The sequence below is a fragment of the Bubalus kerabau genome, chromosome 9, assembly GCF_029407905.1.
Source record: "Bubalus kerabau isolate K-KA32 ecotype Philippines breed swamp buffalo chromosome 9, PCC_UOA_SB_1v2, whole genome shotgun sequence".
Classification (NCBI taxonomy): domain Eukaryota; kingdom Metazoa; phylum Chordata; class Mammalia; order Artiodactyla; family Bovidae; genus Bubalus; species Bubalus kerabau.
Genome location: NC_073632.1, coordinates 63497497 through 63569585, shown reverse-complemented (window position 1 = coordinate 63569585; position 72089 = coordinate 63497497).

Genomic DNA, 72089 nt, shown 5'->3' with positions numbered 1-72089 from the left:
GCATCAGAGTCTTTTCCAATGAGTCAACTCTTCACATGAGGTGGCCAAAGTACTGGAGTTTCAGCTTTAGCATCATTCCTTCCAAAGAAATCCCAGGGCTGATCTCCTTCAGAATGGACTGGTTGGATCTCCTTGCAGTCCAAGCGACTCTCAAGAGTCTTCTCCAACACCACAGTTCAAAAGAAGTGGGCCTTAGGAAGCATCACTATGAGCAAAGCTAGTGGAGATGATGGAATTCCAGTTGAGCAATTTCAAATCCTAAAAGATGATACTGTCAGAGTGCTGCACTCAATATGAGAACAAATTTGGAAAACTCAGCAGTGGCCACAAGACTGGAAAAGGTCAGTTTTCATTCCAAACCCAAAGAAAGGCAATGCCAAAGAATGTTCAAACTACCACACAATTGCTCTCATCTCACACCCTAGTAAAGAAATGCTCAAAATTCTCCAAGACAGGCTTCAGCAATACATGAACTGTGAATTTCCAGATGTTCAAGCTGGTTTTAGAAAAGGCAGAGGAACAAGAGATCAAATTGCCAACATCTGCTGGATCATTGAAAAACCAAGAGAGTTCCAGAAAACATCTACTTCTGCTTTACTGTGTATGCCAATGCCTTTGACTGTGTAGATCACAACAAACTGGAAGAGTTCTTCAAGAGATGGGAATACCAGACCACCTTACCTGCCTCCTGAGAAATCTTTAGTGCAGGTCAAGAAGCAACAGCTATAACAGGACATGGGACAACAGACTGGTTCCAAATCAGGAAAGGAGTACGTCAAGGCTGTATACTGTCACCCTGCTTATTTAACTTATATGCAGAGTACATTATGTGAAATGCTGGGGTGGAGGAAGCAGAAGCTGAAATCAATATTGTCAGAAGAAATATCAATAACCTCAAATATGCAGATGACAACCTTTATTGCAGAAAATGAAGAAGACCTAAAGAGCCTCTTGATGAAAGTGAAAGAGGAGAGTGAAAAAGTTGGCTTAAAACTCGACTTTCAGAAAACTAAGATCATGGCATCTGGTCCCATCACTTCATGGCAAATAGATGGGGAAATGATGGAAATACTGACAGACTTTATTTTTTTTGGGGGGGAGGAGAGGGGGAATGGCTCCAAAATCACTGCAGATGGTTACTCTAGCCATGAAATTAAAAGATGCTTGCTTCTTGTAAGAAAAGTTATGACCAACCTAGACAGCATATTAAAAAGCATAGACATTACTTCACCAACAAAAGTCCATCTAGTCAAAGCTATGGTTTTTCCAGTAGTCATGTATGGATGTGAGAGTTGGACTATAAAGAAAGCAGAGTGCCAAAGAATTGATGCTTTTGAACTGTGGTGTTGGATAAGATTCCTTAGAGTCCCTTGGATTGCCAGGAGATCAAACCAGTCAGTTCTAAATGAAGTCTGTGGTGAATGTTCATTGGAAGGACTGATGCTGAAGCTGAAACTCCCAAACTATGGCCACCTGATGTGAAGACCTGACTCACTGGAAAAGATCTTGATGCTGGGAAAGATTGAAGGCAGGAAGAAAAGTGTTCAGCAGAGGATAAGATGGTTGAATGGCATCACCAAATCAATGGACATGAATTTGTTCAAGCTCCACATGTTGGTGATGGACAGGGAGGCCTGCTGTGCTGCAATCTATGGGGTAGCAAAGAGTCAGACACAACTGAGCGACTGAACTGAATTGATCAGCTTCATGACTGGTTGACAGTTTATAGTGAAGTCCTTACAATTTAGATAATCTGTCCTCTTCTTTCATATAGTTCTGCATTCACTTTCAAATTTATATATACTAAGATATATTATATATACTAAACTGGAATAAAGATTTCCAGGAGAAATATCAATAATCTTAGATATGCAGATGATAGTACCTACTGTATAGCCAGAAAGCAAAGAGGAACTGAAGAACCTTCTGATGAAGGTAATAGAGAGTTAAAAAACTGACTTAGAATGCAACATTCAAAAAACTAAAGTTATGGCATCTGGTCCCATCACTTCATGGCAAATAAATGGGGAAACAAAGGAAACATTGATAAATATTTTTTTCTTGGGCTCCAAAATCACTGTGGACAGTGACTACAGCCATGAAATTAAAAGACATATGCTCCTTGAAAGAAAAGCTATGCAAAACCTAGAACAGCTTATTAAAAAGTAGACACATCACTTTGTCAACAAAGGTCCATACAGTCGAAGGTAAGGTTTTTCCAGTAGTCATGTATGTATGTGAGTGTTGGACTGTAAAGAAGGTTGAGGGCTAATTATGTTGCTGGATTAAACTCTTGAGAGTCCCCCAGACTGCAAGGAGCCTAAACTATTCATCCTAAAGGAAATCCACCCTGAATATTTATTGAAAGGACTGATGCTGAAGCTTCAAAATTTTGGCCACCTGATGCAAAGAGATGACTCATTAGAAAAGACCAAGATGCTGGGAAATATTGAGGACAGGAAGAGAAGGGTGTGAGAATGAGATAGCTGGATGGTATCACCAACTCGATGGACATGTGTCTGAGCAAACTCCATGAGATAGTGAAGGACGGGGAAGCCTCGCATGCTGCAGTCCATGGGAGCACAAAGAGTTGGACATGACTTAGTGACCACACAAGGTTTTAGTGAAACAATGAATATGGTAGCATCTGTTCACACTATCTGATAGGATATTTTTTTCTTTTGCTCCTAAATTAATGTTATCAAATTAAAGATAAAAGATAAAATGAGAAATAGACAAGACTTCATTATTGTCCTCTCAATAGTTAAGAGGACAACCAGAAAGAAAATCAGAAAAAAATATAGAAATCTCAAAGAACACTATCAATCAACTTGTCTTAAGTGAAATTTCAGAATACTTCACACCCAATCATATTATATATATATATATATATATATATATATATATATATTCTTTTAAAAAGATATATTCTTTTAAAAAGCATGTAGATTATTCTCCAGGATGGATCACATACCAAGATACTTTTTTTAAGTCTAAATATATTTTAAGTATTTGAGAAAATCAACAAAAATCAAGAGAATATTTATTCGACCAAAAGCTAGTTCTTTGAATATATGAACAAAATTTATAAACATTTAGCTACATTCTTCAAGAAACAATGTAAAGAAGAAAATTAACACAGAAACTGAAGTGTATAGGACATCATTATAGACACTGCACAAATTAAAAGATTATTAGGGACTAATACAAACAACTGTATGCCAACAAATTAGAAAGTTAAAGACATGGGCAAATGGTTAGAAAAGTCAAAATTACTATAAATGGTACAAGAAAAAATAAAAACATCAATAGACTTACAACAAGTAAAGAAACTGCATTAGTAATTAAAATGTTTCCACAAGTAAAGTTAAGGCCCTGATGTATCACTAGTGATTTTTCTTAAATAGCTAAAGAAGTAACACCAAATCTACATAAACTCTTTTAGCAAAATATAGTAGGAACAAACACTTTCAGATTCATTCTACAAAGTCAGATACTAGAGAATGGTATCCCTAATAAACCTAGACACAGCAATGCTTAATGCAATATTAGCAAACTGAGCCCATAAACATATAAAATCAATTATACAGTATTACTAGTAAATTTATAAAATAGCATGCAATTTGAATAGACTTTTCATAATATAAGATCTTTGGATGGCTTAAAAGAATGTGAAAGAATGTTCAACATCATTAATCATTATGGAAATGTAAATTAAAATTACAATGAAATATCATTTCACACTGTTTAGAATGATTAGATCATATAAACAGTCAAGACCAGGTGTTCTCAATGAGGCAGAGAAATCAGTACACTTACACATTACTGGTGGGAATGTAAAGTGGTGCAGTCATTTTGGAAAATAAGCTTTTTTTTTTTGTAATGATAAACATATATTTAGTATATGAACCAAGAACCTCTCCTATTTATCTAAAAATGTTGGAATTATATAACCACAAAAAGACTTTTCTATTTATCCTCATAGCAACATTATTCAAAATAGCTGAAATTAGAATCTTTCCAAAAGAATAATAACTGCTTAAATGATAAACAGATATGTATATAATGTAATACTTTAAATAAAAAGGAACAATATACCCTACAACATCCATAAACCTCAAAAATACTATGCTAAGAAGCAAGAGGATAAATGTATCTAATTTATGAATCAGTTTACATAAAATTCCTAGACAAAGCAAAACCATTTGGCATTTAGCAGAACTGGGGATGGGAACAGATTCTGGGACTGGAAATGAGAATAGCAATCAGCTGCCACTGGCTACGAAGAAACAGTGGGGAATGATAAAAATGTGCTGGAATTCTGTCTGGATGATCACTGCACTACTCTTTTTCACTAAACAATATAGTTAAAATAGGTGAATTTTATGTTATATTATACTTCAATAATGGAGAGGGAAAGGGAACCTACTCCAGTATTCTTAACTGGAGAATTCCATGAACAGAGGAGCCTGGTAGGCTACAGTCCATGAGGTCACAAAGAATCAGACACGACTGACTATCACTCACTCACTGCTGCTGCTGCTGCTGCTGCTGCTGCTAAGTCACTTCGGTCTTGTCCTACTCTTAGCGACCCCATGGACTGCAGCCTACCAGGCTCCTCTGTCCATGGATTTTCCAGGCAAGAGTACTGGAGTGGGGTGCCATTGCCTTCTCCTCACTCACTCACTAATGCTTCAATAAAGTTGTTTAAAAAGGGCAATGTTTTAAAAAAAACATGAACAAAAAATATACAATGGAAAAACCATAATTAGTATTCAGCATAATTCATCATTTGAGTAAAAGAAATTAAAACCACAATAAGCAGGTTTACTCAGAATTGCCAAAACTTGGAGGCAACCAGATGCTCTTCAATAAATGAGTGAATAAACCGTGGGACATCCAGATAATGGGATATTATTCAGTGTTAGAAAAAAATGAAGTACCAAGACATAAAAAGACATGGAGGAAATGTATATGAATACTACTAAGTAGAATAAGCCAATCTGAAGAGGCTACATTTAGGGGGATTCTAACTATATGATATCCCGGAAAAAGATGTGTGTATATGTCTCTAAAACTACATAAAAAATAAAAACATCAGTGATTTCTAGGGCTTGGAAGTTGGGGAGAGGGATGAATAGGCAGAGTACAGACGAGTTTTAGAACAGTAAAAAATATCTTACATGAAAAGCCATAATGATAATGATAAATGCATATCATTTTACTCATTATATGTTTGTCTAAACTCATAGAATATACAATAGCAAGGGCAGACTGTAACACAAATTATGAACTTTGGGTGATAATGACATGTCAAAAAATTCATTAATTATTATGAATGTACTTTGTTCAGGAACATTCATAACAGGGGAATTTGGAGGGGAGGAGGAGGGAACTGTCTATATTTTCTGGCCAATTTTGCTGTGAATCCAAACTACTCTTAAAAATTGTTATAGCTTAGTCACTTAGTCATAGATAACTCTTTTTACAACCACATGTATTGCAGCCCGCCAGTCTCCTCTGTCCATGGGATTTCCCAGGCAAGAATACTAGAGTGGGTTGCCATTTCCTTCTCCAGAGGATTTCCTGACCCAGGGATCAAACCCATGTCTCCTTCATTCCAAGCAGATTCTTAACTGCTAAGCCACCAAGGAAGCCCACTCTAAAAAATAGTCTGTTAAAAAACACAATGTGATACTATTACACATGTATTAGAGTGTCTACAATTTAAGAGTCTGACCATTTGAAATGTCGGTGCACATATGGAGGAACTGGAATTCTCATATGCTATTGGCAAGAATGTCCAATTGTACAAGTACTTTGAAAGACAGAGAGTTCTTAAAAAGTTCAGCAAAAATCTTGACCCAAATATTCTACCTCTAGAGATATATCTAAAAGAAATGAGAACACATGTCCATACAAAGAGTTGTCCAGAGTGATCAAAGTAGCCTTAATTTTATAGCCAAAAATTTGAGACAATGTAAATGTTAATTATCATCAGATCAACATATAAATAAATTATGTCATACCTAAACAATGGAATATAATATTCAGCAATAAAGAAAAACAAATATTAATTCACATAATAGCATGGATGATAGTGAACAAAGCAAAAATAAATGAAGTGAATACTGTGTGATTCCATTTATATAAAATTCTAGAGAAAGCAAACTATGACAGAAAGTGTTATTTAAAAAAAAATGGCAGAATGGCATTGAAACATGTAAAATATCATGTATGAAACGAGTTGCCAGTCCAGGTTCGATGCACGATACTGGATGCTTGGGGCTGGTGCACTGGGACGACCCAGAGGGATGGAATGGGGAGGAAGGAGGGAGGAGGGTTCAGGATGGGGAACACATGTATACCTGTGGTGGATTCATTTTGATATTTGGCAAAACTAATACAATTATGTAAAGTTTAAAAATAAAATAAAATAAAATAAATAAAAAAAATGGCAAAGTTATAGAAAGTGATCAGTGGTTGCCTGGGATGGGGGAGAGCACAAAAGGATGGAGAGCAATATTATAAAAAGACACTTTTGTGGGTGTTGGAAATATTAATTATGTTACTTGTGATAATGGCATTATGACTTGTACATATATAAAAAGTTATGAAACTGTATACTACAAATAAGTGCAGTCTATTGTGTATCAGATTGATAATATATTTTGCAGTCGAAGATGGAAAAGCTCTACATGGTCAGCAAAAAAAGACCTGGAGCTGACTGTGGCTCAGATCATAAGCACCTTGTTGCAAAATTCAGGCTTCAATTGAAGAAAGTAGGGAAAATCACTAGGTCGTAAAGGCATAGTCTAAATTAAATCACTTATGATTATACAATGGAAGTGACACATAGACTCAAGGGATTACATCTGGTAGACAGAGTGGCTGAAGAACTATAGACAGAGGTTCATAACATTGTGCAGGACGCAGGGATCAAAATCATCCCAAAGAAAAAGAAATGCAAGAAAACAAAGCAGTGGTCTGAAGAGGCTTTACAAATAGGTGAGGAAAGAAGAGAAGTGAAAGGCAAAGGAGAAAGACATACCCAACTGAATGTAGTTTCAGAAACTAGCAAGAAGAGATAAAAAGACCTTCTTTAAGGAACAATGCAAACAAGTTGAGGAAAATAACAGAATGGGAAAGACTAGAAATCACTTGAAGAAAACTGGAGGTAGCAAGGAAATATTTAATGCCAGAACAGGTACAATAAAGGACAGAAATGGTAAGGACCAAAGAGAAGCAGAAGAGATTAAGAGGAGGTGGCAAGCATACACAAAAGAACTATACAAAAAAGGTCTTAATGTCCGACATAAACATGATGGTGTGGTCACTCACCCAGAGCCAGACAACCTGGAGTGTGAAGTCAAGTGGGGCTTAGGAAGCATTACTTATGAACAAAGCTAGTGAAGGTGAAGGAATTCCAGCTGAGCTATTTAAAATCCTAAAACATGATGCTGTGAAAGTACCACACTCAATACGTCAGCAAATTTGGAAAACTCAGCAGTGGCCATAGGACTGGAAAAGGTCCATTTTCATTCCAATCCCAAAGAACTGCAATACCAAAGAATGATCAAACTATGGGACAATTGCATTTATTCTACATGGTAGCTCATTTGATAAAGAATCTGCCTGCAATACAGGAGACCCTGGTTCAATTCCTGGGTTGACAAGATCTGCAGGAGAAGGGATAGGCTACCCACTCCTTGTGGCTCAGCTGGTAAAGAATCCACCTCTTTAGTCCATGGGGTCACAAAGAGTCAGACATGACTCTCATGTTCACTTTTCACTTCAGTAAGGTTATACTCAAAATCCTTCAAGCTGGACTTCAACAGTACATGAACCAAGAACTTCCAGATGTACGAGCTGGGTTTAGAAAAGGCAGAGGAACCAGGGATCAAATTGTCAAGATTTGTTGGATCATAGAGAAAGCAAAGGAATTCCATAAAAACATCTACTTCTCCTCCATTAACTACATGAAAGCCTTTGCCTGTGTGGAACACAGCAAACTGTGGAAAGTTTTCAAAGAAATGGGAATATCAGACAACCTTATGTATCTCCTGAGAAACCTGTATTCTAGTGAAGGAGCAACAGTTAGAACCTTATATGGAACAACTGACTTGTCCAAAATTGGGAAAGGAGTACCAAAAGGCTGTATATTGACACCCTGTTTATTTAACTTCTATGCATAGTACATCATGCAAAATGCCACACTGGATGAATCACAAGCTGGAATCAAAATTGCAGGTAGAAATATCAAGCACCTCAGATATGCAGATGATATCATTCTAATGGCATAAAGTGAAGAAGAACTAAAAAGCCTCCTGATGAGGGTGAAAGACAAGAGCAAAAAAGCTGGCTTAAAACTTAACATTCAAAGAACTAAGATCATGGCATCTGGTGCCAACATTTTATGGCAAATAGAAAGGAAACAAGTAGAAGTAGTGACAGATTTTATTTTCTTGGGCTCCAAAATCACTGCAGACAGTGACTGCAGCCATGAAATTAAAAGATGCATTCTCCTTGGAAGCAAAGCTATGACAAACCTAGACAGCATATTAAAAAGCAAATATATATGTGATATATATGCGATACAGCAAAAGAGACACAGATGTAAAGGACAGTCTTTTGGATTCTGTGGGAGAAGATGAGGGTGGGATGACTTGAGAGAATAGCACTGAGATATGTATATTATCATATGTGAAATAGATCACCAGTCCAGGTTCGATGAATGAGACAGGGTGCTCAGGGCTGATGCACTGGGATGACCCTGAGGAATGGGATGGGGAGGGAGGTGAGAGGGGGGTTCAGGATGGGGAATACATGTACACCCATGGCTGATTCATGTCAATGTATGGCAAAAACCACTACAATATTGTAAAGTAATTAGCCTCCAATTAAAATAAATAAATTAATTAAAAAATAAATAAAAAGCAAATACGTCTGTCAACAAAGGTCCATATAGTGAAAGCTATGGTATTTCCAGGAGTTATGTATGGATATGAGAGGTGGACTATAAAGCACACTGAGTGCTAGAGAATTAATGCTTTTCAATTGTGGTGCTAGAGAAGACTCCTGAGAACCCTTTGGACAGCAAGGAGATTAAATCTATCAATCCTAAAGGAAATAAGTCCTGAATATTCTTTGGAAGGACTGATACTGAAGCTGCAATACTTTGGCCACCTGATGAGAAGATCCAACTCATTGGAAAAGACCCTAATGTTGGAAAAGATTGAAGACAAAAGGAGAAGGGGTGGCAGAGGATGAGATGGTTAGATAGCATCACCAATTCACTATATGTGAATCTGAGGAAACTCCAGGAGATACTGAAGGACAGGGAAATCTGGTGTGCTGCAGTCCACGGGGTTGCAAAGAGTGGGACATGACTTAGCAACTGAACAACAACAACAACAAAAACCCACTGTGTATCAATCATATCCAATAAAGCTGTTAAAAATTATTGAAGTAATTCATTTATATATCATTCACAAATTAATTCTTATTATTTTTATTGTAAATAGCTATGTGATATTGCCCTACTAATGACGTTTAGAAAAATTCTCCAACATCCAGTTCAGCAGGTCAAGTACTTGAGAAGATAACAGTGTAATCTCAGGTAAAGTAATGCAATAAGGAGGGAATGATGGATTTTGCCATTTCTGTCCAAAATATTTTCAGGAATGCCATTAATTTGAAAAGCAGAATTTCTCAATTACAGATCGTTGGTTGCTTCAGGGACCATTACTCTCAACTGTCTGCTGAATTCACTGTTTTATTTCATTTTTCCCCAAATTAGGCCTCAATTAGTAAAATATATATATATACTTTTGTCATTGCTGGTTTCTATTTACAGAGCAGTTGGTTTCTAAGGGACTTATAATATGTAGAGGTCATCACACTCAGACAGAAATGGTATAGTAATGATTCCATTCCAAAGAAATATTCTCATAAAGCACAGCTTAAGCTTTGTAAGCTCTTTTGACCTTTTTAATAATAATAGCTAACATTTACTGAACGCTTAATATGTGAAATATATTATCTTATTAAATCTATCCTCTGACCTCTTGAGATCCGTATTATAAATATCACTTTACAGATGAGGACACAGAAGTTTAAAGAGGTTAAACAGCTTGCTCAAGGGAGTAAGTAAGGAGCAAACTTCCCAACTCAAGTGTATCTAAGTTCAGAAATGAGCTCTATATACTTTTTGTCTCCTTCTTAATCACAGGAAAAGAAACATTGGGCATAGATGTGAAATTTAATAAATTATTATTATTTTATAATTGTAGATGTTAATATGAAGTTCCTTGGTCACTTGACTTACTTAATTCAATCACTATGTGTCTCTGTGTACCTATAAGCAATATATGATTTTGGAGATAATAAAGTGATAGTCAAGGTCACTACAACCTGTAGAATAATTTATCTCTTGGTTCACTGCCTTCTCAGTTCTATGAAAAAGGAATATTTTTATAATTTGAGGATAAAAAATAAATAACTGTGAACAGAATCAGATACTGTTTTGTAAGGCAATGATAAGTAATAACCTTCAAAGATCACCATCTCTAAATGATGAGGGAAGCTTTCTTCATGAGAACTTACTATTCTATCCGTATGCTTTCCTCTAACTGTTCTTCTTTCCTATCCCTTTCTCTGTAATTCTTTTTTCTTCTTTATGTGTCTCTACTCCTATGTCTCTCATCCTTTGGGTAAGAAGTGAGGCACCAATCTTTAAAATAACTTTACTCGAAGCATTTTCTGGCCAGGAAAAATAAATTTACTCTCTTTGACATTTGCTCTCAATTTTCCACACACTACCTAATTTACCAGCCAGTACTAAGTGTGCTCCTGTTTACAGTGCGAGAGACATTTCAAAGGTGTTCTCATGAGGCTATCCATCTCCACTTTGGTCTCACCACTGTAAACTCCATTAGGCTTCACCTTCAATCCCACTTCTATCTCACAGACAGAACTCCTAGCCTATCTCCTATAATTTCATTTTGCACAATACAAAGTTTTATTATTACCCTATACAGCTTCACTGCCTTTCTTTTAATTTTTACTTCCTTTTCTGTTTCTTCACCCTCGACCATACTTTTTTCCATTTCTTTTGATTCTAATATATGATTTAATTTTTAATATGTATTTTTATTCAACATTTTATATGTTCCCTATTCTTTATTTTAAAATTGAATGAATCAAACTTTTGATCACGTCTGACTTATATCTTTATTACTTGTTAAAAATTAGATAATTCTGAAATTTCATGTTGCTTTTCTCTCAAATAAAGAAACCCTTTATTAGTTTATAGGTTTATTTATGCAAATAGAGCATTTCTTTATTTGTTTTGGCCACTGGCCACAAGCATAGAATGCCCTGCTGCTGCTGCTAAGTCACTTCAGTCATGTCCAACTCTGTGCGACCCCATATACGGCAGCCTACCAGGCTCCCCCGTCCCTGGGATTCTCCAGACAAGAACACGGGAGCGTGTTGCCATTTCCTTCTCCAATGCATGAAAGTGAAAAGTGAAAGTGAAGTTGCCCAGTCGTGTCTGACTCCTCGCGACCCCATGGACTGCAGCCTACCAGGCTCCTCCGTCCATGGGATTTTCCAGGCAAGAGCAATAGAGTGGGTTGCCATTGCCTTCTCTTAGAATGCCTTACTTCATACTTCATACTAATTACTAATTATTTATTAGAATGAAAGTTTCTACATTTCATTTGATAGACCTTATAATACTTTCTGCAACAATCTGTGATCATACTCTCTCTAAACATATTGCAGCACTGACTTTCCATAGAGGATCACATTATTATAAGCATATCAAATATGTGAAAATATGTATTTCAAAAGAATTACGCTGGAATAGTAATACTCTCAAGGTGGGTGTGTATGTGCACACATCTGTGTCTGTGTGTGCACTGTATTATTTTTCTGCCACATGCCCACCAACATATATGATAATAGGCATAACATTATCCTAATTATGGATTAGACTATATAGCTAACCTCAAAGGTTATATGATGATATATTTCTAATTCTAATAAAAATGGATGTTTCATGATTAATTATTTCTACTATAACTGTCTTCTTTCTAGCCTCAGTGCCATACAGACCGGCACAAAATCAAAGTTTTCACTCTCTAATAAATTCAGACTTAAATTGAAGAAAGTAGGGAAAACCACTAGACCATTCAGGTATGATCTAAATCAAATCCCTTATGATTATACAGTGGAAGTGAGAAATAGATTTAAGGGCCTAGATCTGATAGAGTGCCTGATGAACTACGGACTGAGGTTCATGACATTGTACAGGAGACAGGAATCAAGAACATCCCCATGGAAAAAGAAATGCAAAAAAGCAAAATGACTGTCTGGCGAGGCCTTACAAATAGCTGTGAAAAGAAGAGAAGCGAAAAGCAAAGGAGAAAAGGAAAGATATATGCATCTGAATGCAGAGTTCTAAAGAATAGCAAGTTGAGATAAGAAAGTCTTCCTCAGCGACCAATGCAAAGAAATAGAGGAAAACAACAGAATGGGAAAGACTAGAGATCTCTTCAAGGAAATTAGAGATACCAAGGGAACATTTCATGAAAAGATGGGCTCAATAAAGGACAGAAATGGTATGGACCTAACAGAAGAAGATACTAAGAAGAGGTGGCAAGAATACATGGAAGAACTGTACAAAAAAGATCTTCACAACCCAGATAATCATGATGGTGTGACCACTCACCTAGAGCCAGACATCCTGGAATGTGAAGTCAAGTGGGCCTTAGAAAGCATCACTACAAACAAAGCTAGTGGAGGTGATGGAATTCTGGTTGAGCTATTTCAAATCCTGGAAGATGATGCTGTGAAAGTGCTGCCCTCAATATGCCAGCAAATTTGGGAGGCTCAGCAGTGGCCACAGGACTGGAAAGGTCAGTTTTCATTCCAATCCCAAAGAAAGGCAATGCCAAAGAATGCTCAAACTAAATCACAAGTGCACTCATCTCACATGCTAGGAAAGTAATGCTCAAAATTCTCCAAGCCAGGCTTCAGCAATACATGAACCGTGCACTTCCTGATGTTCAAGCTGGTTTTAGAAAAGCCAGAGGAACCAGAGATCAAATTGCCAACATCCGCAGGATCATCAAAAAAGCAAGAGAGTTCCAGAAAAACATCTACTTCTGCTTTATTGACTATGCCAAACCCTTTGACTGTGTGGATCACAAGAAACTGTGGAAAATTCTGAAAGAGATGGGAATACCAGACCACCTGACCTGCCTCTTGAGAAACCTATATGAAGGTCAGGAAGCAACAGTTAGAACTGGACATGGAAAAACAGACTGGTTCCAAATAGGAAAAGGAGTACATCGAGGTTGTATATTGTCACCCTGCTCATTTAACTTCTATGCAGAGTACATCATGAGAAACGCTGGGCTGGAAGAAGCACAAGCTGGAGTAAAGATTGCTGGGAGAAATATCAATCACCTCAGATATGCAGATGACACCACCCTTATGGCAAAAAGTGAAGAGGAACTAAAAAGCCTCTTGATGAAGGAGAAAGTGGAGAGTGAAAAAGTTGGCTTAAAGCTCAACATTCAGAAAACGAAGATCATGGCATCTAGTCCCATCACTTCATGCGAAATAGATGGGGAAACAGTGGAAACAGTGTCAGAATTTATTTTTTGGGGCTCCAAAATCACTGCAGATGGTGACTGCAGCCATGAAATTAAAAGACACTCCTTGGAAGAAAAGTTATGACCAACCTATACAGCATATTGAAAAGCAGAGACATTACCACTAATCTAATAAAAATCATTAACCATGGTCTGCCAGGCTATGTAGAAGCATGCACATGTTAAGACTTGTTCAGTTCAGTTCACTTCAGTTGTTCAGTCATACCCAACTCTGCGACCCCATGAATTGCAGCACGCCAGGCATCCCTGTCCATCACCAACTCCCGGAGTTTACTCAAATTCACGTCTATTGAGTCAGTGATGCCATCCAGCCATCTTATCCTCTGTGGTGTCCTTCTCCTCCTGTCCCCAATCCCTCCCAGCATCAGAGTCTTTTCCAATGAGTCAACTCTTCGCATGAGGTGGCCAAAGTACTGGAGTTTCAGCTTTAGCATCATTCCTTCCAAAGAAATCCCAGGGCTGGTCTCCTTCAGAATGGACTGGTTGGATCTCCTTGCAGTTCAAGGGACTCTCAAGAGTCTTCTCCAACACCACAGTTCAAAAGCATCAATTCTTTGGTGCTCAGCTTTCTTCACAGTCCAACTCTCACATCCATACATGACCACTGGAAAAACCATAGCCTTGACTAGATGGACATTTGTGGGCAAAGTAATGTCTCTGCTTTCGAATATGCTATCTAGATTGGTCATAACTTTCCTTCCAAAGAGTAAGAGTCTTTTAATTTCATGGCTGCAGTCACCATCTGCAGTGATTTTGGAGCCCCCCCCCAAAAAAAAGTCTGACACTGTTTCCCCTGTTTCCCCATCTATTTCCCATGAAGTGGTGGGACCAGATGCTATGATCTTTGTTTTCTGAATGTTGAGCTTTAAGCCAACTTTTTCACTCTCCTCTTTCACTTTCATCAAGTGGCTCTTTAGTTCCTCATCACTTTCTGCCATTAGGGTGGTGTCATCTTAATATCTGAGGTTATTGATATTTCTCCTGGCAATCTTGATTCCAGCTTGTGCTTCTTCCAGCCCAGCGTTTCTCATGATGTACTCTGCATAGAAGTTAAATAAGCAGGGTGACAATATACAGCCTTGACATACTCCTTTTCCTATTTGGAACCAGTCTGTTGTTCCATGTCCAGTTCTAACTGTTGCTTCCTGACCTGCATACAGATTTCTCAAGAGGCAGGTCAGGTGGTCTGGTATTCCCATCTCTTTCAGAATTTTCCACAGTTTATTGTGACCACACAGTCAAAGGGTTTGGCATAGTCAATAAAGCAGAAGTAGATGTTTTTCTGGAACTCTCTTCCTTTTTCCATGATCCAGCAGATGTTGGCAATTTGATTTCTGGTTCCTCTGGCTTTTCTAAAACCAGCTTGAACATCTGGAAGTGCACGGTTCATGTATTGCTGAAGCCTGGCTTGGAGAATTTTGAGCATTACTTTCCTAGCATGTGAGATGAGTGCACTTGTGATTTAGTTTGAGCATTCTTTGGCATTGCCTTTCTTTGGGATTAGAATGAAAACTGATCTTTGTTCAGTTATTCTGGAGACCAATCAGAAAAGTATAGCAAATTTTATGAAGTATATATTGAATAAAGGGTGTAGAATACCCATTAAGTTAATATTTTGGAAATATATCCAATGAATCAAACATCCAAAAATATAAATGCTGCTTATGAAAGTGCATAACACTAAAAAAAAAAAAAGGAAGCTAATGGGGTCTACTTAGTATACAATTTGAAAATCACAGAAGGAAAATATTTACTGAAATTAATGGTATTAATGGAATGCAGTGCAGCTATTTTAAAAAGTCAAGTATAAAGAAAGTATAAAAACTGACAAATTTTAGACTACTGGTTACAAAATTTATGTTCTTTACATGTTTAATAATTAAAATATTTGGCCAATACTTTAAATTTTTTTGAAATTATTTCCTTATATTGCTTTTAATAATGCATAAAATATTTCAGAAAAATGAATTCTATTTCTAAAACACTACTTTGGAATTCTCAACCAAAAAATACTAATTAAGACTGAACTGGATGTTTCCTTGTTTAGTCCTTTACCAGGTTTAAAGATAGATTTAAAGCTACAAAACTGATTTCAGTGATTTGTTAACTTCTTGAATCAGCTTGTTGATTGTTTTCATTAAATTAACTTCTGGAAAAACTAGCCAAATTTATTTATTTGCTTGTTGACATAACCTTAATAATATTAACTTTCTTCCTTAGTTTTTTTTTTAAGTGAGAAAATGGATCTCAATCACACAAATCATTTGAGGATATTAAACATGGAAACAGGTACTTTTAGTTCAGCGGGTACTTTTAGTTCAGTTGATATTTTCTGCTAAATGCAGTTAGGTCTTGAGATATAAATGATATAAAATATAATTATAAATACTTATCAATAATTATCACAGTTTTGCCATTAATATGTTGGTGCATAACACTGACTGTAAAAGTAGCATAACTTCAAGAATAGGAGTATCTGAATCTTAGGAACTATCATAATTGCTATGTATCCTGGCACACCAGAGTCTCTAATTTTTTCATTTACAATATTAACATGGTTTTATTCATGATAGCAAATAGCCATTTAGCAAAAAAAAAAAAAAAAAAAGATCCAGTTTGATGTCTGAGCATGAGAAATTGTTCTCTTTTGTTGCCATATATTTTACTTAATAAAAAGGGCTGTGTCAAGTTAAATGAATATTTTTACAAGAAAACCTTCTACAAGTCTATCAATAGATTGAAGTGTTCCCCTGTAACTGTAATATTCTTTTTTGTTTTTACTATTAAAATATATATGATGAAAAGAAACAGAAGTTACCAAAGCAACAAAAAAGACCTATCTCCAGGAATCTCTATTACTCTACATAAATCTTCCCTTTTAAGGATGCTGGGACTTTTCAAATGGACTTGATTTTGTTAACATTGGATAGATGCTAACATAAAAATATGGCAGCCAGAACTACAGTAACAAATTTCTGAATGCAGTTTATGATATGATTCCCATCATATGATCCTTAAATTATCAGTGATATCAAATAAACTCAAGAACATCACTGATGTCAGGGTACAAACTAATCATATTTTCCACTTCAGTTCTCAAATGAGGCTATTTTAAGTTTCACAAAACAGGAGTTAGCAGGCATCAAAACAGGAAGCCCATTTCAAATTAGGTAACATGATTGAATCTTGATACACTACAGGATTTTGGAGGGAAAACCTCATTTAGTAGCATTTGTCTAAACCATTTTCCTTAGGAAGCATTACTACAAACAAAGCTAGTGGAGGTGAGGGAATTCCAGTTGAGCTATATCAAATCCTGAAAGATGATGCTGTGAAAGTATTGCACTCAATATGCCAGCAAATCTTGAAAATTCAGCAGTGGCCACAGGACTGGAAAAGGTCAGTTTTCATTCCAATCCCGAAGGAAAGCAATGCAAAAGAATGCTCAAACTACCACACAGTTGCACTCATCAGCAGCAGCAGGTCGCTAAGAGTCAGATACAACTGAGGGACTTCGCTTTCACTTTTCACTTTCATTCATTTGAGAAGGAAACGGCAACCCACTCCAGTGTTCTTGCCTGGAGAACCCCAGGGACGGGGGAGCCTGGTGGGCTGCCATCTATGGGGTCGCACAGAGTCAGACACGACTGAAGTGACTTAGCAGCAGTAGCAGCAGCACACACTACCAAAGTACAGTTCAAAATTCTCCAAGCCAGGCTTCAAAAGTACATGAACTGTGTACTTCCAGATGTTCAAGCTTGATTTACAAAAGGCAGAGGAACCAGAGATCAAATTGCCAACATCCATTGGATCATTGAAAAAGCAAGAGAGTTCCAGAAAAATATCTATTTCTGCTTTATTGACTATGCCAAAGCCTTTGACTGTGTGGATCATAACAAACTGTGGAAAATGCTTCAAGAGATGGGAATACTAGACCAACTTACCTGATTCCTAAGACATCTGTATGCGGGTCAAGAAGCAACAGTTAGAACTGGACATGGAACAACAGACTGGTTCCAAATCAGGAAAGGAGTATGTCAAGGATGTATATTGTCACCCTGCTTAATTAACTTATATGCAAAGTACATCACGCAAAATGCCGGAATGGATGTAGCACAAGCTGGAATCAAGATTTCAAGGAGAAATACCAATAACCTCAGATATGCAGAGGATACCACCCATATGGCAGAAAGTGAAAAAAGAACTAAAGAGCCACTTGATGAAAATGAAAGAAGAGAGTAAAAAGTTGGCTTAAAACTCAGCATTCAGAAAACTAAGAACATGGCATCTGGTCCCATCACTTCATGGTAAGTATAAGGGGAAACACTGCAAACAGTGACAGACTTTATTTTTGGGGTTGCAAAATCACTGCAAATGGTGACTGCCGCCATGAAATTAAAAGACACTTGCTTTTTGGAAGAAAAGCTATGACCCACCTATAAAGCATATTAAAAAGCAGAGACACTACTTTTCTAACAAAGATCCATCTAGTCAAAGCTATGGCTTTTCCAGGAGTCATGTATGGGTAACTTGGATTACCATTAATGCCATTAACCCCATCATAGAGCTGCCAGAACTTAGACAGGACTGGGGAAACAGTCTCTTGGAGGGCACAAAAAAAACCTTGTGCACACCAGGACCCAGGAGAAAAGAGCAGTGACTCCACAAGAGACTAACCCAGACTTTCCCGTGACTGTCCAGGAATCTCCTGAGGAGGCATGGGTTGGCGGTGGCCTGCTGCAGGGTTGGGGGCACTGAGTATAGAAGTGCCTCCATGAGACCTTTTGAAGGTAGGCAACATTATCTTCATTACCTCCATCACAGTTTGGCCTCAGGTCAAATAACGAGGAGGGAACACAGCCCCAACCATTAACAGAAAATTGAATTAAAGATTTACTGAGCACAGCCCTGCATATCATAACAAGACCCAGTTTCCCTCTCAATCAGTCTCTCCTAACAGGAAGCTTCCATAAGCTTCTTATCCTTCTGCATCAGAGGGCAGACAAACTTAAAACCACAATCACAGAAAACTAACCAGTCTGATCACATGGAAAACAGCCTTGTCTAACTCAATGAAACGATGAGTCATGCTCTGTAGGGCCACCCATGATGGACAGGTCATGGTGGAGAGTTCTGACAAAACGTGGTCCACTGCAGAAGGGAATGGCAAACTACTTCAGTATTCTTGCCTTGAGAATTCCATGAACAGTATGAAAAGGCAAAAAGATAGGACATTGAAAGATGAACTCCCTAGACGGGTGGGTGCCCTATATGCTATTGGAGATCAGTGGAGAAATAACTCCAGAAAGAATGAAGAGATGGAGCCAAAGGAAAAACAATGCCCAGCTCTGAGTGTGACTGGTGATGGAAGTAAAGTCCGAAGCTGTAAAGAGCAATATTGCATAGGAACCTGGAATGTTAGGTCCATGAATCTAGGCAAATTGCAAGTGGTCAAACAGGAGATGAAAGAGTGAACATCAACATTTTCAGAAGTAGGGAAAACGCCTAGGCAATTCAGGTATGACCTAAATCAAGTCACTTACAATTATACAGTGCAAGCGACAAATAAGATTCAAGGAATTATGTCTGATAGACAGAGTGCCTGAAGAATTATGGACAGAAGTTCGTGACATTGTACAGGAGGCAATGATCAAGACCATCCCCAAGGAAAAGAAATGCAAAAAGGCAAATGGTTGTCTGAGGAGGCCTTAAAAATAGATATGAAAAGAAGAGAAGGGAAAGGCAAAGGAGAAAATAAAAGATATACCCATTTGAATGCAGATTTCCAAAGAATAGGAAGTTGAGATAAGAAAGCCCTCCTTAGTGATCAATGCGAAGAAATAGAGGGGAAAAAATAGAATGGGAAAGACTAGAGATCTCTTCAAGAAAATTAGAGATACCAAGGGAACATTTCATGCAAAGATGGGCACAATGAAGGACAGAAATGGTACGGACATAACAGAAGCAGAAGATTAAGAAGCGGTGGCAAGAATACAGAGAAGAACTGTACAAAAAAAACTTTATGACCCAGATAAACACAATGGTGTGATCACTCACCTAGAGCAAGACATTCTGGAATGTGAAGTCAAGTGGGCCTTAGCAAGCATCACTACAAACAAAGCTAGGGGAGGTGATGGAATTTCAGTTGAGGTATTTCAAATCCTAAAAGTTGATAGTGAAAAAGTGCTGCACTCAATATGCCAGCAAATTTGGAAAACTCAGCAGTGGCCATAGGACTGGAAAAGGTCAGTTATCATTCCAATCCCAAAAAAGGCAATGTCAAAAAATGCTCAAACTACCGCACAATTGCACTCATCTCACATGCTAGCAAACTAATGCTCAAAATTCACCAAGCCAGGTTTCAACAGTACCTGAACCATGAACTTCTAGATGTTCAAGCTGGATTTACAAAAGTTAGAGGAATCAGAGATCAAATTGGCAACATTTACTGGATCATCTAAAAAGGAAAATATTCCAGAAAAAACATCTATTTCTGCTGTATTGACTACGCCAAAGCCTTTGACTGTGTGGATCACAACAAATTGTGGAAAATTCTTCAAGAGATGGGAATATTAGAACACCTGACCTGCCCCTTGAGAAATCTGTATGCAGGTCAAGAAGCAACAGTTGTAACTGGACATGCAAGAACAGACTGGTTCCAAATAGGGAAAGGAGTAGGTTGAGGCTGTATATTGTCATCCTGCTTATTTAACTTATGTGCAGAGTACATCATGAGAAACACTGGGCTGGATGAAGCACAAGCTGGAATCAAGATTTCCATGAGAAATATAAATAACTTCAGATATGCAGATGAAACCACCCTAATAGCAGTAAATGATGAAGTTCTAAAAAGCCTCTTGATGAAAGTGAAAAAGGAGAGTAAAAACATTGGCTTAAAGCTCAACATTCAGAAAACTAAGATCATGACATCTAGTCTCATCACTTCACTGTACATAGATGGGGAAACAGTGGAAACAGTGGCAGACTTTATTTTGGGGGGCTCCAAAGTCACTGCAGATGGTGACTGCAGCAATGAAATTAAAAGACGGTTGTTCTTTGGAAGAAAAATTATGACCAACCTAGATAACATGTCAAAAAGCAGAGACATTACTTTGCCAACAAAGATCCATCTAGTCAAAGCTATAGTTTTTCCAGTAGTCATGTATGGACATGAGAGTTGAACTATAAAGAAAGCTGAGTGCCGAAGGATTGATACTTTTGAACTGTGGTGTTGGCGAAGACTCTTGAGAGTCCCTTGGACAGCAAGGTGATCCAACCAGTCCATCCTAAAGGAAATTAATCCTGAATATTCACTGGAAGAAGTGATGCTGAAGCTGAAACTCCAATACTTTGGCCATATGATGCAAAGACAGGACTCATTGGAAAAGACCCTTATGCTGGAAAGATTGAAGGTAGGAGGAGAAGGGGATGACAGAGGATGGGACGGTTCGATGGCATCACCTATTCGATGGACATGAGTTTGAATAAGCTCAGGGTGTTGATGATGGACAGTGAAGCCTGGCGTTGTGCAGTCCATGGGGTCGCAAAGAGTCCAACATGACTGAGCAACTGAACTGAAATGAAACCACTAAACCAGTTCACCTCAGGTCTCAGAGACAATAAAAATGGTTAAAAGCCTAGACAAGTAAAAGTGTATCTGCTCTACTCCCCCTATTATAATTAAGATCTTTTGATGGGCTACATTTTCTGCATCCTCAGGAATTTTATTATTTTGAGTCAGTTCAGTTCAGTCGCGTTCAGTCACTCAGTCGTGTATGACTCTTTGCGACCCCATGGATCGCAGCACGCCAGGCCTCCCTGTCCATCACCAACTCCCGGAGTTCACCCAGACTCATGTCCATTGAGTCGGTGATGCCATAGGAATCAATAATAGATTTGTGTGGTGTAGCTAGAAGAGAAAATGTGAAAATATTGTCTTGATCTATTTGATAATCTGAAAAAAAATACAGAAAAATCACTGAAGTCCTTTTATTATTACTGATCTCTCATACTTTTTGAAGAAGATGTTTAATTTTAGTTTCAACTAAATATGAAACACATAGTACTGGGGGCAAGGGTAGTGGGCAATAGACTTACACTAGCTCCATTTGAGAATGAAGTGACTATCTGGAATTTCCATTGTGTCTTCTTTAGGTATTCTCCCCCAAAACTCTTAGGTGGGATTTTTCATATAACTTTCATGTGATATTTGTATTTTAGTGATTTATATAAAGCTACCCCAATAGCTATTGATAATTATTTTTAACAACATGCATTTCATTAACATACATTTGGAAAATCATTCCACAGTCATGTTACACATATTTTGGTGTGTATATAGATTCTTTATATGGCATCTGTGATGCTATGGACATGAATCTGAGCAAGCTCTCGAAGTTGGTGATGGCCAAGGAAGCCTGGTGTGCTGCAGTCCATTGGGTCGCCAAGAGTTGGACATGACTGAGCAACTGAACTGAACTGATAGATTCTGTTGCACCTTGCTCTGATGCCCACAGGTTGGAAGTTAATGATTCAGATTTTTAGGAAGGAAAATTTTCCAAAATAAAACTAATTTGAAGTGTACGCTCAACACAAACTGCCTTATAAGAGAACATCTTAAAATTTTTGTCTACTAAGCACAAAGAAATAATCAAATTAGAAGATCTTATGAAATATTAGACAAGTGATATTACTCAACTGAGGAGGTAGAAGCTTGAAGAATGGTTTGGTGCTCTACCTCATGAGTGGATGGAAGAGTGAGAGCCTGGGTGACAACTGGAAAGTGGGAGCATCAGTGAAGGTAGGCTAAATATCATGGTGTGCGTACAGCATAGGAAGATCTTACGGATTTGAAGCACAAAAGTAAAATTTTGAAATGAAAGCCTAAAGTAAGATTTTGAACTGAACTACTATAGATACTTTTATAAATTCTATACTATCTTCCCTCTATAATTTTCAGTGTATTGCTTATAGATTCTTGGAGTAGGAGGGGATTTTCTATTAATAATATGAATATTCTGGTTTGTCAAGAACAAAAAGAAGTTTTCTCTGGAAACAGTTTAAGAATGAAGCCAGGTATGACTGAGTGGAGGCTTTTTCATATACTTCTTTTTTACTACTTGGATCTGAGGGTTGAGATAGTAGTTGATATTCATAGGTAGCACTGCAGTCTGTAACTGTTAAGTCTCATGAATCATTTTACTCTTTTAGCAATGGGATGGGTCAAGTGAGTGCAAATCTTTCAAAGCCTCAAAGATTTCAAAGAAAGTAAAGGATTTCCTCTCTTGAAAAGTGTTGTACAGAAATTCATTATTTTATATCAATAAAGATAAATAATAATGCAACATGATCAAGATTTATGAGTTTTAATTTAAGGTAAAAGCCTCTGTTGTAACATATAATAATGTGAGAGAATTATATGTGATTCAAATAAAAATAAACATGTATACCCATAAATCTATTATTATCTAAGTAAGAGCACATCATATTGCATATACCTTTTGTCATGGTTGGACATGAATTTTTTTCTGTTGTAATTTCAAGTTTTTTGGAGACAGATATGTTATCCAACAAGGAGAAAAAATTAGTTTTATAGATGTAGTTCTCTATTAGACTGTGTACAAGTTTTGACATCCATTCAAGGGAAGATTTTGTTTTGATGTGTTGTCATGGGACATTGTTAAGATAAAGAGAAAGGTTTATACTTATCAGGAAAATTTTACTTCACCAGAAATGTGGATGGATTCTAGGGATTAAATAGAAAGAGGATCTTAGACTGAGGACCATTTACCAATACAGTCTGGGGGAAAGGCTGCCACTTGCCCAGTGGTTTTCAAGCAACATTGTGCATCAGGAATACCTGGAAAAACTTCAAATTGTAGTTGCCCACATCTACCACACAGATAATAATTTAAAGATCCCAGAGTAAGCAAGTAGGTGGTGGTCAGAAGCATAAGGATATAGTAATCTAAGTTTCTAAGATGACTATAAACATGCCATTTCTCCTCCAAATTAAAGACCTTGCATTGACCCCTAGGCATCAAGCAGTGGTCCTTGGAAAGAATGATAACCTGACTGATTCATTTTTCTTTTTTAGTGAAAAGATAGAAGCAATTTTATTTTTTGTTTTTCTTTTCTACTGGTGTATGTAGTTGATTAACAATGTGTTAATGTGTTAAGTCTCAGGTGTTCTGTAAAGTGATTCTGTTACACATATACACGTATCTATTCTTTTTCATGGAGAAGGCAGTGGCCACCCACTCCAGTACTCTTGCCTGGAAAATCCCATAGACAGAAGAGCCTGGTAGGCTGCATTCCATGGGGTCACTAGGAGTCGAACACAACTGAGCGACTTCACTTTTACTTTTCCCTTTCATGCATTGGAGAAGGAAATGGCAACCCACTCCAGTATTCTTACCTGGAGAATCCCAGGGATGGGGGAGCCTGGTGGGCTGCCGTCTATGGGGTCTCACAGAGTCGAACACGACTGAAGTGACTTAGCAGCAGCATTCTTTTTCAAATTCTTTTCCAGTTTAGTTTCTTACAGAGTATTGAACAGAGTTGCCTATGCCATACACTAGGTCCTCTTTTTTCTTATTATATACTTTTCACATAGTTAGAATTATATGATTTATAGCCTTTCTTTCCCCTACATTCACTCATCATGAGCATTTCCTGATAGCAAACTGAATTATTAAAATTAGGATTTAGTTGAGAGTAAGAACAGCAACAAAAATTCCATTCCATTAAAAACAAAATGTTTTCCTAACTGGAAGAAGTTAGTCTACAAGTACAAATGGTGCTTCCTTATAAACAGACGAGGCTCCTTCTAGTTTGTTTTTAAAAGGAAGCTTCCAATCCTAGGGTCATTCCATAGTCTGAATGGCTGCTGAACCTCTAACCAGTATATACTTGTTAATATAAGGGTTATCCTCTTAACAACATGTAAAAATTCATTCATCTACCTTAATTTAGAAATGACCACCCACATTCACTTAATCTTGCCTAAATACCAGTCATGAGTCAGTATTTTTTACTTACTTTATGAACAACTATATCTACACAGCATCATATTATCCTATTTTGGATATCAATAATTACAACTGTAGGAGGATTTTTCCATTAGTGGTTTTATGCTAGCAATTGTGAAAAAACACTCAAAAAGTTTTCATATTTAGGATACATACACTTTATGTATCAGAGTTTGTATATCAGACTCTATATCTAGTTAAAATATATTTTTGCTGATCTATGATGGGTCGGAGAAGGCAATGGCACCCCACTCCAGTACTCTTGGCTGGAAAATCCCATGGACAGAGGAGCCTGGTAGGCTGCATTCCATGGTGTCTAAGAGTCGGAAACGACTGAGCAACTTCACTTTCACTATTCACTTTCACGCATTGGAAAAGGAAATGGCAACCCACTCCAGTGTTCTTGCCTGGTGAATCCCAGGGACGGGGAAGCCTGGTGGGCTGCCGTCTATGGGGTCGCACAGAGTCGGACATGGCTGAAGTGACTTAGCAGCAGCTTAGCAGCATGATGGGCAATTTTATGAAGTATAATTTTTGAAGGACAACAGTAGAATAGATTGGAGAAGGCAATGGCACCCCACTCCAGTACTCTTGGCTGGAAAATCCCATGGACGGAGGAGCCTGGGGTCGCTAAGAGTCAGACACAACTGAGCGACTTCACTTTCACTTTTCACTTTCATGCATCGGAGAAGGAAATGGCAACCCACTCCATGTTCTTGCCTGGAGAATCCCAAGGACGGGGTAGCCTGGTGGGCTGCCGTCTATGGGGTCTCACAGAGTCGGACACGACTAAAGTGACTTAGCAGCAGCAGTAGAATAGATTAAAGCAATGGGCCCTTCAATTATTAGTTTGATACAAAAAATTTGTCAAAATTTTACTTTTTCAATGTTGAAGTAAAAATATTACTAAGATAGAAAACAATGGCTGACATGGCTAAAATTTCTACTTACTTTATTTCTCAAGTGAAAAATGGTATCTCAAACTAACTATTTAATTTGCTATAAACAATGTATATCCATGGTCATTCACATAACTAGTACCCATAGAGCAACTTGGACAAAAGTATGATGAATTGACATCCAACAAAATTGCTTTAAAATTGGATATTACACATTTAAATCATTTTTCTTTCATGTGTATTTCTAGCACTAACTTGCGCAAAAAAAAAAAAGGAAAAGAAAAAGAAACACTATAATAGCATATCACTACTATTTTTCTACCTTATTAGACAAGATAAATTGTATAATCTTCTTATACAGCACAAAGTGAGGTATAGAATCATTTAATTGCCTATGAATCAAAGCAATTTAGGAATCTTTCTGATCATTATCACGGAAAGTCAAATAACTAAAATGCTCAATAATCAGTAACAATGTCAACCACAAAACAAAGTTAAGGCACTGTAATTTCCCTGAAATAGTAGGGTTCATACAGTATTTTCACTGCCCTAAAAATATCTGTTTGCTCCACAGATTTCTTTCTCTCCCCAATCCCCAACCTTTGGCAACCACTGATCTTTTTAATATCTCAGTTATACCTTTTTCAGAACATCACATAGTTGAAATCATACAGTATGTAGCCTTTTCATATTGGCTTCTTCCACTAAATAAATATAAACTTAAGTTTCCTCCATGTCTTCATGACATCCACTTACTTTTTTTTGTAAGATTGTTTTCTTGTATTGAGTGTTGAAAGTTCTTTATATATTCTCAACACAAGTCTTTTACCAGATATATGCTTTACAAAAATCCTTGCCAGACCATGCCTGCCTTTTCACTCTCTTAATAATATCTTTAGAACAGCAAAATATTCTAGTTTTGCAAAAGTTCATTATATTATAATTACTGTTTTTCCTTTTATGTCCTAAGAAATCTTTTGTCCCCAAGGTTTTTGTATTTTTTTCATAATTTTTGTTTTTGTATTTAAGTTTATAATTTATTTTGGAGATATATATGTGTATCTGTCTATCTCCTATTAGGTGAGGGTTGATGTTCATCATTAGTCATTAAGGAAGTAACCATAATGAGATATTACTACATACTTAAAAGAATAGATAAAATTAAAAAGACTGGTCATACCAACTGTTGAGGAGTTGGAGGAACTGGAAATTCATACCGTCCTGATGGGAATGTAAAATGATATGACCACTTTAGTAAACAGTTTGATAGTTTATTAAAAAGTAAAACATTCATTCAGTATATGATACAGCTATTCCACTGCTAGGCAAAGAACTAAAGCATATATCCCTGTAAGAACTTGCATGTGAATGTTTATAGCTGCTCTATTTGTATAGTCCCAAACTGGAAACAACTATAGGAGAATGAATATATTGTGAAATAAATGAATAAATATATCCATAAAATAGGATACTAGTAAACAACAATATGGATAAATATGGATACATCTCAAAGTAATTGTGGTGGATGAAAACAGGTAGGCAAATTATATATATAAAATTCTAGAAAATGCATACTAAATAAGAATAATAGAAACTAGATCCATGGCTGCCTGGAGATGGGGATGAGGTCACATGGAGTGATTTTGAAGGGGCCTGAGGAAATTCTGTGGGGGTGAAAAGTATATTCATAGCCTGAATGTGGTGATAGTTTGAGTATACAAATACCAAAATGTACCAAGTCGCACACTTAAACATCTTCAGTTTATTGTATATCAATTATACATCCCTGAAATAATAATTAAGTGGGGGAATGCTGGAATAAGTGTCCACCAATGTGAAAAAAATTGCCCTTGTAGGTCTCCAATGAGGTAATTCCCAGAACACTGGATTGAAATTTGCTCTAGAAATTTAGCTGAAATTTGCTAAATTTGCTGTAGAAATCTAGCTGAAATTTGCTCTAGAAATGTGTGTTGTCATTATTATCTGTATCACATAGACTAGGTATTTTTTTAATCAAAGAATTAAACCAGTTTCTAGTGGGGGCCTCATACTCTAGTTTTTCCCCAACTCTACCCAGTGGAAAATACCACGTGAGATTATAACATAGATTACTGGACAAAGGCCTTACTGCATTTTAAGACATTCAGACCTTCGAAGGATTTCTTTTAGGGCTTGACCATCTCCCAGCCTACTCAGCCCCACCCCTTTCTTCCAATAAACAATAAAACAGGGGCTTCCAGTGCCAAGCTTTCCTTTATGTATAAGAGAAGTTCCCAACCCCACCATACACTGAAATTTACTGAGAAAGCTTGAGGGAAATGCTGATGCTTGGCCCTGTAGCTGGACATTCTGATTCACTTGGTTTATATTTTTAAACTTTCCAGATGATTCTAAAGTACAACTCAGGCTGGGAAGCACTGAGGTAGAGCCTGGACCCTCCATCATTACCTGTCCCATCCTTATGGCCATGGCATCTCCTGGTTTGTTCTGTGCACTTCTAACTTTCTGTTGAAATAGTGGTAGAAAGCAGTCAGGCAGGACCAGTTTTGATCATAATCATAATGGACAGGCAAACAGTGATTAGCTTTTAGTTTCCATAAGCACTTTCTCACTGTGTCTTATAAATAACTTGAGAAATAGGTAGCAAAGAGTGATATTATTTATATTTTTTACTTTCATTTTCCTAAAAAGTATAAGTGCAGCAAATGGTTATTTAAGATTTTTTTTTTTTTGCCAAGTATGTGGGATCTTCCCTGACCAGACATCAAATACATGCCCCCTGAAGTGGACTTAAAGTATCTTAACCACTGGATCACCAGGGAAATCCTAAGAATTTTTTGTTTTAAAAAATTATATATTTTTAATTGGAGGATAATTGCTTTTCAATATTGTGTTGGTCTCTGACATACATTAACATGAATCTGTCATAGCTATACATATGTCCTCTCCCTCTTAAACCTCCCTCCCACGCCCACCGTCCCATCCCTCATGGTTGTCACAGAGCACTTGATTTGAGCTCCCTGTATCATACAGAAAACCTCCATTGGCTATTTAACACAGAGTAATGTATATGTTTCCATGCTAGTCTCTCAATTTGTGCCACACTCTCCTTCCCCTACTGTGTCCACAAGTCTGTTCTCTATGTGTGTGTCTCTATTGCTTCCCTGCATATAGGTTCATCAGTATGATTTGTCTAGATTCATATGTGTGTGTTAAATACAATATTTTTCTCTTTCTGACTTTCTTCACTCTGTGTAACAGGCTCTAGGTCCATTCACCTCATTATGACTGACTCAAATGTGTTCTTTTCCATGGCTGAGTAAAATTCCATTGTATATATGTACTATAACTTCTTTTTCCATTCATCTATTGACGAACATTTAGGTTACTGCCATGTCCTAGCTGGGTTTCCCTGGTAGCTCAGCTGGTAAAGAATCTACTTGCAATGCAGTAGGTCCTGGTTCAATTCCTGGGTCAAGAAGATCTCCTGGAGAAGGGGTATCCTACCTACTCCAGCATTGTTGACCTTCCCTGGCAGCTCAGATGATAAAGAACCTGTGTGAAATATGGGAGACCTGGCTTCAATACCTGGGCTAGGAAGATCCCCTGGAGGAAGGGAAGTAGTAGTAGTCTCCAGTAGTCTTGCCTGGAGAATCCCCATGGACAGAGGAGCCTGGTGGGCTACAGTCCATGGGGTGGCAAAGAGTTGGACACAACTGAGTGACTAAGCACAGCACAGCACATGTCTTAGCTATTGTAAATAGTGCTGCAACACAGTCCTCAGGACAGCATGGTGCTGACAAAAAAAAAAAAAAAAAAAAAAAGAAAAGAAAACAGAAATATAGATGAATGGAAAAAGATAGAAAGCCCAGAGATAAACCCATACTCCTATGGGCACCTTATCTTTGACAAAGAAGGCAAGAATATACAATGGAGAAAAGACAGCCTCTTCAATAAGTGGTGCTGGGAAAACTGGATAGCTACATATAAAAGAATGAAACTAGAACACTTCCTAACACCATATACAAAAATAAACTCAAAATGGATGAAAAACTTAAATGTAAGGCCAGAAACTATAAATTTCTTAGAGGAAAATATAGGCTGTTCTTTTTGACAAATACCACAGGAAGATCCTCCTTGACCTATCTTCTAGAGTAACAGAAATAAAAATAAACAAATGGGACTTAATTAAACTTAAAAACTTTTGCACAGTAAAAGAAACAATAAATAAGAGACAACCCTTAAAATGGGAGAAAATAATCACAAATGAAACAACTGACAAAGGATTAATCTCAGTATATAAGCAGTTCATACAGCTCAACAACAAGAAAACAAACAGCCCAATTAGAAAATGAGCAGACGGCCTAAACAGACATTTCTCCAAAGACATACAAATGGTTAATAAACACATGAAAAAATGATCAACATAGCTCATTATTAGAGAAATGCAAATCAAAACTACAATGAGGTATCACCTCACACTGGTCAGAATGGCCATAATCAAAAAAAACCTACAAACATAAATGCTGGAGAGGATGTGGAGGAAAGGGAATCCTCTTGTACTGCTGGTGGGAATGTGGATTGATACAGCCACTATGGAGAACAGTACAGATATTGCATTAAAAACTAGGACTAGAACCCAACAATCCCACCACTGGGTATATACCCAGAGACGCATGTACCCCATTTACTTTTAATCTAGCTGTCTTTGTATTTAAATTTTGTTTCTTATAGATTACATACAATTTCGGACCCACTCTGACAATCTCTGTCTTTTAACTGGTGCACTTGAACAACTAACATTCACAGCAGTTATTGAGATAGTTGTATTAATATCTATTATATTTGTTACTGATTTCTCTTTGCTATCCTTATTATTTTTCCTACTTTTTCTGCCTTTTGTGGTTTAATTGAGCATTATCTATGATTCAGTTTCTCTTCTTTCTTAGCATGTTAGTTTACTTCATTTTTTATTTTTTTTATTGTGAGCTCTAGTTTACAATATACATTTAGACCTAATTTAAGACCATTTTCAATACCACTTCATGGGTATTGTATTTTTCATAATAGCAAAATAATCCTGATTCCTCTCTCCCTTCCCTTGTATCACCACTGACTTCACATCACTTATATATACATATTTAAGCACAGACAAGTATGTATACAATAAGATATATATATATATTCACAATAAAACATACTGTTTGTATCATTATTTTGAGCAGTTATCTTTTGGATCAATTAAGATTAAAAATAATCATTTTTACTTTTATCTTCATTTATTCCTTTTCAAATGCTTTTCTTACTGTATAAAGACCTGAGTTTCTGATCTATATTCTATTCCTTCTAAGGAATTTATGACTTTTTTAATGTGGGTTCACTAGCAATAAATTCCCTCAATGTTTATTGATCTGAAAGTCTTTAATTCTTCTTCACTTTTAAAGGATAATTTCACAGGGTACAGAATTTCAGGTTGTTTTTGTTGGTGTTGCTGTTCCCCTTCTCAACACTTTAAATATTTCACTCTAATCTCTTCTTGCTTACATGGCTTCTGAGAAATCAAATACAATTTTTATCTTTGTTCCTCCTTAGGTAAGGTATTTTCTCCTTTTGGCTTATTTTAGGAATTTATCTTTGAATTTCCATATTTTGAAAATGATATGCCTAGATGTAACATGTGGGAGGTTTTCTGTTTGCTTGTTTGTTTTGCTTTCTGAATGTGTGGCTTGATGTTTGAAATAGATTTGGGAAATTCTCATCATTATTGCCTCAAATATGTCTTACATTACTTTTTATCTTTCTACTTTTTATTTTCCAGTTACACATACATTATACCTTTTGTATTTTCTCTCACAGTTCAGGGATGTTCTGTTCTGTTTTTCCAGTCTGTTCTATTTGCCTTTCAGCTTTTGAGGATTCTATTGCTATATCCTCTAGCTTAGAGATTTTTGCCTCAGCCATGTACAGTCTACTGATAATAAGCCCAATTATTTCTATAAGTATTTTTGACCTCTAGGATTTTTTTAACTCCTTCTTAGGATTTCCATCTCTCTGCTTCCATTGTCCACCCGTTTTTTCATATTGTCTATATTATCCAGTAGAGCCCCTAAAATATTAGTCACAGTTGTTTAAGTAAAACTCCTCGTCTGAGAATTCTGACATCTCTAAGATGTCTGATTCTAATGCTTGCTCTGTCTCTTCAAATTCTGTTATTTTGCCTCTCGGTATGCCTTGTAATTTATTCTAGATGGGAACTGATATAAATAGACTTTTAGTAATGTGGCAGTGAGATGTAGGCAGAGGGGACATTTTCTATAGTTATATGATTAGGTCTCAGTCTTTTAGTGACTCTGGATCATGACTTCATGTCTTTCCTCACCTTATTGCTTTTGGTTTTGTTCTATCTGTCTTATGTTGGACAGGATGGCTAGTTTTGGCAGGAGTTGGTATTTCCCTTCTTCCTATCAGTTAGACTCTCATAATACACCAGCAGGCTGGGTTCTGATTGACTAGCTTTCCTAGAAGGCAAGCCTTATTAAGAAAAAAATAAAGAAAAAAGGTTCCCTTTCACCTCCCCCGCCAGAAGCCAAAAGACGTCTTTCCCCTCCATAATCCCCCAACTCCAATCTCTGAGAAATTGGTTGAGCTCCATAAGTAAATCTCACAAATTGCGGGCAGAGAAAAGAGAATTCTATGGCTGGAGTTTTTAACCTTCAGAGTTGTCACATTGAGCCTCCCACAATTTATCAATTAAATTCAGGTTTTCCTACCTGGTACTAGTTATCTAGTTATAGGGTGTTTCTACTCCTGAGTCTCTGCTCTAATAAACACAACTCCCTGCATTTACTTATCTGACTCTCCTGTCTTGGGTACCTTGGTTTTCCCTGTGTCCTTCAGGTCGGGAAGATCCCCTGGGGTAGGGCATGGAAACCCACTCCAGTATTCTTGCCTGGAGAACCCCTTAGACAGAGGAGCCTGGCAGGTTACAGTCCATAAGGTAGCAAGAGTCAAACATGACTGAAGAAACTTAGCATGCAGCACACAGCAGTTACTTCTCTTATGTTTCAAAGATTTGTTGACTAATAAGCTTATTCTTTTTTTTTTTTTGCATTTCTTTTCCATGGGGATGATCTTGATCCCTGTCTCCTGTACAATGTCATGAACCTCAGTCCATAGTTCATCAGGCACTCTATTTATCAGATCTAGGCCCTTAAATCTATTTCTCACTTCCACTGTGTAAACATAAGGGATTGAATTTAGGTCATACCTGAATGGTCTAGTAGTTTTCCCTACTTTCTTCAATATCAGTCTGAATGTGGCAATAAGGAGTTCATGATCTGAGCCACAGTCAGATCCTGGTCTTGTTTTTGTTGACTATATAGAGCTTCTCCATCTTTTGGCTGCAAAGAATATAATCAATCTGATTTCGGTGTTGACCATCTGGTGATGTCCATGTGTAGAGTCTTCTCTTGTGTTGTTGGAAGAGGGTGTTTGCTATGACCAGTGCATTTTCTTGGCAAAACTCTATTAGTCTTTGCCCTGTTTCATTCCATTTTCCAAGGCCAAATTTGCCTGTTACTGCAGGTGTTTCTTGACTTCCTACTTTTGCAGTCCAGTCAGTCCCCTATAATGAAAAGGACATTTTTTTGGGTGTTAGTTCTAAAAGGTCTTGTAGGTCTTCATAGAACCGTTCAACTTCAGCTTCTTCAGCATTATTGGTTGGGGCATAGACTTGGATTACTGGGATATTGAATGGTTTGCCTTGGAAACAAACAGAGATCATTCTGTCGTTTTTGAGATTGCATCCAAGTACTGCATTTTGGACTCTTTTGTTGACCATGATGGCTACTCCATTTCTTCTGAGGGATTCCTGCCTGCAGTAGTAGATATAATGGCCATCTGAGTTAAATTCACCCATTCTAGTCCATTTTAGTTCACTGATTCCTAGAATGTCAACATTCACTCTTGCCATCTCTTGTTTGACCACTTCCAATGTGCCTTGATTCATGGACCTGATATTCCAGGTTCCTATGCAATATTGCTCTTGACAGCATCAGACCTGGCTTCTATCACCAGTCACATCCACAGCTGGGTATTGTTTTTGCTTTGGCTCCATCCCTTCATTCTTTGTGGAGTTATTTCTCCACTGATCTCCAGTAGCATAAATTGGGCCCCTACTGACCTGGGGAGTTCCTCTTTCAGTATCCTATCATTTTGCCTTTTCATACTGTTCATGGGGTTCTCAAGGCAAGAATACTGAAGTGGTTTGCCATTCCCTTCTCCAGTGGACCACATTCTGTCAGATCTCTCCACCATGACCTGCCCTTCTTGGGTTGCCCCAAGGGCATGGCTTAGTTTCATTGAGTTAGACAAGGCTGTGGTCCTAGTGTGATTAGATTGACTAATTTTCTGTGAGTATGGTTTCAGTGTGTCTGCCCTCTGATGCCCTCTTGCAACACCTACCATCTTACTTGGGTTTCTCTTACCTTGAGCGTGGGTTATCTCTTCACAGCCGCTCCAGCAAAGCGCAGCCACTGCTCCTTACCTTGGACGAGGGGTATCTCCTCACCGCCGCCTTTCCTGACCTTCAACGTGGGATAGCTCCTCTAGGCCCTCCTGTGCCCATGCAGCCACTGCTCCTTGGATGTGGGGTTGGTCCTCCCGGCCACCGGCCCTGGCCTCGGGCGTGGGGTAGCTCCTTCTGGCCGTCACCGCTGACCTCGTTCACGGGATATCTCCTCTCAGCTGCCGCCCCTGACCTCGGACTTGGGTAGCTCTTCTCAGCTGTTCCTGTGCCATCGCAGCCTGGCACTCTAGAAAGGAAATGCAAAAAAGCAAAATGGCTGTCTGGGGAGGCCTTACAAATAGCTGTGAAAAGAAGAGAAGTGAAAAGCAAAGGAGAAAAGGAAAGATATAAGCATGTGAATGCAGAGTTTCAAAGAATAGCAAGAAGAGATAAGAAAGCCTTCCTCAGCGATCTATGCAAAGAAATAGAGGAAAACAACAGAATGGGAAAGACTAGAGATCTCTTCAAGAAAATTAGATACCAAGGGAATATTTCATGTAAAGATGGGCTCGATAAAGGACAAATATGGTATGGATCTAACAGAAGCAGAGGATATTAAGAAGAGATGGCAAGATACACAGAAGAACTGCACAAAAAAGATCGTCATCACCAAGATAATCACAACGGTGTGATCACTGACCTAGAGCCAGACATCCTGGAATGTGAAGTCAAGTGGGCCTTAGAAAGCATCACTAAGAACAAAGCTAGTGGAGGTGATGGCATTCCAGTTGAGCTCTTTCAAATTCTGAAAGATGATGCTGTGAAAGTGCTGCACTCCATATGCCAGCACATTTGGAAAACTCAGCAGTGGCCACAGGACTGGAAAAGGTCAGTTTTCATCCCAATCCCAAAGAAAGGCAATGCCAAAGAATGCTCAAACTACTGCACAATAGCACTCATCTCACACGTGTAATGCTCAAAATTCTCCAAGCCAGGCTTCAGCAATACGTGAACCATGAACTTCCAGAAGTTCAAGCTGGTTTTAGAAAAGGCAGAGGAACAAGAGATCAAATTGCCAACATCTGCTGGATCATGGAAAAAGCAAGAGAGTTCCAGAAAAACATCTATTTCTGCTTTATTGACTATGCCAAAGACTTTGACTGTGTGGATCACAATAAACTGTGGAAAATTCTGAAAGAGATGGGAATACCAGACCACCTGACCTGCCTCTTGAGAAATCTGTATGCAGGTCAGGAAGCAACAGTTAGAACTGGACATGGAACAACAGACTGGTTCCAAATAGGAAAAGGAGTATGTCAAGGCTGTATATTGTCACCCTGCTTATTTAACTTCTATGCAGAGTACATCATGAGAAACGCTGGGCTGGAAGAAGCACAAGCTGGAATCAAGATTGCTGGGAGAAATATCAATAACCTCAGATATGCAGATGACACCACCCTAATGGCAGAAAGTGATGAGGAACTAAAGAGCCACTTGATGAAAGTGAAAGAGGAGAGTGAAAAAGTTGGCTTAAAGCTCAACATTCAGAAAACAAAGATCATAGCATCTGGTCCCACCACTTCATGGGAAATAGATGGGGAAACAGTGGAAACAGTGTCAGACTTTATTTTGGGGGGCTCCAAAATCACTGAAGATGGTGACTGCAGCCATGAAATTAAAAGACTCTTACTCCTTGGAAGGAAAGTTATGACCAACCTAGATAGCACATTCAAAAGCAGAGACATTACTTTGCCAACAAAGGTCCATCTAGTCAAGGCTATGGTTTTTCCAGTGGTCATGTATGGATGTGAGAGTTGGACTGTGAAGAAGGCTGAGCGCCACAGAATTGATGCTTTTGAACTGTGGTGTTTAAGAAGACTCTTGAGAGTCCCTTGGACTACAAGGAGATCCAACCGGTCCATTCTGAAGGAGATCAGCCCTGGGATTTCTTTGGAGGGAATGATGCTGAAGCTGAAACTCCAGTACTTTGGCCACCTCAAGCAAAAAGTTGACTCACTGAAAAAGACTCTGATGCTGGGAGGAATTCGGGGCAGGAGGAGAAGGGGACGACAGAGGATGAGATGGATGGATGGCATCACGGACTCGACGGATGTGAGTCTGAGTGAACTCCGGGAGTTGGTGATGGACAGCCCTGGCATGCTGCAATTCATGGGGTCGCAAAGAGTGGGACAAGACTGAGCAATTGAACTGAACTGAACTGAACTGAAGTCTATTCTTCTTTTTACTTGGGGTGAGTCTTTTACGATGGGGTAATGATGAACTATGGACAGAGGTTCGTGATATTGTGCAGGAGACAGGGGTCAAGACCATACACATGGAAAAGAGGGCAAAAAAAGCAAAATGGCTGTCTGGGGAGGCCTACAAATAGCTGTGAAAAGAAGAGAAGTGAAAAGCAAAGGAGAAATGGAAAGATATAAGTATCTGAATGCAGAGTTCCAAAGAATAGCAAGGAGAAATAAAAAAGCCTTCTTCAGCGATCTATGCAAAGAAATAGAGGAAAACAACAGAATGGGAAAGACTTGAGATCTCTTCAAGAAAATTAGATACCAATGGAACATTTAATGCAAAGATGGACTCGATAAAGGACAGAAATGGTATACACCTAACAGAAGTAGAAGATATTAAAAAGAGGTGGCAAGATACACAGAAGAACTGTACAAAAAAGATCTTTTCATCACCAAGATAATCACTATGGTGTGATCACTCACCTAGAGCCAGGCATCCTGGAATGTGAAGTCAAGTGGGCCTTAGGAAGCATCACTACAAATAAAGCTAGTGGAGGTTTTGGAATTGCAGTTGAGCTCTTTCAAATCCTGAAAGATGATGCTGTAAAAGTGCTGCACTCCATATGCCAGCACATTTGGAAAACTCAGCAGTGGCGAAAGGACTGAAAAATGTCAATTTTCATCCCAATCCCAAAAAAAGGCAATGTCAAAGAATGCTAAAAATACCGCACAATTGCACCTATCTCACACGCTAGTAAAGTAATGCTCAAAATTCTCCAAGCCAGGCTTCAGCAAGATGTGAACCGTGAACTTCCATATGTTCAAGCTGGTTTTAGAAAAGGCAGAGGAACAAGAGATCAAATTTCCATCTGCTTGATGATCGAAAAAGCAAGAGAGTTCCAGAAAAACATCTATTTCTGCTTTATTGACTATGCCAAAGACTTTGACTGTGTGGATCACAATAAACTGTGGAAAATTCTTCAAGAGATGGGAATACCAGACCACCTGACCTGCCTCTTGAGAAATCTGTATGCAGGTCAGGAAGCAACAGTTAGAACTGGACATGGAACAACAGACTGGTTCCAAATAGGAAAAGGAGTATGTCAAGGCTGTATATTGTCACCCTGCTTATTTAACTTACATGCAGAATACATCATGAAAAACACTGGGCTGGAAGAAGCACAAGCTGGAATCAAGATTGCTGGGAGAAATATCAATAACTTCAGATATGCAGATGACACCACCCTAATGGCAAAAAGTGAATAGGAGCTAAAAAGCCTCTTGATGAAGGTGAAAGAGTAGAGTGAAAATGTTGGCTTAAAACCCAACATTCAGAAAACAAAGATCATGGCATCTGGTCCCATCACTTCACAGGAAATAAATGGGGAAACAGTGGAAACAGTGTCAGACTGTATTTTTTGGGGCTCCAAAATCATTGAAGATGATGATTGCAGCCATGAAATTAAAAGACACTTACTCCTTAGAAGGAAAGTTATGACCAACCTAGATAGTATATTCAAAAGCAGAGACATTACTTTGCCCACAAAGGTCCATCTAGTCAAGGCTATAGTTTTCCAGTGGTCATGTATGGATGTGAAATTTGGACTGTGAAGAAAGCTGAGGGCCAAAGAATTGATGCTTTTCAACTGTGGTGTTGGAGAAGACTCTTGAGAGTCCCTTGGACTGCAAGGAGATCCAACCAGTCCATTCTAAAGGAGATCAGTCCTGGGTGTCCTTTGGAAGGAATGATGCTAAAGCTGAAACTCCAATACTTTGGCCACCTCATGCGAAGACTTGACTCATTGGAAAAGACTGTGCTGCTGAGAAGGATTGGGGCAGGAGGAGAAGCTGTCGACAGAGGATGAGATGGCTGGATGGCATCACTGACTCGACGGACATGAGTTTGGGTGAACTCCGTGAGCTGGTGATGGACAGGGAGGCCTGGCGTGCTGCAGTTCATGGGTCGCAAAGAGTCGGACATGACTGTGTGACTGAACTGAACTGAGCTGAATGAGTTCCACGTGCACAACTGGAGATCAGAAGTCCTTTAAAAAGCCTTTTATTCTTGGAATATGAAAGTATTTATAAACATCCATTTCTGGAAATCTATCATAAAACCTTGATATAAAATGTAGAATAAAAACCATACAATATCTATTAATTTACTAAGCCATTTTTTATTTTATTTTTTTTTAATTTTATTTTATTTTTAAACTTTACATAACTGTATTAGTTTTGCCAAATATCAAAATGAATCCGCCGCAGGTATACATGTGTTCCCCATCCTGAACCCTCTTCCCTCCTCCCTCCCCATTCCATCCCTCTGGGTCGTCCCAGTGCACCAGCCCCAAACATCCAGTATCGTGCATCGAACCTGGACTGGCAACTCATTTCATACATGATATTTTAGATGTTTCAATGCCATTCTCCCAAATCTTCCCACCCTCTCCCTCTCCCACAGAGTCCATAAGACTGTTCTATACATCAGTGTCTCTTTTGCTGTCTCATACACAGGGTTATTGTTACCATCTTTCTAAATTCCATATATATGCGTTAGTATACTATATTGGTGTTTTTCTTTCTGGCTTACTTCACTCTGTATAATAGGCTCCAGTTTCATCTACCTCATTAGAACTGATTCAAATGTATTCTTTTTAATGGCTGAATAATACTCCATTGTGTATATGTACCACTGCTTTCTTATCCATTCATCTGCTGATGGACATCTAGGTTGCTTCCATGTCCTGGCTATTATAAACAGTGCTGCGATGAACATTGGGGTACTCGTGTCTCTTTCCCTTCTAGTTTCCTCAGTGTGTATGCCCAGCAGTGGGATTGCTGGATCATAAGGCAGGTCTATTTCCAGTTTTTTAAGGAATCTCCACACTGTTCTCAATAGTGGCTGTACTAGTTTGCATTCCCACCAACAGTGTAAGAGGGTTCCCTTTTCTCCACACCCTCTCCAGCATTTATTACTTGTAGACTTTTGGATTGCAGCCGTTCTGACTGGTGTGAAATGGTACCTCATAGTGGTTTTGATTTGCATTTCTCTGATAATGAGTGATGTTGAGCATCTTTTCATGTGTTTGTTAGCCATCTGTATATCTTCTTTGGAGAAATGTCTATTTAGTTCTTTGGCCCATTTTTTGATTGGGTCATTTATTTTTCTGCAGTTGAGCTGTAGGAGTTGCTTGTATATTCTCGAGATTAGTTGTTTGTCAGTTGCTTCATTTGCTATTATCTTCTCCCATTCTGAAGGCTGTCTTTTCACCTTGCTAATAGTTTCCTTTGATGTGCAGAAGCTTTTAAGGTTAATTAGGTCCCATTTGTTTATTTTTGCTTTTATTTCCAATATTCTGGGAGGTGGGTCATAGAGGATCCTGCTGTGATGTATGTCAGAGAGTGTTTTGCCTATGTTCTCCTCTAGGAGTTTTATAGTTTCTGGTCTTACGTTTAGATCTTTAATCCATTTTGAGTTTATTTTTGTGTATGGTGTTAGAAAGTGTTCTAGTTTCATTCTTTTACAAGTGGTTGACCAGAGTTCCCAGCACCACTTGTTAAAGAGATTGTCTTTAATCCATTGTATATTCTTGATATAAAATCTAGAATAAAAACCATACAATATCTATTAATTTACTAAGCCATTTTTTCACCCAAGTTTTAAGTTCTGGTTACAATTCAAACAAGCAGGTATACGTTCTCAGAAGCAAAGATAATTGAAGTGAAACCATTATACATCAGGAGCTTTTCGATAAAGAACACAGGAATGCTGTCCACTCTGATATTTTTTCTTTAAGGAAAAACAATTATCATTCACAAAATCAAGCTGCTTTCAGTGGCTTACTTCTGCCAAAAGAAACTCTCCATCACAATTTCTAGACCTTCTTTCATTCTGTCTCACTACTCACCTGGTTCTAAATTCTTGATTCTGTGTCAAACAGCAGTCTGCAACTGACAAAGGATTTATTTACAAAATATACAAGCAGCTCATACAACTCAATACCAGAAAAACAAACAACCCAATCAAAAAGTGGGGAAAAGACCTAAACAGACATTTCTCCAAAGAAGACATACAGATGGCTAACAGACAAAAGAAAAGATGCTCAACATCACTCATTATTAGAGAAATGCAAATCAAAACTACAATGCCATATATCACCTCACACTGGTTAGAATGGCCATCATCAAAAATTCTACAAGCAATAAATGATAGAGAGGGTGTGGAGAAAATGGAATGCTTTTGCATTGTTGGGAATGTAAATTGACACAGCCACTATGGAAGACAGTATGGAGATTCCTTAAAAAGCTAGGAATAAAACCACCATATGATCCATCAGTCCCACTCTTAGGCATATACCCTGAGGAAACCAAAATTGAAAAACACACATGCCTCCCATTGTTCCCTGCAGCATTATATACAATAGCTAGAACATGGAAGCAACCTAGATGTCCTTTGACAGATGAATGGATAAAGAAGTTGTGGTACATATACACAATGGAAAATTACTCAATCATAAAAAAGAATTCCTTTGAGTCAGTTCTAATGAGGTGCGTGAACCTAGAACCTATTATACAGAGTGAAGTAAGTGAGAAAGAGAAAGATAAATATTGTATTCTAATGCTTATATATGGAATCTAGAAAAATGGTACTGAAGAATTTATTCACAGGGCAGCAATGGAGAAATAGACATAAAGAATAGACTTATGGAAATGGGGAGAGGGGAGGAGAGGGTGAGATGTATGGAAAGAGTAACATGGAAACTTACATTACCATGTGTAAAATAGATGGCCAATGGGAATTTGATGTATGGCTCAGGAAATTCAAACAGGGCCTCTGTGTCAATATGGAGGGGTAGGATGGGGAGGGAAATGGGAGGAGGGTTCATAGGAGGCAGGGGATATATGTACACCTATGGCTGATTCATGTTGAGGTTTGACAGAAAACAACAAAATTCTGTAAAGCAATTATCCTTCAATAAAAATATAATTTTTTTTTTAAGTCTAGCATTCATAGGAGGAATAATCATAGGGGTAAGTTGTTATACTGGTATACTGAAAGTCTCTCAATTTTTTAATAAAAGGAGTTTATTAATTTTAATTAAAAAAGAGCAATCTGTAGGAGCCACCTGACATTTATTTTGTTTTCTTTTGACAACAAAGCCTTATTTCCTTTTGCAAACTACCAGACATTCTTTGACCACAAATAGGTTGGAATGTTAATCTAAGTTCAATCCTTGAGCATAATGTTGGAAATGACCCAGTCTACACAGACTGATTATTCCTTCTCCTTGGAATTTAAATCAGCAATTGTACTGGAATGAAATGAAAATTTGTTGTTACTATGATTTTTAACCTAGGCCTTGGGTGATCACTGATCTTTACACAGATGGGTTTTCTAGATTTTGTGTTAATTTCTGTGAGTCCTACTAAAATTTTCCACTGATTCCCTTCTGGTTTGAGTTGCTCAGAATGGATTTCTACTGCTTGAAAAGGAATAGTTTTAATCAATATCTCCATATTTGGTATCTACACTGCCCTTTTATTCATTCTTGAGAGTTTTATTTTTATTTTATTATCAGTGTCTTCTAAGTAAACCATCACTGCTAATCCAAAGAGTTTTGACTTTTAAGTCTCCTTCTGACTCTGCCCCAGAGCTCCTTCCTGGTCACTTCCATAACTCCTAACACAAAATACATAGCCTGTACTCTAATCAGGGAACTGGCATCTTGTTTGAGATTTTGGTATTAAATGTATTGCAGCCATGAAATTAAAAGACGTGTATTACTTGGAAAGAAAGTTATGACCAACCTAAATAGCATATTCAAAAGCAGAGACATTACTTTGCCAACAAAGGCCCGTCTAGTCAAGGCTATGGTTTTTCCAGTGGTCATGTATGGATGTGAGAGTTGGACTGTGAAGAAGGCTGAGCACTGAAGAATTGACGCTTTTGAACTGTGGTGTTGGAGAAGACTGTTGAGAGTCCTTGGACTGCAAGGAGATCCAACCAGTCCATTCGAAAGGAGATCAGTCCTGGGTGTTCTTTGGAAGGAATGATGCTAAAGCTGAAACTCCAATACTTTGGTCACCTCATTCAAAGAGTTGACTCATTGGAAAAGACTCTGATTCTGGGAGGGATTGGGGGCAGGAGGAGAAGGGGACGACAGAGGATGAAATGGCTGGATGGCATCACTGACTCGATGGATGTGAGTTTGGGTGAACTCTGTGAGTTGGTGATGGACAGGGAGATCTGGCGTGCTGTGATTCATGGGGTCGTAAAGAGTCAGACACGACTGAGCGACTGAAATGAACTGAAAACTTTATAAGACTAATAATATAATAAAGCTATTCACAAAATAAAGACATGCATTCTCAAAAAGAAATAAATTTCAGTACCTCTTCTGCCCCTTCCTATAACCTTGAATTTAGCTTCCTGGCCATACTATTATCTCTCAGCAAACTGTTTCATTCATGACTTCATATACATGAAACACCATTTACTGAACCAGAATATCCTTTCCATCTCTTCTCCCAATCTCTACCTATAAACTCCAGTACCATATGCATATCACAGGTTTCAAGCATGTAACCATTTATGGGATTCTTTAGTATTTTTCAAGGCACACTGTTAGCTTTACATAATACTATGGAATACCATAGTATTTCATAAAAATACTATGAAGTGGGGAGTACTACAAAGTCAACATTTTAGATGGGGAAACTGGCTTTGTAATAACATGGAGTAGGGAAGTACAAAAAGTTGGATTTTGAGTCAAAGCAGATGTAGCCTATAGACTGTGTTCCTAGTGACTACAGTAAACAGATTTTTCATGTGGTTATTAGTCTACGTCTAAAAATTATAATTTTATATATACTACATGTAATTATATATATATATCCCTTTTTTGTTAGAGAATTTTACTTAGATAAGTACCTTCTCCAGCAAACCTTACCTGATTTCATTAATATTTTTAATCATTTTCTCACTAGTGCAACAAGTATATCACACCTTGCTTAGTTTTTTAAATTCTAATTATACTTAGCTCTTTATATCTCTACCTTTTACATCAATCTTTAAGCTTCTTAAAGTAGAAAATTAGTTATGGCAGAAAGGGTATAAAATATGTAGTAAAAGGCATGAACCCTCAAGTGACGTATGTCTGGGCAAAACTCCTAGATTTCTACTTACTACAAGTGTAGTCAAATAACGAAGTCTTCTCTCTAAGTTTTCTTATCTGTAAAGTGAGGATTACAGTATTTACATTGCAGGGTATCAAGGAGTGTCTTACCCATAACAGGCTCTGAGTAATTACTTACTGAATCAATGCTATATAAGGATTTAATGTTAGGTACATCTTGCATTGTATAAACTATTGATAGTGTAATATAGCTAAACTTTTAATGTATAAATCTCATAAATAATATGATTACAGCAATGATTACACACGTGCACACAGAATTTCAAAGTACATTCTCATTATCCTTAAATATATTTTGGCATGGACCTATATATATATATATATATATATATATTATATATACATATATATCAATATTTATATATATAAACATTTTAATATACATATATATACATATATATATATAAGCATTTTTACTGGATCAGTTCAGTCACTCAGTCGTGTCTAACTGTGCAACCCCATAAACTGCAGCACACAAGGCCTCCAAGGAATAAGCGTCTTTTAATTTCATGGCTGCAATCACCATCTGCAGTGATTTTGGAGCCCAGAAAAATAAAAGTCAGCCACTGTTTCCACGGTTTCCCCATCTATTTGCCATGAAGTGATGGGACCAGGTGCCATGATCTTAGTTTTCTGAATGTTGAGCTTTAAGCCAACTTTTTCACTCTCCTCTTTCACTTTTATCAAGAGGCAATGTTTTTCTTGAACTCTCTTGCTTTTTCGATGATCCAGCGGATGTTGGCAATTTGATCTCTGGTTCCTCTGCCTTTTCTAAAACCAGCTTGAACTTCTGGAAGTTCATGGTTCATGTATTACTGAAGCCTGGCTTGGAGAATTTTGAGCATTACTTTACTAGCGTGTGAGATGAGTGCAATTGTGCGGTAGTTTGAGCATTCTTTGGCATTGCCTTTCTTTGGGATTGGAATGAAAACTGACCTTGGAATTGGAATGAAAGCTGACATATTCTTCCCTGGTGGCTTAGATGGTAAAGCGTCTGCCTGCAATGTGGGAGATCTGGGTACGATCCCTGGGTTGCAAAGATCCCCTGGAGAAGGAAATGGCAACCCATTCCAGTACTCTTGCCTGAAAAATCCCATGGACAGAGGAGTCCATGGGGTCGCAGAAAGTCAGACACAACTGAGAGACTTCACTCTTACTGGATAGTTGTAATCAAAAATTTAATCTTTTTGCACTACACTTCACCTTTCCACCTACTTGCCCCTTGTTCATATAAACCATTTCTGTATCATATGGTTAAAGTGTGAACAAATGTAATTTAGTAAGGAGGGAGGTGAAATGACACAGAGCATGAAATTTAAAAATGAATGTCACCCTGCTTTTTGTATTGAATACAGAGCATTAATTCACATTGCAAGCAAGTTGATGCAAATATTTTGTTGCAAAATAGAGGAAAATAAGACTTTCCTATACTCACTGTACTTGTGGAGAAATTTGAAAAACTGCTATTCAAAAAATCAGACAAAAGCACTTAAATATACACAGGAGAAATATATATATATATACACTATATATATATATAGTGTATATATATATATAAACATCAGTTCAGTTCAGTTGCTCAGTTGTGTCTCTTTGTGACCCCATGGACCACAATGCACCAGACCTCTCTGTCCATCACTAACTCCTGGAGCCTGCCCAAACTCATGACCATCAGGTTGGTGATACCATCCAACCAATTCATCCTCTGTCATCCCCTTCTCCTCATATATATACATATGTATGTATATATTTGTTGGGGAGAAGAGTAAACCTTAGCTGATTGAAGGAAGAAAAAAAGGATGAAAAAATAGGAAAGAAGTGTCAATGATCTTCCAATTTTCTTGTCAGACTTGCAAGAATTTTATATAGATATTTTCAAAAAGAGATATTTACAAAACTATTTTTCAACTATTAACATATGTTAGCATGTGAGTTTAAAGCAAAAGTGAAGTTGTTCGGTCGTGTTTGACTCTCTGCGACCCCATGGACTCCTCCATCCATGGGATTTTCCAGGCAAGAGTACTGGAGTGGGTTGCCATTTCCTTCTTCAGGGGATCTTTCCAAACCAGGTATCGAACCCAGATCTCCTGCATTATGGGTAGACGCTTTACCATCTAAGCCACCAGGGAATAATGTGAGTTTAATATGTCAAAATATAGGCTTACTGTTCCTCTCTCAACTGCAAAATTAGGGTATTTCTGAGCTGCCTGGTTTATACAATGAAATCCTATCCTCCATCCCACATTTCCAAAATAATGTGTCCTCTTATAAGAAAGACTTGGTATGTCTGAAAGTGAAAGAAAGTGAAGTCACTTAGTCGTGTCCAACTCTTTGCGACCCCATGGACTGTAGCCCACCAGGATCCTCCCTCCATGAGATTTTCCAGGCAAGAGTACTGGAGTGGGTTGCCATTTACTTCTCCAGGGGATCCTCCCCACCCAGGAAGGTTTCCCGCATTGTAGGCAGGCGCTTTACCATCTGAGCCACCAGGGAAGCCTAGGTATGTCTACCTATACATTATTTCCATCTCAGGCATGGGCCTCTTGGATGTCTGATTATAATTTGGGAGTTACACGGATTATAACTTCAGTCCATGCTTTAGATAATATAACATTTGTGGTAAATGTGAATGATAGAGCATATAAAAATTCTTCTAAAGCCATATCAGTGAAAGACTGGGAAGATTCTCCATTGGCCACATAATCTAGACATAACCATTTAACCAAGGAGTTCAACAAGTACATCAGGTACCAAGAGTATGTCTTTGAAGGAACATATGCAATTGGTTGTTTAAATTCTTCTTTGTGGGTTTAACACCTAGTCTCGATTCCTCAAAGCCATAAATCAAGTCCTGAAATGTCCTGCAAAATGTTGGATAAAAGGAATAAAAGCAATACTTTAGTTCTTACTGCAATCACAGTTAGACAGTAAAATGTTGGATTTGCGGCCAGGCAAACTTTTGATTTTGTGGAATTCATATCAAAATCAGTACTTTCTGCTTTATGTCTGGCAACATTTAAACCAAAGCTTTGAGGCTTCTAGACCTTGTAAAGCATGCATATCAAAGGATAAAAAAAAAAAAAATCTGTGCAAATCAGATTGATACAGTCATTTTATAGGCATATACACCTACACAGCATCAAGATATAATGTGAAGCTGCTTGTTCTGGACTATCTATGAAGATATAACTATTTTCTTTCAAAATTAATAGTTAATAATTGTATCCTAAGATCTATGCTTGAAACAAAGGAATTTATAATGAAAATTTATAGGAAAATTAAAGTTGATCAGTTTTTATAAAGAGCAGTGATCATAAATTGACTTAAAAATTATCTTCCAAGTTCTATACACTTGGTGAAGTTTATCCTTAGATTTAAATTATTATAAAGATTGATATTAAAATTATCTCTTAAAATTGTATAAATTACAAGTGTGACTTTGTTTAGATTTTTCATTTAACTTATATTCATTGTCATGACCCATGTACTATAGAATTGTGAACTTTTGAATAAATTATATTAAAATATTATGCACTGGGATCTTCAAAATGCTGTTATTTTATCATGCCCCAACAGGCAATCAGATTCAACTTATTTTACTTCCAAATAAACCATCTTTTCTAGAAAGTAGGCACATATAAGTACAGTTCTCATTTATTTTCTATGAGATAGAAAAATATATTAATATAACCTGTGGAGATAAATATTCATAGTCATTTCATTGCAGTTAACTCTATCTTATCAAGTTCTAAGGTAAACAATTTTCAGACAAAATAGAAAAAAACTCAATAAAACTTACTTCAGAAGATTTACATTTTGCAGAGCAGTTTCAGAGTTTTGAGAAAATAATTGTTATAAACTAAAATAAAATTACTTTAAATATTGCAAATTATATTTAATAACTTTGTTACATATCTGCCTTAAGCCAGTATTTCTCTATCAGGCTTTTTTGTTCAATGACAGCATAAAATACATATTTACCAAGCACCTTGTTTCATATGTGTATTATTCAGATGTGTATTATGTTTCCTATTTGTTTCATGAAGTGTTGAACATATGCAGACAAAAAGTTGCCCTCTTACCATACAGTAGATAGTAGAAGAGGACTTCTCTGGTGACCCAGCGGTAAAGAATGTTTACAATGCAGGAGACACAGGTTTGACCTTGGGTATGGGAAGATCCCCTGGAGAACAAAACAGCAACCCACTCCAATATTCTTGCCTGGGTATTTCATGGACAGAGGAGCCTGGCGGGCCACAGTCTGTGGGGTCGCAAAAGGCTTGGACAAGACTTAGCAACCAAACACAAGATAGTAGAAGCTGACACTAGCCGCCAGATCTGATACAAACTGCTTTATTATTTAGTGACAAAGCAGTAGCTTGAATGTACTCAACACAATGTTCACACTGCTTTACCATGTCTCATAAGTTTCATGAGTGGCACAGTGCCTGTGGTGGATATCTGTTTACAAAGTAGGCTGTATTAATGGAAAACTTGCTAGATTCACCACTTTTATAGCAAACAAAACTGCCTGATTTTTGCCCAGAAAGAGATGTTCCCTCACCCCTCATGGTTGCCATTGCAAACACAACCCTAAGAAAAGGCCCAAATAAAGAACATTCAAAGATTTCTTTTTTTTTTTTGAATACTCGGAAAAAATTTTAAGGACCCACAGCAGTTTACCATCCCAAAAGACTGTTTAAGAAAGTGTATACATGTTTAAAAGTTTCACATAGAAACAAGCAAGAAATCTTAAAAATGACATAAAAGCTTTATAAACCAAACAAATTAAACTCACAGAAATAAAAAAATACCATAATGGATAAAAAATGGATTAAAAAAACAGTGTCCTAGTCAAATAGAAAAATAATAAACTGGAAGATCAGAAGAACCTATCCAGAATAAGCACAGAGATATAAAAAGATAGACATTTTGAAAGATATGGTAAGAAAAAGAATACACAATAAGATCAAACACCTAGTAGACCCCTAGAAATAGGCAAGAGAAATTTAGGTAGAGTAAGTATTTAAAAGATAATGGTTAAGAATTTTCCAAATTGAACAAAAGACAATGTATCCATATTTTTAAAAAATTCCAAGGACTCTTTGGCAGATTAAATAAACTGCAATCTACATTTATATTTCAACATACTGAAATTATTAAAAGACAAAGGGGAAAATATTAAAATAGGTGAAAAGAGAAAGAAAAAGATTTCTTACAAAGAAACTACATTAGGTTGGTATATTACATACTAGAATTAATTTTGGCCATTTAACAGCCAATAAAAGAAGTAATCCACTAAAGTCAGAATATCTGATATTCTATGGACTTGTATAGAATATACTGATGTTCCCATGGAGGGATTCATACCATGCACTAAACAACCTTCTTGAGTCTGCTTTCTAATTTGGCTCTTCCTTTTGTCTCCCTCTTGTTTTTTCTATTCTCTATTTCTCACAACCAAGAATCTTTGAAATTCTTGGCAAAGTCATTGCCAAGGTCAGTTCCTTCTCCCCTAACATTCTGGCTTTCACTCTAATCTGGATAGTCAAAGCATATTTTCTAATCAAATAAGATGATATTCCTGAAACAAAATGTTCCAAAAATGAATTCTGATTATTATTTTCCCCCTCACAACACACTGATGAATTTATAGTTAATTATTCAATCAATTAATGCAAAGTTACTTCAAAGTTTCATCATTAAGAAAATACGGATTCTACAGGTATAAGTAGAGAGGCTCTAGTGAGACTCAGGACCTCATCATTTCATCAAACCCAATTTTCTTTCTGATTTCTTATTGCAGTAAATATCTTCACTTTATAGCCATTTTTTTTTCTAAAGGTGACGAACTTGAAGATTTTTATATGACTCCTGCCTCCCCCTCACTTTTCACATGCAATCAGCAACTAGGTCTAGCCAATTCCATTTTCTAAATGTTCCTTAACTATGTCTTATTTCTTATGCTATTTCACCATAATTTCTCACCTGCAGTATACAACAGTATAACTCATAATACCTACTTTCAGGATAAGGCAAGCTATCTTTTCATATGGTGCTAAGGAATCATTCTAAAATCCAAATGCATTCCTCTACTTTGGATATTCACTATGTATATTGTGTTTCTCCTAACTACCATCAAGTAACTATGAAAAAAAGTCTGTAACAAACTACTCAAGCATTAACTTAGAAAACACTGGCCATATTTTGCAAACCACAGATTTAGTATCATATCTTCATAGTGACATAGGAACAGGACACATTTTTCAGGGGCATATAAAACTTCACATATTTCTCAGACCTTATTTTCTCATATTGTCAGTAGTGGTGTAATTTCATACATCTCTCAATAGATAAGGAGTTCTCCAATGCCACGTATAACAAATATGTATTCAGTGATTAGAAATTGCCAGGGGGTATACTAAAACTATGTGGCTTCTCAGATGGCGCTAGTGGTGAAGAACCTGCCTGTCAATGCAGGAGACTTAAGAGACGGGGGTTCAATCCCTGGATTGGAAAGATACCCTGGAGGAGGGCATGGCAATCCACTCCAATATTCTTGTCTAGAGAATCCCATAGACAGAGAAGCCTGGCAGGCTACAGTCCATATGGTCGCAAAGAGTCAGACATGACTGAAGTGACTCAGCACAGCACAGTATGTATGCTAAAACTATGCATGGGTTACCTCATTTAATCATCATAAACCCTTATAAAGTGGATACTGTTACTATGAACATTTTGCAGATAAGGAAACTAAGGGTCACAGAGGAGAAGTAGAAAGTTAGCTAGACGGTAATGAAGAAAAAATTCAAACTTAAACAAGGCAGCTCAAGAGGTGATTTCTTAACAACCATACTCTCTGCTTTAGAGTTCAAGAACCATTCCTCTGCTTCTGTATCTTCTAATACAAGAATAGTAATAGATATTTTGTATATATTCACTGGATGATTACGTGAATGAATGAATGATGAATAGATGAGTAATGAGTATTTTAATAGAGTGCTTTTCACTTCAATATAACAGATTTGCAATTAAAACTAAGATTTGGCCAGAGCTCAACCAAGAGTCTGCATTAAAATACTAATAAAACTGTATTTGTGTCAAACTTTTGTAAAAGGAAAAAAAAAAACACATATTTTGAAAATATAAATTTGAGAGTATTTTCTTATGGATTATAAAGATTTAAATGACAGGTGTTTTGTGAACAAATATATAAGATTCTGCTTTATGCTTAGATAGATTTAAAATATAGCTATGTACAAAATGAGTCTGAAAAATTCACTTTGCTTCCCTCCTGCCCCAAATATTTAGCAATTTTAGAGATGCTGACCATGAGCATCCTAAAATAATACATCACCACATTCCTCATCTGTAAAATGAGGACAATGGCTACACAGTCTAAAAGGTCCCTTCTAGTTCCATCATTTATAATCTTCTGACTTAATTTCTATCATATGTTTTACTAATGCACAGCATGTTTTCTTTTAGTTCCAGACTTATTTATTTTTTCTCTAAGTCTGTAAACTGATTGTGCTAATTGTCATTCCTAATCTATAGACAAATTGTAAGAAAAAAAAAAAAAAAAAACCACTCCAGTGGGGATATTGCAAAGAATCCAAAATTTGAAGAGAGGAGAGTAGGAGACCTGCTGTGAATGCATTGAAACAGCTGTTTCAAGAACCCTAAGCATCTAGGGAAGTCATCCAGAGAAAGGCCATCCACTGTGCTTTGATCTCTCCACTGAAGCACTGCCTGTCCATATGCTTGGTGAAAGCCCAGCCTGTTAGACCCATGCCTAGGGCTAGTTTTCCCCTTGTTTCTGTCCAGGAAACGGCACCAGAGTGTTTCTAAAATATAAGTGAAAGAAAAGTTCATTATGGTACAGCTCTGAATGAAACTGAGGTTAGATGACATTACATTAATTGGACTGAACAAATCAACATTGTACTTTATAAGTGAATAAAGGGGAAAATTAAACAAGAATAAAAGGGTAATATTTTAAAACATGTTTGTAAAACTAGATGGTTTTTTAAATGGTTCTCCAATATTTTCTCTTTAATCCCCACAAGAGTCTTCTGAGTATACTCATAATTACTTCCATTTTATAGATAAAGAAACGATTTTCAGATAGCTTCTTAGGAGCCCATATTTAGTAAATGTGGGGTTTGGACTCAAATTTAAATATCCTGTTACAAATTCCTTACCCTTTCCATAACTACACATCAACCCCAAAGAGAGGATATTCTCAAGGCATATTTAACTTCCTACAATAAATTGTATACCGATTTTAATGGCAAACTTTTATGGATTGAAAAACAATTTGCATGAGTTGCTATTTAAGAGAATTTTGTGAAGCTTATCTTTACAAGAACACAAATTATTTTTACAGAATATTCAATTTATTATCATATTCAAAACAGTTAATTAAGAATATGAGTAAGAACTGATGATGGACTCTAATCAAACATTATTTGATTCATACAAAAATAATATTTAAAGTATCTTTAAATACTTAGAGTAAATCTTTCTTCATGAGCCATGTGAAAAGTTAAGGATATCATTCTGTCAGGATCAAATGATCTTTGACGCTTATCTTTGTCAGAAATCACTAATTGCTTACTTCACCTAGTTGCCTTGTCTTGTTTATTAAAAGTACCTCAAAAAACTAAAAGCATTTCCAGGACTTTCCATACATATGACCTAAGAAAGGAAGTTCTTAAAGAATGAAAAACTCCCTGGAATGTACATTTTGCCTTCTGTCTTTTCCCTTCTTCCTGAATGGAAGGTAGGCATGTTGCTAGATATGGAGGTACCAATTTGGGACTATGAAGAGACATGTATGATACACACAGTCTGCTAAGGATGGTTAAGAAAAGAAAAAGGAACTTAGCTATTGTAATGGATTACAGAGTCACTGAACCTGTGCCGGGTATGATATAAATAAACTGATATTTAGTTATATCACTATTATTTGGGTTATCAGTTACATGCAGCTGAACATGATACTTGATATATTTACCCTGAATCAATCACTATATCCAGGGAGAATGATGGGAACTGACCAGTTTATGTCTGATCTAAAGACTCTCACCTCACTAATTTCGATCTAGTTAGATATATTTTTAAATCAGGCTAATAACATCCTACATCACAAAACCATATAGATGCTATAAAATGGGAAAAATCTGGCTCCAATTAGAAGGGAAAGAAGAAATAATGAATGACAACTGGTCCCTCACAAATGTCCACTATAATATTTATTCACCATAATTTATTTAACTAGTCTCCCACTTGGGGATACCAGACCATTTCTATTTTGTTATTATCATAAGGAATGTCTTGTTAAATTCCTTTGCAGACAAATTATTGTTAAGAGTTTGTGTGTGTATGTGTGCATTCAATAGAAAGAGAATTACTGGCACAGATCTTACTAAATTTTCATATAATCCTAAATATATTTTGCTAAATTGATTTTCATAATGTTTATTACAACTTAAGTTTCTGCCCAAGTGTATAAAATAATGCTCAAAGTACAGGTACCAACATCATTTATTTCTGCTACTGTATATATATATTTCGCTTAGTTGCATATGCAAAAATTATCTTACATATTGATTACAATTTATTTGATTTAAATACATATTTTTAGTTTTTTTCTTAAATAGTATGCATTTTTATTTATAAATCATGAAATAATTTAAAAATTCAAAAAGTGAAAAGTATAATTTTAAACAAATGTTAATTAAAATCTCTATGGCAGTGGTTCTCAAACTTTAGTGTTTGAGAAAAATACTCTGCAATCACCTGGAAGGTTTTTTTCCACAGCTTTATTGAGGTATAATTCACAAATAAAGTTGTATATATTTAAGGTGTACAACATTATGATGTGATACACATATACATTATAAAATGATTACCACTATCAAGGTAATACATCATCAGCTCACAAACTTATCTTTTTTGTGCATGATGAGAACTCTTAAGATTTAGTCTTATAGCAAATTTCAAGTATGCAATACTGTATCATTATCCACAGTCACTATGTACATTAGATCCCCAGACCTTAGTCACCTTATAAATGAAAGCTTGTATTCTATAACCAGCAAGTCTCCATCCTCACCAGCCCTCCACCACTAACCATCATTCTCCTCTCTGACTCTGAGTTCAACTTTCTAGATTTCACATAGAAGTGAGGTCATATATTATTTGTCTTTCTATGTCTAATTTATTTCACTTAGCATAATGCCTTCCAAATTCATCCATGTTGTCACAAATGGCAAGCTTTCCTTATTTTTTATTGCTGAATAATATTTCATTGTGTGTGTGTGTGTGTACCACATTTCTTTTACTCATTCATCTGTCAGTGAACACTTAGGTTGTTTCCATATGTCAGATATTGTCAATAATGCTGAAATGAGCATGGGAGTCCAGATATTTCTTTGGGATACAGATTTCATATCCTTCAGATAATATCTAAAAGCAGGGTTGCTGAATCATGATAGTTCAATTTTTATTTTTAACTTTAACTATTTTATTGTGAACATTTTATGACTTTAATTATTTTTTTAAAGATTTTATTGTGTTTGTCTAAAGACTGTTTTGACTTTTTCATATATGTGAATAATTTTTCCAGTTCCTTAACTGCATTTTAAACTTCTCTTTTAATAATATGAATTACAAGATTTCAAATTTTATAATAGCCCGGGCTTGTGAAGTACCTTTTGTGATTTCCTACAATGTTAGTGTTCTTGCCTGGAGAATCCCAGGGACGGGGGAGCTTGGTGGGCTGCCATCTATGGGGTCCCACAGAGTCGGACACGACTGAAGCAACTTAGCAGCAGCACAATGCTTTTTAATTTGCTTATAAATCAATGAATTATTCATTTATATTTTCTTATATAAAATCTATTATTTTTAATAGCTTTTCATTTTGTTGATCATCTCTCTGAGTAGTTTAACCTTTGATAATTTCTTTGTTTTTTAATTTTTCATCCACTTTTTTCCCTATAATTCCTTTGCATCGATGATAATTTTTCCAGCATGTTTAGGAATATGCTCAATAATATTGAATATTTCCTATATTATAAAATTCTTATATTATTTAGGAATATACATTTTCCTTCAGGTTCTTATTTAGCATCATTAAACTTCACATGTCATACTACTACTCAATCATAATTGATAATGGTTAATAAGCACTTTAGTCATTCACTACTAATAAATTTATTTTTGTTCCAGATCTATATCTGTTTTGTTTCAGAACATATTATCTATATATATTCAAGTACATGTTGATTATTGAATTACTAGTGTTATAATCAAGAAACATTTCTCTATGTGGAGTTGATATTAATATTTCATAATTTAATGAATTTAAAGTAAATTTTGGGTCTTTGAAAAGAATCTGGGAGTCACATCCACAAGAAGGCAGAATAGTAGATTCCTACATCTATTTCTCCCCAAAATCGGGTGCACGGAATAAACAACTGTACATGCATCAATTCCATCTGAGAAAACTTCAGAAACTCATTGAAAGTCTCTGAAACGCCTTCCAACTAAGAAAATATCCACATTGAAACAGGTAGTAAAAGCGGAGACACACTCCAGTCATAAACCCCGATCCTGGCACAGAGCTGCACACTCTAACAGAAGCCCCAACTCGTTTTTCTGTGAGGCGGGAAGTGTTTGGACTACGCATTTCCACTGTTGCCACCTGAGGGACTGACTTCCTAACTTACCTATTTCTGGGGGCTGAGAGGCCTGGACATTCACTGACCCCTTAAGACCACAAAGAACAGAGGCCGCTTTAAACCTTCTAAGGGCTAGTACCCACGGCCCAGTGCCCACTGAGAGCAACGAGTGAGGTCCAGCTCTCAGCTCCTCCCTGGAAAGGCCTACACTACCCATCTAACTCCATACGCTTCTGAAGACTCTGACTGCTGTCAGAGGTCTGGTTTCTAAATTGCTTACCTTTTCTACTGACAGCGTCCTCTGGGAGCCTGGCTATGTTCTGGCTGTTGAGAACAGAGAAAACTCAGTAACTTAGCCACCCACAGCTATTCTGTGGCAACATTTCTTCTGAGGAAGCAACTGGGAGGTGCTGACTGAGGAAGCAGGTGAGGCAGGTAGGCACTTCTGGTGGTTCCTCTTTCTGCCGGCCTCCACTTCTGGTAATGTTTCTTCTGCGGGAGCAAGTGGGAGCCGCTGCCTAAGGAAGCCGGTGCAGCAGGTAGGCATTTGGTGGTTCGTCCCTCTGCCCGCCCCCACTTCCTGTAAAAAAAAAAAAAAAGTCGCCAGCTATTAGAGGGAAGGAATTAGATTTAACTTAAGTGCCTTGGCTTTTCTGGCTGCTGTCTGAGGGTCTAGCTACAAACTCATGTGCCTGGGAACCGTGAGAGCCTGGCATTTGCTAGTCCCTCTGCATCTCCAGAGAATGTGGGAAAGTTTTGAGAAGCTTTTCAGGCCCTCCTGAGGTGCCTCTTCTTGCCTCACTCTAGCACTAAAATCCAGCTCCCAGCTTCTCCGTTAAAAGTGGTAGCCTGAATGTCCAGTGTTCCAACTTTCCAGCTGTTTCTCGAGGGTTTGACTTCTAAGCAGCTCGTGTCTGAGAGTCCAAGACAGGCAATCACTTAATTTCCGTGGAGTTTGAAATGGCGGCCGGGAATTTTGTGCCTCAGACCCCGACCCTTACTGCAGAGCTGGAACCTAATCTCCAGCTATGCTATGCTAAGTCACTTCAGTCGTGTCCGACTCTGTGCGACCCCACAGACGGCAGCCCACCAGGCTCCCTCGTCCCTGGGATTCTCCAGGCAAGAACACTGGAGTGGGTTGCCATTTCCTTCTCCAATGCATGAAAGTGAAAAGGGAAAGTGAGTCGCTCAGTCGTGTCCGACTCTTAGCGACCCCATGGATTGCAGCCTAACAGTATCCTCCGTCCATGGGATTTTCCAAGCAAGAGAACTAAGTGGGGTGCCATTGCCTTCTCCGAATCTCCAGCTAACCCACCTGTATCTGAGAACCAAAGGGGCCTCAAGTTCTTTTGTTCGCTAGGGGTGAGCGAGAACAAAATAGTAGTGCGAAAGATCGTGCGGTCTGAACTTGTGTGCAGGAGTTTACGCGCAGCTCCAGTCCACAGCTTTGTGCAGAGCAAGTGGGGCCGTGAACTCCAGCTCCCAGGTTCTTACTGAGGAAAAAAGGATTGGAATCAGACATCTAGCACCTCAGCCTTTCCAGGTGCTGCTCAAGGAACTGGATTCTGTCTTGCCTGTCTTGGGAAACTGAAGGGACTTGGCACATGCTAATCTGTTGGGGGCGGGGGTGGAGGAGGGTGAGGAGGGAAGGTAACTGAAGAGATGGTTACATAGTTTGCTTGACTGTAGTAATCACTTCACTGTGTGTATATGTAGCTATATATATATATATATATATATATAAATATGCTTTACACCTTAAATGTATAGTTTTTATTTTTAAAAATGTAAGAAAGAAAAAATTATATTGCTAATGGCTTTTGTGGGGCAAAACAGTGTAACTTACAGATCTTTTAGAACAGTTTATAAATTATGTTGTTCAAAGCTTACAAAATTTTGACTGTTTTAGCTGCTATATCTATCATTTTACAGGATTAAAATGTTGCTTATGACTAGTTTTTTTTTTTTAACTAATAATCTTTTTCTATCATGAATCAAACCACATTGTATAGATAGATAGTGCCCTTTAATGGGAGAGTGAGTTGTATATTTATATTAGGTTGATACAAAACTAATTGCAATTTTGGACAGTAAAATTTAAGTCATTATAAGTAGGCTCAAACATCTTTATTAGTCAAAATAGGAACTATTACAATCAACACTTTTTTCAATGAGAAATAAGTTTATTCCTGTAGTATAAAAATCCATGCTTCAGGACCTGACAAACTCTTGGAAAGCATTTTTGGTCTCCTGCTCATTGTGGAAGCTTTATCCCTGCAGAAAGTTGTGGAGATTCTTGAAGAAGTGGTAGTCGGTTGGCAAAAGTTTAGGTGAATATGGCAGCTGAGGCAAAACTTGCTGTACCCCAATTCATTCAACTTTTGAAGCAATGGTTGTGCCACATGCAGTCAGGCATTGTCATGGAGAAGAATTAGGTCCTTTGTGTTGACCTTCTGGCTGCATGCATTGCAGTTTTCTGTGCATCTCATTGATTTGCTGAACATACTTATCAGATATGGTTTCACCTGGATTCAGAAAGCTGTAGTGGATCAGATGGGCAGCAGACCACAAAACAGTGACCATGACCTTTTTTTGGTACAGGTTTGGCTTTCAGAAGTGCTTTAGAGCTTCTTCTTGATCCAGTCACTGAGCTGGTCATTGCCAGTTGTATAAACTCCACTTTTCATTGCAGGTCACATTCCAAATGAGAAATGGTGTGTTGTTTTTGTGTAGAATAAGAGAAGGCAACACTTCAAAAGGATGACTTTTTTTTTTTTTTTTTCAGTCAGTTCATGAGGCACCCACTTATCAAGTTTTTCAACTAATTTGCTTCAAATGCTGAATGTGGTAGAATGGTCCACACTGAGTTCTTCAGCAGCTACTCATGTAGTTGGAAGAGGATCAGCTTTGATGATTGCTCTCAATTGGTCGTTGTCAACTGGCAATGACTGACCACTGTGCTCCTCATCTTCAAGGCTCTCGCTTCCTTTGCAAAACTTCTTGAATCACCATTGCACTGTGCATTCATTAGCAACTCATGGGCCAAATGCGTTGTTGCTATGAGATTTCTCCACTGCTTTATGACCCATTTTGAAGTCAAATTTTAAAAATTGCTCAAATTTGCTTTATGTCTAACATCATTTCTATTGTGGCTTCAATTCCTGAGTCAGAAAGATCCTTAGGTGGAGGAATGGCAACCCATTCTGTATTCTTGCCTGGGAAATCCCATGGACAGAGGAGCCTTGTGGACTATAGTCCATGGGGTTGCAAAAGTGTTGGACATGACTTAACAACTAAACAGAATATATATATATATGTTTGTGTGTGTGTGTGTTAGCCCCTCAGTCAAGTCACTCTTTGCAGCCTCTAGGACTGTAGCCCACCAAGTTCTTCTGTCCATGGAATTCTCCAGACAAGAATACTGAAGTGGGTAACCATTCCCTTCTCCAGGGGAATCTTTGGACCCAAAGATTAAACCCAGGTCTCCTGCATTGCAGGCTGACTCTTTACTGTCTGAGTCATCAGGGAAGCCCATATATAAATGTACACATATATAATATTTGTATATATGTATATAAATGTATATATATTTAAGTGGTCTAACCCCTCTCCTTTTTCTAAACTTTGTTCATGTTACGTTTTTGACTAACATTTCATGCTAGCTATAGCCCACCCAAACTCTTTTCAGTGATATTGAAGTCTTCCATTCTCAGAAATTGACTTCTGAGAGGATGCTCCTTTGGGGGGAGAATCTGCTTATTAATATTAGGAATAACAATATGTACTTTAATATAGTATATAGCTTATATAAACTTGATTATAAACACAATCTCATAAACATATATATATATAAAAAATGGAATCTTGATTTAATATTTTATAAGCCCACTGATTTATTTTGGATACATCCCAAATATCTATTATAAGAGATTTTATTTGGTTTCTGTAATTTTGAAGTCAATTATATATTTATTTTAATCAGATTGGTGAACTGATTCCCAATTGCAAACACATGGGAGACTTAGATTTAAGTCAACAGGAAAGTCATTACTTTAAAGTGGATTATGCCATTTTGCTTTTTTGAGAGACTAGAACACTGACAGTCACCATTCTTGGCATCCCAACCTGGTATTAATGTGCATAGGACTGAATTCTAATCAGAAATTTTCCTGAGGGATAACATATAGTGATTCAGTGTTAACTTTTCCTGTTTAATGATTACTTTTCTCTGTCAATGTACTTTTGTCATCTTGATTGGTGATACCCCACATATTTACATATTTTCCCTTAGGATGAGATACTTCTAAGATGACAACTCTCAAATGTTACCTGTTAATTATTTCATTTTTTTCCTTCAATGGCTAATCTATTATTGAAATTAAAAGGACACATTTTTCAAACCCAGTCTCAGAATTCTCACTTGTTGATAAATTTTTTCTTGCTCCTGTCCTTTTGCTGCTAAAGGTGATCAGAACTATTTGCAATTTTTTTTTCTTACCTACAGTTGGCCTTTAATAAATTAGACATTGCACTGATATATATGCTTTGGTGTGGATTTTTGGTTTACAATCACTTAAAGGTACAGCCAATTAAGAGTAAAAAAAAATAATATATTTTATAAATATATTTTCAATTTTAAATGGTAAAAATGATGGCTTATTTTTGTCACATAATTTTATACCCAACATTCTATGATTCTGTGTTTGTGATTGTAGAACTGTAGTCCTAAATAATAGCACTGAAAATCTTCCAAATATTTTGATGTTTTGTGTATACTAGCTCAGTTTGTTCTCATATTATTTTACAGATGAGAAAAATGAATCACAGCAAAATCAAATGACTTTCCTAGTACACCAAACTAGTAAAGAATGGAGCAAGTATTCACATCTGAGCAGCTTTGCCCAGTGTCCTCTGGGATTTTGGGGATACTTTGACAACATATGATAAACAGCAATACATTAAACTATATATATGACCCAAAAAGAGGATAGCAAATTTCTTATATGGATACAAGACTCCAAAGGAAAATATATACCTAACATATCAGTCCATTCTGAAGGAGATCAGCCCTGGGATTTCTTTGGAAGGAATGATGCTAAAGCTGAAACTCCAGTACTTTGGCCACCTCATGCGAAGAGTTGACTCATTGGAAAAGTATTACTCAGCCATTAAAAAGAATTCATTTGAGTCAGTTCTAATGAGATGGATGAAACTGGAGCCTATTGTACAGAGTGAAGTAAGCCAGAAAGAAAAACACCAATACAGTATACTAACACACATATATGGAATATAGAAAGATGGTAACAATAACCCTGTATACGAGACAGCAAAAGAGACACTGATGTATAGAACAGTCTTATGGACTCTGTGGGAGAGGGAGAGAGTGGGAAGATTTGGGAGAATGGCATTGAAACATGTATACTATCATGTATGAAACGAGTCACCAGTCCAGGTTCGATGCACGATACTGGATGCTTGGGGCTGGTGCACTGGGACGACCCAGAGGGATGGTATGGGGAGGGAGGAGGGAGGAGGGTTCAGGATGGGGAACACAGGTATACCTGTGGCGGATTCATTTCGACATTTGGCAAAACCAATACAATATTGTCAAGTTTAAAAATAAAATAAAATTAAAAAAAATAAAAAATTTAAAAAAGAACACTCAACTAAATGGATTAACTGCATAATCAAAGGTAGTTAAATATGTGGGTCTGGAACTTCGTTTTGCCTGTATTTAGCAAGTATTTTAACAGTATTTAGCTGACTGAATGAAGTGGATGAATAAACATGCTTTTTGTCTAAATGTGAAAAAAAAAGAGAAAAGACTCTGATGCTGGGAGGGATTGGGGGCAGGAGGAGAAGGGGACGACAAAGGATGAGATGGCTGGATGGCATCACTGACTCGATGGACGTGGGTCTGAATGAACTCCGGGAGTTGGTGATGGACAGGGAGGCCTGGCGTGCTGTGATTCGTGGGGTCGCAAAGAGTGGGACAGGACTGAGCAACTGATCTGATCTGATCTGAACATATTCCTGGAAGTAGAATGGCAGCATACTAGGCAGGAACAGTATTTTTGACAAGGTAAGTGTAATATAGAAATGTGAAAATTCCATTTTTTTCCTACTACATATTAGTGTAGCACTCTCTCTTTTTTTTTTACTCCCAAATATTTTTAAAGCTATTTGTAGGAATGCCACATTTATTCTTATCATTACGTATCTTTTTTTCCTGGACATTTCTAGACAATAATTAAGAAAAGATAACAAGAGAAATATGTATTTGAAAGAGATGAATGATCAATATTTGTAGAAATGATTATATTCTTAAAAAGTATCTCCCAAGAAATTCAATTAAAACATTGTTGGAATTGAAAATTTTATCTCATGTGAAAATAAAATGGGAATAGTTCTGTATGGCAACATAAAACATAAACTGTCTAATAAGTGAAATAAAATATGCCCAACTTAAAATATACATTATAAATGTTTCTTAGAAGGAAAATGAAGCAGACAAATAATTGGATATATTCCTAATAATAGGTGGTATTGGTATTGTCTCCATTAATTCATTGAGCACATATTTATTGAGCAATCAATGTATGTGATTAGGGTTTCAGTGTGTCTGCCCTCTGATGCTCTCTCACAACACCTACTGTCTTACGTGGGTTTCTCTTACCTTGGACGTGGGGTATCTCTTTGAGGTTGCTCCAGGAAAGCACAGCCACTGCTCCTTATCTTCGAGGGGTATCTCCTCACAGCCACCCCTCCTAACCTTGAACGTGGAGTAACTCCTCTAGGCCCTCCAAAAAAAGAGTATGAAATGCAGTACTTGGATGCAATCTCAAAAAAAACAGAATGATTTCTGTTCATTTCCAAGGCAAACCATTCAATATCATGGTAATCCAAGCCTACGCCCCAACCAGTAACACTGAAGAAGCTGAAGTTGAACGGTTCTATGAAGACCTACAAGACCTTTTAGAACTAACACCCAAAAAAGATGTCCTTTTCATTATAGGGGACTGGAATGCAAAAGTAGGAAGTCAAGAAACACCTGGTGTAATAGGCAAATTTGGCCTTGGAGTACAGAATGAAGCAGGGCAAAGACTAATAGAGTTTTCCCAAGAGAACGCACTGGTCATAGCAAACACCCTCTTCCAACAACACAAGAGAAGACTACACATGGACATCACCAGATGGTCAACACTGAAATCAGATTGATTATATTCTTTGCAGCCAAAGATGGAAAAGCTCTATACAGTCAACAAAAACAAGACCAGGAGCTGACTGTGGCTCAGACCATGAACTCCTTATTGCCAAATTCAGACTTTAATTGAAGAAAGTAGGGAAAACCACTAGACCATTCAGGTATGACCTAAATCAAATCCCTTATGATTATACAGTGGAAGTGAGATATAGATTTAAGGGCCTAGATCTGATAGATAGAGTGCCTGATGAACTATGGAATGAGGTTCGTGACATTGTACAGGAGACAGGGATCAAGACCATCCCCATGGAAAAGAAATGCAAAAAAGCAAAATGGCTGTCTGGGGAGGCCTTACAAATAGCTGTGAAAAGAAGAGAAGCGAAAAGCAAAGGAGAAAGGGAAAGATATAAGCATCTGAATGCAGAGTACCAAAGAATAGCAAGGAGATATAAGAAACCCTTCCTCAATGATCAATGCAAAGAAATAGAGGAAAACAAGAGAATGGGAAAGACTAGAGATCTCTTCAAGAAAATTAGAGATACCAAGAGATCCAACCAATCCATTCTAAAGGAGATTGGTCCTGGGTGTTCTTTGGAAGGAATGATGCTAAAGCTGAAACTCCAGTACTTTGGCCACCTCATGCGAATGGTTGACTCATTGGAAGACTCTGATGCTGGGAGGGATTGGGGGGAGGAGGAGAAGGGGACGACAGAAGATGAGATGGCTGGATGGCATCACCAACTCAATGGACATGAGTTTGAATGAACTCGGGGAGTTGGTGATGAACAGAGAGGCCTGGCTTGCTGCGGTTCATGGGGTTGCAAAGAGTCGGACACGACTGAGCTACTGAATTGAACTGAACTGAAGAGAATATTTCATGCCAATATGGCTTGATAAAGGACAGAAATGGTATGGACCTAACAAAAGCAGAAGATATTAAGAAGAGGTTGCAAGAATACACAGAAGAATTGTACAAAAAAGATCTTCATGATCAATATAATCACGATCACTCACCTAGAGCCAGACATCCTGGAATGTGAAGTCAAGTGGGCCTTAGAAAGCATCACTACGAACAAAGCTAGTGCAGGTGATGGAATTACAGTTGAGCTCTTTCAAATCCTGAAAGACGATGCTGTGAAAGTGCTGCACTCAATATGCCAGCAAATTTGGAAAACTCAGCAGTGGCCACAGGACTGGAAAAGGTCAGTTTTCATTCCAATCCCAAAGAAAGGCAATGTCAAAGAATGCACAGACTGCCGCACAATTGTACTCATCTCACACACTAGTAAAGTAATGCTCAAAATTCTCCAAGCCAGGCTTCAGCAAGACGTGATCTGTGAACTTTCAGATGTTCAAGATGGTTTTAGAAAAGGCAGAGGAACCAGAGATCAAATTGCCAACATCCGCTGGATCATCGAGAAAGGAAGAGAGTTCCAGTAAAACATCTATTTCTGCTTTATTGACTATGCCAAAGCCTTTGACTGTGTGGATCACAAGAAACTGTGGAAAATTCTGAAAGAGATGGGAATACCAGACCACCTAACCTGCCTCTTGAGAAACCTATATGCAGGTCAGGAAGCAACAGTTAGAACTGGACATGGAACAACAGACTGGTTCCAAATAGGAAAAGGAGTATGTCAAGGCTGTATATTGTCACCCTGCTTATTCAACTTATATGCAGATTACATCATGAGAAATGCTGGGCTGGAGGAAGCACAAGCTGGAATCAAGATTGCCAGGAGAAATATCAATAACCTCAGATATGCAGATGATACCACCTTAATGGCAGAAAGTGAAGAGGAACTAAAAAGCCTCTTGATGAAAGTGAAAGAGGAGAGTGAAAAAGTTGGCTTAAAGGTCAACATTCAGAAAACTAAAATCATGGTATCTGGTCCCATCACTTCATGGGAAATAGGTGGGGAAACAGTGGAAACAGTGTCAGACTTCATTTTTCAGGGCTCCAAAATCACTGAGGATGTTGATTGCAGCCATGAAATTAAAAGACATTTACTCCTTGGAAGGAAAGTTATGACCCACCTAGATAGCATATTGAAAAGCAGAGACATTACTTTGCCAACAAAGGTCCATCTAGTCAAGGCTATGGTTTTTCCAGTGGTCATGTATGAATGCAAGAGCTGGACTGTGAAGAAAGCTGAGGGCTGAGGAATTGATGCTTTTGAACTGTGGTGTTGGAGAAGAGTCTTGAGAGTCCCTTGGACTGCAAGGAGATCCAACTAGTCCATTCTAAAAGAGATTAATCCTGGGTGTTCATTGGAAGGAATGATGCTAAAGCTGAAACTCAATGTTTTGGACACCTCATGCAAAAAGTTGACTCATTGGAAAAGACTGTGCTGCTTGGAGGGATTGTGGGCAGGAGGAGAAGGGTCCCAGAGGATGAGATGGCTGGATGGAATCACCGACTCGATGGACATGAGTTTGAGTGAACTCTGGGAGTTGGTGATGAACAGAGAGGCCTGGCGTGCTGCGGTTCATGGGGTCGCAAGGAGTCAGACACGACTGAGCAACTGAAATGAAATGAAGTGCTTTGATAACTATAAAAAATATTTTTATGGTCTACAAGATGGCAGAGTGGAAGGACTTATGCTCATCTTCTCCTGTGAGAACCCCAAAATTACAACTCGCTTGTGAACAACCTTCAACAGGAGAATGTTCAGTCAGTTCTGTATCGGCATTATCTCCCCCATAGTTTGGCCTCAGGTCAACAACAGGGAGGGAACACAGCCCTGCCCATCAACAGAAAATTGGATTAAAGATTTACTGTGCATGGCCCCACCCATCAGAAGAAGACCCAGTTTCCACCAGTCAGTCTCTCCCATAAGGAAGCTTCCATAAGCATTTTATCCCTATCCATCAGAAGGCAGACAGAATGGAAACCACAATCACAGAAAACTAATCAAACGGATCACATGGCCCACAGCCTTGTCTAACTCAATGAAACTATGAGCCAGGGCATGTAGGGTCACCCAAGACAGACAGGTCAGGGTAGAGAGTTCAGACAAAACATGGTCCACTGGGGAAGGCAATGGCAAACCACTTAAGTATTCTTGCCTTGAGAACTCCATGAACAGTATGAAAAGGCAAAAAGATAGGACACTGAAAGATGAACTCCCCAGGTTGGTAGGTGCCCAAAATGCTACTGGAGAAGAGTGGAAAAATAACTCCAGAAAGAATGAAGAGATGGAGCCAAAGCAAAAACAACACCCAGGTGTGGATGTGACTGGCGATGTTAGTAAAATCCAATGCTGCAAAGAACAATATTGCATAGGAACCTGGAATGTTAGGTACATGAATCAAAGTAAATTGGAAGAGATCAAACAGGAGATAGCAAGAGTAAACATCAACATTTTAGGAATCAATGAACTAAAATGGCCTGGGATAGGTGAATTTAACTCAGATGACCATTATATCTACTACTGTGGGCAAGATTCTCTTAGAAGAAATGGAGTAGCCCTCATAATCCAAAAAGGAGTCCTAAATGCAGTACTTGGATGCAATCTCAAAAACAACAGAATGATCTCTGTTCATTTCCAAGGCAAACCATCCAATATCACAGTAATCTAAGCCTGTGCCCCAACCAGTAATTCTGAAGAAGCTGAATTAATACCTATGAGACCTTCTAGAACTAACACCCAAAAAAGATGTCCTTTTCATTATAGGGGACTGGAATACAAATTAGGAAGTCAAGAGATAGCTGGAGCAACAGGCAAGTTTGGCCTTGGAGTAGAGAATGAAGCAGGACCAAGGATAACAGAGTTTTGCCAAGAGAATGAAATGGTCATGGCAAACAAGGTCTTCCAACACCAGAGAAGACTCTACACATGGACATCACCAAATGGTCAATACCAAAATCAGATTGATTATATTCTTTGCAGCCAAAATAGAGAAACTCTCTACAGTCATAAACAACAAGACTGGGAGCTGACTGGCTCAGATCATGAACACTTTATTGCCAAATTCATACTTAAATTGAAGAAAGTAAGGAAATCCACTAGACCATTCAGGTATGACCTAAATCAAATACCTTATGATTATACAGTGGAAGTGAGAAACAGATTCAAGAGATTAGATCTGATAGACAGAGTACCTGAAGAACTATGGACAGAGGTTCATGACATTGTACAAGAGGCAGTGATCAAGACTATCCCCAAGAAAAAGAAATGCAAAAAGGCAAAATGGTTTTCTGAGGAGGCCTTAGAAATAGCTGAGAAAAGAAGAGAAGCTAAAGGCAAAGGAGAAAAGGAAAGACATAACCATATGAATGCAGCGTTCCAAAGAATAATGAACAGAGATATGAAAGCCTTCCTCAGCAATCTAAGCAAAGAAATAGAGGAAAACAACAGAATGGGAAAGACTAGTGATCTCTTCAAGAAAAGTAGAGATCCCAAGGGAACATTTCATGCAAAGTTGGGCACAATAAAGGACAGAAATGCTATAGACCTAATAGAAGCAGAAGATATTAAGAAGTTCAGTTCAGTTTAGTCACTCAATCGTGTCCATCTCTTTGCGACTCAATGGGCTGCAGCACGACAGGCTTCCCTGACCATCACCAACTCCCAGAGCTTGCACAAATTCATGTCCATCGAGTCAGTGATCTCATCCAAACATTTCATCCTCTTTTGTCCCCTTTTCCTTGTGCCTTCAATCTTTCCCAGCCTTAGAGTCTTTTCCAATGAGGCAACTCTTCTTATCAGGTGGCCAAAGTATTGGAGTTTCACCTTCAACATCAGTCCTTCCAATGAATATTCAGGTCTGATGTCCTTTAGAAGGGACTGATTGGATCTCCTTGCAGTCCAAGGACTCTCAACAGTCTTCTCCAACACCACAGTTCAAAAGCATCAATCCTTCTGTGCTCAGGTTTCTTCATAGTCCATCTCACATCCAGACATAACTACTGGAAAAACCATAGCATTGACTAGATGGACCTTTGTTCGCAAAGTATTGTCTCTGCTTTTTAATATGATGTCTATATTTGTCAAAGGTTTTCTTCTAAGGAGCAAGCATCTTTTAATTTCATGGCTAAAATCACCATCTGCAGTGATTTTGGAGCCCCCAAAATAAAGTCTGACACTGTTTCCACTGTTCTCCATCTACTTGCCATGAAGTGATTGGACCAGATGCCATTATCTTAGTTTTCTGAATGTTGAGCTTTAAGCCAACTTTTTCACTCTCCTATTTCACTTTCATCAAGAGGCTCTTTAGTTCCTCTTTGCTTTCTGTCATAAGGGTGGTGCCATCTGTTTATCTGAGATTATTGATATTTCTCCCAGCAATCTTGATTCCAGCTTGTGCTTCATCCAGCCCAGCATTTCACATGATGTACTCTGCACATAAGTTAAATAACCAGGGTGACAATATACAGCCTTGACATACCTCTTTTCCTATTTGCAATCAGTCTGTTGTTCCATGTGTGGTTCTAACTATTGCTTCTTGACCTGCATACAGATTTCTCAGGAGGCTGTTAAGGTGATCTGGTATTCCCACCTCTTGAAGAATTTTCCACAGTTTGTTGTGATCCACACAGTCAAAGGCTTTGGCATAGCCAGTAAAGCTGAAGCAGATGTTTTTCTGAAACTCTCTTGCTTTTTTGATGATCCAGTGGGTGTTGGCAATTTGATCTCTGGTCCCTCTGTCTTTTATAAATCCAGATTAAACATTTGGAAGTTCATGGTTCATGTACTGTTGAAGCCTGGCTTGGAGAATTTTGAGCATTACTTTGCTAGCATGTGAGATGAGTACAATTGTGTGGTAGTTTGAACATTCTTGTATCAGGGTCTAGAGAAGGGAGTGGAGTGGATATTTGATTTGAGACATAAAAACAGTAAAGGTCAAACCAATAAAAGACATGAAGCTCCTTAAGTACAAGAAAAACATATACAATCCTATGAATAAACTGATCTCCCATTCTTTCTGTTCTTGAAAGAAGGGGATTCAAATGTCTCTGCTCCTAAAAGAAAATAGATAAATAAATAATAAGGAAGAAGAGAGTGGAAAAAAATAAAATTAGAATACTAAGCCACAATCAGATCATTCAGGGCAATTTAGGTCATGGAAATATGTTTGCATTTTTTTCTAGTTCAACTGACACTTCTTTAAGGAGATTTAACTCATAAATGGTATTATCTGATTTATGCAGTTAAAAGATCACTGTAGAATGTAGCTGTAAGATGATGTATAAACCATGATTGCCCCAGCAGGACATGAATAGAGTCAAAAGTAAAGGCAGAGAAAGTTGCTAGGTTGTTGCAATTGCTCAGGCAAAGAGATACTTGTGCTAATTAAGGGAGAGCATACTTTCATTTATTGAAAATATGTGTGTGCAAATTAAACATAAAAAGATATATATGTATATGTATAGAAATGTTTGTGAAAACATAGTTTAATTTGATGGTAGTATCTTATTATGTGCAAATAGGAAATACAATAATGAAATTATGTAGAGCAGTAGTTAATAACAACATATAACTATTAAAATGATTTTAGATCATTTTTTATTGAAAACATATTTATGGTCTATGTGAAAATATGAATTACTACAGTATATGTGTATGTCCATAGAAAATAGAGAGTCTCTAAACTGGAGTTGGCATGAATTTGAGATTTGTTTTTCCCTTATACTTTCTTGCATTTTTTTTTTATTGTTTGAGTGTTTTGTTTAAGGTCAAAAAAAAATTAAGAAAAAAGGAAAATGTTAAAAAAATACTGTTCTATCAATAGAAACAGAAAAAGAGTTTACCAAATTCCAACACTTATTATTACCAAAATCGTCAGTAAACAAGGAATAGAACAGAACTTCCTAAACTTGGTAGAGAATATATTCAAGAAATCCACAGCTAACATCATATGTAATAGCAAAAACCTCAAATTTTTCCCACTAAAGCCAGTGCAAGACAAGGATGTCTCCTCCTGCCACTCCTTTTCAGCATCATACTGGAAACTCTAGCTAGAGCAATAAAATGAGGAAAGGCGATATACAGATTAGAAAGGAAGAAATAAAATTGTCTTTGTTTACTGATGGCATAATAGTCTATATAAAATTCTGAAAGAATAAACAAAAACTACTAGAATTAGCAAGCAGCTATGGCAAGGTTGCAGGATACACAGTTAATATACAATAATCAATTGCTTTCCTGAAATGAATTCCTGAATCAATTCATTTCCTGAATTTTCCAGCAATAAATACATGGAATTTGAAATTAGAAATATAACACATTTACATTCAGTTCAGTCGCTCAGTCATGTCCGACTCTGCGACCCCATGAATCGCAGCATGCCAGGCCTCCCTGTCCATCACCAACTCCTGGAGTTCACTCAGACTCACATCCATCGAGTCAGTGATGCCATCCAGCCATCTCATCCTCTGTCGTCCCCTTCTCCTCCTGCCCCCAATCCCTCCCAGTATCAGAATCTTTTCCAATGAGTTAACTCTTTCCATGAGGTGGCCAAAGTACTGGAGCTTCAGCCTTAGCATCATTCCTTCCAAAGAAATCCCAGGGCTGATCTCCTTCAGAATGGACTGGTTGGATCTCCTTGCAGTCCAAGGGACTCTCAAGAGTCTTCTCCAACACCACAGTTCAAAAGCATCAATTCTTTGGTGCTCAGCCTTCTTCACAGTCCAACTCTCTTGATGAAAGTGAAAGTGGAGAGTGAAAAAGTTGGCTTAAAGCTCAACATTCAGAAAACGAAGATCATGGCATCTGGTCCCATCACTTCATGGGAAATAGAAGGGGAAACAGTGGAAACAGTGTCAGACTTTATTTTTTGGGGCTCCAAAATCACTGCAGATGGTGACTGCAGCCATGAAATTAAAAGACGCTTACTCCTTGGAAGGAAAGTCATGACCAACCTAGACAGCATATTCAAAAGCAGAGACCTTTGCCAACAAAGGTCTATCTAGTCAAGGCTATGGTTTTTCCTGTGGTCATGTATGGATGTGAGAGTTGGACTCTGAAGAAAGCTGAGTGCCGAAGAATTGATGCTTTTGAAGGGTGGTGTTGGAGAAGACTCTTGAGAGTCCCTTGGACTTCAAGGAGTTCTTTACATTAGCACCTCAAAAATGTAATGATATGTATAAATCTAACAAAGTATATGAAACATTTATATTAAGAAAACTACTAACTCTAAAGAACAAAATCAAAGTCAAACTGGATAAATAGATATTCTATATTCATAGATAGAAGGACCCATTGTTGTCAAAATATCTGCTCCTTTCAGTTTGAACTATAGACTCAGTGCAATGCCAATTAAAATTACAGTTTGTGTTTGTGTGACCATTGATATCAATAAACGGATCCTAAAATTTTATATAGAAGCCAAAAGCCCAGAGTAGCTCACACAATATTGAAGGAGAACAAAGAAAGATAATAGTATCCTACTTCAATACTTATTATAAAACTACAAAAATCAAGAAACTAAGGTGTTGGTGAAAAAATAGACAGTTAATAGAGCAAAACAAAGAGCTATGAACTGGACCCACATAAATGTAATCAACAGATCTTTGCCAAAGGAGCAAAGGCAATAAAACAGAACAAATATAGTCCTCTCAATAAATCATGCCAGAATAACTGAGCCTCCACATGCAAAAGATTTGATTAGACACAGACTTTATACCCTTTATAGAAATTAACTCAAAATGGACAATAGACTTAATGTAAAAAGCAAAAATATAAAATCCTAGTAGTTAGGAGTAAATATAGATCAATATACCTATGTCTTTTTATGTACAACACGAAAGACACAATCCAAAAAACAAATACTTGGTAAGCTGCATTAAAACTTAAAAATTCCTTCTTTATTGAAGACATTGTCAAGAGAATGAGAAGATGTTCTCCACAGGCTAGGAGAAAATATTTTTATAAGGCACATCTGATAAAGGACTGTTACCCAAATATACGACCTCTTAAAACTCAACAGTAAGGAAACAACATGATTAAAAAATTGGCCAACTATCTTAGCAGACTCCTCAGCAAAGAAGTACAGATGGCAAATAAGCATATGAAAAGATGCTCCATGTCATATGTCATCAAGGAAATGCAAATTCAAACAACACTATGATTCCATTACACAGCCATTAGAATGGTCAAAATCCAAAACACTGACAACACCAAATGCTGACAAGGAGGTGCAGCAACCAAAACTCATTCATGACTGGTGGAGATGCAAAATGTTGCAGCCACTTTGGAAGACAGTTTGGCAGTGTCTTACAAAATTAAATATACTTTTACCATATGATCCAGCAATCACCCTCCTTGGTATTTACCCAAAGGAGTTGAAAACATGTCCACATAAAAACCCACACATGGATGTTTATAGCAGCTTTATTTGTAATTGCCAAAACTTGGAAGCAAACAGAAAGTTCTTCAGTAGGTGAATAGATAAACACTGGAATGTTATTTATTTAGAGATAAAAACAAGTGAGCTAACATGTGATGAAAAGATATGGATTATCTTCAATGCATATTACTAAGTGAAAGAAGTCAATCTGAAAACATTACATACTATATGGTTACAACTTTGTGACATTGTGAAATGGCATGACTATGGAGACAATAAAAAAGATCAGTGGTCTCTAGGGATCCAGACCAAGAAAAAGATTACTAGAAAAAGCAGGGAGAA